The following is a 72,089-nucleotide window of genomic DNA, read 5'->3' as shown; positions in this document are numbered from 1 at the left end:
CTTGTTCTTTCCCCACTGCAGGTCTCTCCTGAAGAAACAAGATAGTCCCTTCTCATTTCAGGGACTTCTCTACAGCTAATAATTCCTGTTCAAATGTTCCTGTTTCCCACAAGCTCATCTTTCTTCCTGTCCTTAATTTTTGATCAAATATTAGGAAAGCCCTAGGGTTGTGGTTCTTTAGTTTTTAGATTTTGTAACAATGAGATACTGGTTGATGTATCCTAAGAAGCATGAAATGCAATGCTTCATGCACTGCTTCCTAAGAGATTGAATTACGAGGAAAAGAGGCAGCCGTGCAACCTCCTGGTGAAACTCTGTGGAGGTGCATTCAGTTTCCACTAAAACATGACTGTGGCAGCTGGACTAATTACCTCTTACAAGCAAAATTGTCTAATTTCAGTTTGAAAAAGCCTTTGTGGAGGCTGCCTGCCGAAACAAAACTGCAGCTTGACTCTGTGAGAGATGTGTGGCAAGACAAGACTGCCTGCTAATTTTGAAAGCTTAGTGGTGAAGAGAAGGGCTTTCTTCAGACAGAACAGGAAGTTGTAAATAGAAAAAAGGCATGCATTTAAAGAAGTATAATATTGCTGAATGCAGGAAAAGATCCATGACAATGAGATTCATTATGCTATGGAGTGGTCTCCTACGGAAAGATGTGAAAGCCCCAATCTTTTATCACAATTTGAAGCATAGTGAACAAAACAAGATATATTGCATGGAAAAGTCTTGCCATGACAGAAAGATAAAACAGATAGACTGGTAGATCTTCACAACGGCTTATCTATGATTCTCTGACTTGAAGGTCCCTGTTCCTTAATTAGTTCCATTAGTTTCAGATGAATTGTTATGATGCGGTAGTTATTGTACAGAGTAAAATCAAAGATGTGTGTCTGTACTGCACTGTAGGCTACTCTGCATGCAGTATGAGATGGAGGAGTAATTTACTTGTAAAAATGTCACATAAATTAAAAATTAAAAAAAAAAAAAAAAAAAAGAAAACTACTAAAATATTAAAAGTAGCAAAATACCTCCTGCACAGCAGGTTTATACAGGAGAGCATAAAACCCTGCAGCTATGCTATTCAGTATCACTAAGTTCTGGTACCACTCCTTGGAGACAAATTACAGTCACAATAGTGGATATCATAAATGGAACACCAATTGCTGATCACTAGTTTCCAGGGAGGAAAATAGGCAACTGTATACATAACTGTGATTTTAATACAGAGTGAACTACTATATAGTGTTTATAATATATATAAATTAATGTATAGTGGCTGAGCAAGTTTATTAGTATAGTAATTGTAGTACAGTTATCCAATATGCAATGGCTCTGTTCAGTCTCTGTTTTAATTTCCAGTGGAGAACTCAAGGGAAACTTAATTATCATATGTCATTGTACTGAAATCTTTCTGAAACCCTGATTTCAGGAATTGAATATCAGTTCCAGCTGTACTCTTTCATGAGCTGCAGCTCAGTCCAGTAAAGACAGCACTGTTTCCTACCTGGAAAATGAAGACAGGTGCAAGCTGTCTCTTTCAGAGCAATGGGAGCATGAGCCTTTTTTACTCTGAGACCACTCAATCACTAAGGTTTTGCATCAGGAAAGATGACAACTGGTGACAACAGTCCCTGTGTCTGCTCAGTACTTGGCTGCTCACTTGGGATAACTAGTAGAGTATGGGACAATTTTAATATTATCAATACCGCAACAAACTGATAATAGGTAATTTCAATAGAAGGTTAAAGCAACATAGGGTAGTAAATATTTTCAGGTTTACTGTCAAATAAGAGCGGACTTTATTTACTGGAAAAACATATTGATGTTTTCCTTGAGAAATAAAGGTGTTACTCCTATAGATTTGAAGGTTTCTTGCATGTTCTAGACTACCTGTTTCATTGCATATACCATAGTTCTGTTCTTTATGAGCACTGACAGAACAGTTGTATTTTGCTACGTGCACAAAAAGAAAAAGATAGACAAATCAGAGTGTATCTCCAGTTTGGTCTGAGGGCTAGCTTCTAGGCTTGTTTGCTGTATGTTTTTTATGGAACTCTTGGTCAACCCGTGCTTGGTCTGCTGGTAAAGTGAGATTAATGGCTGCTCGCGGGCTGGTAAGTTTCCAGGACTCGTTGGCTGAATATCACCTAGAACACTTGCATTAAGAAACTTCAGATAATTGTATTGTAGTGACCACCATCGGGCTTAGTCACATCACTTAGACTTAATAGTGTTGTCTGACTGAAGCTCCTCTGAATTGCAAGTCATGGATTCTTATTATGCTGTGGAATGTGTTTATTGATGCTTGTGTTTTAAAAAGTGACTTAGACAATGCAGTAGCTAACAAGAAAAATAAGAAAGTAAGCTTTCCACAGATTACCAGTTTTGCTGCTCTTTCTCTTATAAAACAGTTATTTTATTTGCCCATTTGTAACTCAGGATAGTGACTGTAATGCGCTTTCAATTTTTAAAAAGTCTTTATTTAAAAATCTGGATTTTCATCCTTGCATCCCCCTCGCATTTAACCTGTCATGAGAATTCAGAATATTAAAGAGTATAGATCTTTAATGAGCTTAAGTAATTTTTTCTTATAGCTTAATTGCCCAGATAATTTTGATGCTTCACAGCAATGTTTGAGCAGCTGTGAAAAAAATTTTCATGTCCACAGAGTGCAATATATACACAGTACAGGCATCTTCAGGGAAAGCCAGTGAGGCTGAATGTGCTTACAGCTCTGCTCAATTAAATAAGGTGTGTATCTGTTCTACAAAGATGTGCTGATCCACAAATAACTCAAACAGCTTTCCAAGATGGATAGGTATGTAAAAGAGATTACCTGATTGTATATCTTTGGGCTTCAGGCCAATGAGATTTGGATATTACAAACCATTTAATATATTTTACAATGGTTGGAAGGTTAGAATGGCATCCAATTTGAGCAGTTGTTTGGAGAAAGATGCCAAATTTTGTCTCAGTGACATAAAATACTTTAGTGTGAAGAAAGAACAAAGATGATTAAGGGAGTGGAGCACGTCCCTTATGAATAAAGGCTGAGGGAGCTGGGTCTCTTTAGTTTGGAGGAGACTGAGGGGTGACCTTATTAATGTTTATAAATACATAAAGGGTGAGTGCCACGGGGATGGAGCCAGGCTCTTCTCAGTGGCAAACAATGATAGGACAAGGGGTAATGGGATCAAGCTGGAACACAAGACGTTCCACTTAAATTTGAGAAAAAACTTCTTAGTGAGGATGCCAGAGCACTGGAACAGTCTGCCCAGGGGGGTTGTGGAGTCTCCTTCTCTGGAGACATTCAAAACCCGCCTGGACATGTTCCTGTGCGACCTCACTTAGGCGTTCCTGCTCCAGCAGGGGGATTGGACTAGATGATCTTTTGAGGTCCCTTCCAATCCCAAACATACTGTGATACTGTGATAAAACTGTAAGAGAAAGACATAAACTGTGACCTATAGCAGCAGAAAAAAAAAAAAACAAACCTTATCTACTGCAGATGCTGTGTTTGACAACTCTTAGCCTCTGGAAGGTGCTCTTTTTGAGGCAATCTTTTCCTAGCCTTAGTTCGGTAAGTAACATATACTGTTCTGGATACACGTATTTAATTTTATCAGTATGTCAAGCATACTGATACTCTTTAATAAGAGTCGATAGAGAAATATAAAATGTACTACAGCTTTAGACTCTTAAATTTGCCTCTGACAGGTTGCCCTGCAAAATGAAGGTGGCCTAGATTGAGTTGCTGGAGAGTTTTAAGAATCAGTGCAGGCTTTTTGCGCAATTCTATTCAGCTGAGGTCACAGACACGCATCCTCCCCCAGCCACAGGTGTGATTACTGACATAGTAGTTGTCATGCCTCTCTCAGTGAGGAGCTCTAGCACATTTCAATGAATATGACCTGCATTAGTTTAAACGGTTGAATGAGAAAGTGTTGCTAATGTTGGCTAATTTTCATTCAACAGCCTAGAAGGTTAAGAGGAAGAAAGGAAGGAAATCCCCTCTTTTTCTGGAATTGTATCTCCACAGTAGGTTGTATTGATCCTCAACAAGGCAATATTCTCTTGCTTTCTGCATGACAAGATTAAAGTACTACTTACATGCAGCAGTTATCACTAGGTTTTCCTGTACTCTTCCCTTCTATACTGGTTCTTATAGTAATGACTGCAAAGCTTTTGAGGATGGCAAAAACAATTTTGGAGCCAAATGGTAGGAGAAAATAAAGCCAGAGGTGAAATAACCTGTGTGGCATAAGAGATACAAATCTAAAAATTAAATGCCCAGAATCACAGCTCAATATCTTAAAAATTCTTTGTCACAGCATTTTTGGGTTTTCCTGAAAGTACATATTCCTTCACTAGTGAAATTCTCTGGAGTAAACAAATATCATTTCAATTTGTGCCAATTAAAACTAGTGACTAGCTCAAAGAAACACAAATGAATTGTCTAAAATCATATCCTGTGTCAGGGACAGAGTTACAGTAGGAAAGTAGGTGTTTCACCTCTTTGCAGATTTATTTTTGGTGACTCCAAATTTCCTTAGACTCTTGTAAATTATGGTTTCTCCTGAATACTTTCAAGAAACAAAGAACAATTTCTATTCTGAACTACTAACTTTATTTTATTCTTGTAGCTGAAACAGTTGGCTTACATCCACTTGCAATATTTCCATCTTTGCTCCATTTATACTACCTTCTGTTTTATAGACTTCTGACCATATTTTCCATAATTACCAAATGCCAGTACAATTTCTGAAATGAATATGGAAAATAATTTGGTTTTGTTTTGATTTAGTATTACAACTTCAGGCTCAGATAGTTCCTTAACATTACTTCATTTTTGAAAGTATGAGGAAATTACTACAGATGCATAATTTCTATTGTTCTTTCACTGAGTATTATACATTTTAATATTTAATAATGGGCACTGATTTTGATGACAGGAAACTTTTTCTAAGAAGTGCCCTTCATATTTATCCTTGCAACTTTTTAAGAAAGCAAACTGAAATGAAGATGAAAGGGACTGCATACCTGAGACCCATATTTTAGTGTCAATCTTTTTGTGGACTTTTTCTGTTCCGTGCTATGTAGGTTAATTAATTTTCTTTCAGAACATGATTTTAAACAACAACAAGACATTAAATATTTGACTCATCAAAAAGACAAAATGAAAATAATGATATTAGCTTTACAAATACTATTATCTTGACACATCACAGATCATATTCCAAAGTTATTTGTGTTCTGGTACATTCAGCATGTTCTAGACAAGAGTGTAAGTGTATGCATTTCAGTCTAATACTCCCAAATAACTTCAACAGTGAAAAAAAAAATTAAGACTTGTTGATTTTGCTACACATTGGACTAGTAAATACGCTGAGGAACAGAAGCCTTTTGGCTTTGAGTAAATGGAGTAAGAGTTTTGTTTGCAGTAAGAGGACTACAAAACCAGAAAACATGAATAGCATAGCAAATAATGCAAATGAGTGAAACTGTGTCAAAGTAAAATTTAGAATTATCATCTAAAGCTACATGAAAAAAAAATAGCATGCTACACCAATTATACAGGAAGTAGGAATAAAAACATTACTTCTGTGAAATATGACCGCTGGAAACTTTTTTAGAATGCTTAGTGAGCACTGAATACTTAGTGACTCTTTGAAACGTGCTGGCCTTAGTGTGAGCGAGTGATTTTAGTGTGCAAAGCAGATTAATCAAGCTTGGAACTGAACTCTGGCATCTTAAATTGTACACATTTTGTTATGAACAAAATTATCTTATATAAAGCTGTGTGCTACCATGTCCAAAATCCTTTAAAGGCTTACCCAATCTTGCACATCTTTGTTCTATGCTGCAGTTTAAAAGACAGATAATTCTTCTGACTCATCCAGACAAGGTATGTTAATTATCCAGGACTCTGCAAGTTCTAGTGCTTTTGCTGAGACATTTCAGTGGCACTGCTAGAAAGAAAAAAGGAAGTAAAATATGTGTACTCATTAACCAATCATGAGCTTACAAATGAAATCTATGACATTTAGAGTTATGTGCAAAACAATAAAATTCAGGAATGCACAGGAAATTAAGAACCCCATCTCATTTTGGCAAAGACATTACTACATGCTTACATGCATTTTTCCATTATTAATGAAAGAAATGTAAGAAAGGAACCACTGGAAAACTCTACTGTGCTTGCAGTTTCAGTTTGTTTTTTTCTGATTTTGGAAGTTTCATAAAGCTTGAGCCATAAATTATAAAGAGCTGCTAAAATGATTCAAAGCAGTTCAGGTAATTATCGCTCATGTATCATAGAATAGTCAGTAACACACAACGTTAGTTTGAGTTTTATCACATAACATAATTGGCTAATTCCTTGTACTCTTTCTTTTTCTTTTTTAAATAAGCTACTCGTGTACTTTGATCAGCTAATAATTAACACACTGTAGAAATACAGATCATATTTTTTTATTCAAATTTTGTTTCCCAGGAAACAAATGAAGAAAATAAAACTCTCCACAAAGTGAGACATTACAAGAGATATTTTTATTCCAGCAAACATGACACCTTTGGTTACAGGAAGTCAAACATACAGTTTCTGTGCCAAAAATTTCATTTTTATCACAATTTTTTTTTTCTGATATTATTTTGTGAAATTATGTAATTTCATTTTATCACAAAATTGTTTTACCTTCAAGAGCATGGAACCCTTGCACATTTGCACGAAGTATGAGAAAGGAAGCAAAAAGAAAAAAAAATGGTATCTAGTCAAAATATATTTCATTCAACAGAGATGCTTGAATGCCTTTTCACCACTTATGTTTAACCAGGACAGACTGGAAGTGTTAGTGTCAGTAATGATCAATATCCATTGGAGTTATATTACCACTGTTATGTTCAGAGCCTGTCAAGAAGCCCATATTGTAATCAAATTATACAAGTTACCTACTGGAATAAAAACTGTGAACAAGACCAAACCACTTTAGGGTGCCTAAAACTGGTCTCTTCATTGCATACTCTTCTGATGTACATGGTTTTGCAGAAGAGATGAGGTGAAGTTAATAGGGATTGGGTTCAATGTTTTTAATAACTGTGTAACAGGAAAGTAAGGTATTAACTGGCCAGTTTCTCTGTATATTTCTAAGATTTTGAAGACTACCACTTCAAAAACAAAGTCATGTCCAAGTTGATGGGCTAGTGGAGAGGTAGAAATTATGCATTAGCATCACTCTGTGTATAACCATACTTAAATAACATTAATGTTATTTGTTCCATTCTCTTTACAGTTCATCACCTCATACTCTAGATATCAGATTTCCATACAGAAGTCAAGCAGTTTCTTTTCCTGGAAATCTTTGAAGACCATGCCATGACTGAATCCATGTGAAGCCATTCCAGATAAGAGTAACATGGAGTTTGGTTCATGCATGTCAATTAAAAAGTGCTATTTAGCAAAGCAGTAGTTACTAAAAATGAACTTAAACAATCCAGTCATTTGAAAGCAATTTAGGAAGGACAACTGCTATGTGGAATTAACTTAAAAATTGATCCACCAGAATACTTTTAGATACATTATCTCGCATAGGGTTCTGATATCTTGACAGATGTGACAGGTCCTGATTGCTAAATAAGATCTCCTCCTCTGTCACAAGTTTATAGAAGAGCTACTTGCTATTTTGATACAATTAAGATAATGATTGCATAGAAGCGTATGAATAGTGTGCTCATAGATTTCCTTTGCTAACACAATTCTGTAAAACTGACATATGCCTAGATTCCCAGCACCACAACCAGTCTTGCTGTTTACTATTTCAGAAAAATAACCTATGTCAGCAGGCAGACTTGTTGAATAGCACGGGATTATGATATTCTAAGGATATAGGACAGCCTTCATGTGTACGTGCATATGCATCTGTTAAACTTGTACTGCAATCACTGATGTAACTCAGTTCAGATTTTCATGTAGGTGTAATACAGCAGGATAGATTTTGACAGCACAGTTGAAAATGGAGATATAAATTTGTTTGCTAACTTATACCTGATTATTTATTATTGAGTGCATTCTATTTAATAAGTGCATAGACTGAAAACCTATGGACTACACCCTTTTGTATTCTTTGCTTTGAGAAAATCTGAGAACCTGTGTAAAATGAAATGCTGCAAAAAGTCAATACCTCAGTCTTAGTTGCCATTTTATAAAATCATAAATGACTTTACAAGACACCAGACAATGGAGTATTTCAGATATTCAGATTAATTTACTTCCAGAGTAAACAGATCAAGCAGAAGAGCTGAATTCAATGCCAAGTGCTTTTATTCATATATTTAAATGTATATATTCTCTATTTTGAGCAGGCAGAGTGATTGTATCTGCTGATTGCCAGATTAATCCAATATATAATAGAAAACAAGTACTGCCTGAGACAGTGCTTATTTCTAAAGACATTTTTCTACAAACCTGTAACACCATGCTGCTATCTTTTCTTTAACAACAGTACTTCTGAAGTTCACTACACTTTGTGCTGTATGAATTACTTTGCGTTATTTATTTTTACTGAAGAGAACACAAGACAGATCAAAAACTACAAAAGCTTTCAAGATCCTTGGAAGATATGCTTCACTGGAGAAAAAGTTCATTCATTAATAATCCTAATACAAAAATGGAATTTGAGGATTATCAGTCCCTTCCCTGTTTTTCTTGAATTAGGCTTTATATAGAGATGGATCTCTTTTGTTTTCCATAGTAACGAAGAATAGAATAAGGGAAAAGATGACACATGAATAAACAATAAGTACTTATCCACCTTCTCATTTTTTCAGGTATTTAAAAGCTACGTCTTTTTTAGTATCTCAGATGATTTCAAATAATTTTCAGAAGCTTCAGTTATCTTTTTCTAACATATTCCTCCATCTTTCTGGAGAGAGAAGGCAAGCTGCAGAAGCAAGCTGTGTTGTATTTATTCACTGGCAGGTCTGCATTGTGATTTAAGCCTTGCTCCGAGAACATAAATTCTCAATATTCAGTAAAAATTCCCTGCAGCTAATAAGACAAATATCTGTTTGCTGGGCTTTCAAATCCATTTATAACATTATTTTTTGCTCTTCTGTTTGAATCAAATCACGTGAGTTTCATCCAGAGATTGTGACAGATTTCCATCAGACAGTCATTACAGTGGTATATTTACCAATATGTCCTCTAGTATTACTAGATACTCAAAATTATCATATATGTTCTGGTTTTCTACTCCAGCTAAATCAATTACTCAAAAAACGTAAAAGAAAAAGCCCTGTATAAGTTCTCACGGATATCAATTAAGATTCAATATTTAACAAAACACAAATTTGGTTTACTATATATTAGTAAATGTAATGATATATAATGCAGATCTCTTCAGGAATTGACTAGTCTTTGAGGAATAAAATAACACAGTAGACCAACACAGTACCAATCTAAAGGACCAAGCCAAAGAAAAATTATTTGGAGTTCCTGAATGTATATATTTCTACATACTGAAACTGCAAATATGGTACATTGATCCATAATACTCTAGAGGCTGACAAGGAATTTGGGAAACAAATCTCTGCTATTGAGTATCAGCTAGGTTCAACTGACAGACTAGAAATCATCTGAAATGGTGGTTCAGCAGTTGGAGTAGAGTCATTGGTACAAAGGTTTTTGTCTCAGAGCGAAATAGATGGGGAAAAAGAACTTCCATACTGAGATGCTTCTTTCTATTCATAGCAAGGGGCGCATAGGTCAGTGAAAATTATAAGTACAGGGTTTGTATCCCCTTAAAACTAATTAAATATTCAGTTTGGAAATGCTTCATTCCATTTTATGTGCTTCCAACTTGCTGGAAGCACTCTAAGTGCTTCTCCTCTTCCCTTTGCTTCCAAGCAAAAAGTTAGCCTGGAATGAATTAATCCTTTTGGGTAAGATCCTTCTACCCACCATGTTTTTCTTCTCTTCACTTTCTTGTCTCTGAGACTGCCACAGCCGTCCCTAACAGAGATACTGGGATAGCAAATATCAAACGTGCCTCGCTGTTCTCCTTGCTCCTTCAAGGTTTTAACCATTCCCTGTCTGTCACCTTCACCACTGTGAGGGATCATGTAATTCATAGTTATCCTCATGCATTGCCACTTCCTTCCTCCCATATCTTTCCTGGTTAACATTTGGGTTTATATATGCCATTGCAAATGAGTTCACTGTGTTTATTAGATTGCAATTAACCTGATGCATAGTAGGTGGTTTTAGTACTAGGGTTTGCTTTTTTTTTTTCCCCTCCAGACATCTCACTGTGTGCATATTGTACTCTCCTCAAACTAGAATTTTGAATTACAATATTTTCGTGCTTCAGAAGAATTTCCAGGGTTTTATTTTGAACCTTGCTATTTTGATAGTTCTTTATTCTGTCACTAATGACTGTAATAGAATGGTCCTCAAGGGAAAGGGTTGTACGTACCACTACAAAGTCAGTATATTTTCAAAGTTCCCTTATGCTGGGGTTATGACTGTCTCTAAAAAGACTTAACTAACCTCATATTCTGTCAGTCATTCAGAAGAAAAGATCTACATTTACTCTTCATTCAGTCCCTAGGAGAAACCAAACAAGACATCCTAGCTAAATGAATGTAGGAAATGGCACTCTATTTTGTCGCTTAAGCCTGAAAAGGATGGAAAACCTATATCTTTCAATTGTTTTTCTTCTTTCTGTGCAGAGTTGGGATTTCTGTATCTAATAAGATAGATGCTTCCAGTTTTCCTAAAATGCTGTAGGTGAAATTTGTCCTTGATGCAAGCCCACCAATGAATGGAGACACATCTGGAAATAATGTGACTCACTAGTCCTGAAAAAAGGTAGAAGGGTCCCATAATGAGATCATATTGTTTCTGCAACTAAGGAAACATGAGTAGATGGTAGATATTAAAGTGCAAATCACCAAATGGAAAGAAGAGTGGTTTTACCAAAAGTTAACATAAAGTAACTTCTGCTTGTCTTCTGCTCATTATACATTGACTATAGTAGGCACAGGTATTTTATTGTGTCTGCTCCTACACAGTAGATGACTACCGCAGCCAAACTAGATACAAGGCCAAGATGCTCCATAGCTAGCTGCTCCAGCCGATCCAGAAGATCTCAGTACTCTTCTCTATATGTTTTAGCCCTTGACAAATTAGTACCTCTTAGTGTTGTATGCACACACATGCAGAGCACACATTTCTTCCTCAAACACTGGTCATTCATTAAAGTAAGTCTACTATTAAATAATGCTTTACCAAAATACAATTTAAGCATATTTGTAACTGTTTTCTCATAATAAAAAAAAAAAAAAGGAAAAAAAGGTAGCATTTCTGAGGTGCCAACAGCAGTCCCAAATCCATCTGAGGAGCTGAGTGACTTCACATTAGCTGTATGGAAGAGCTCTAGCTTGCCATATGTCTGAACTGAGGAAAATTGAAATAAGTTGAGCAAAGATTTGTAGAAAAAGAATTACCTGAAGGTGAGGAAACTGAAGGGAATGGATACGGCTAGCTTGGTAAGCTTTTAAAAATCTGCCTTGAAGTGGAGTCACCATTATAGTAACCAGCAACAAGCACAGCAGAACATATTACTGTCATCATTTTCTGTACACTGAGAAGGTAATACTTTAAAGTGATCTCTGAATGGGCTCGCAGTTGCCAGAGGACACTGGGAAGTTATTACTTCACTCATGTTTGACTGCAGCTGTTTTTCCCTTTAGTCTTGCTAGAGAGTCTCGTGGGCTTATTCTATAAAACGTCTTTCCTGTATGGCCTTCCAAGAGAGGCAGGGGTGCCTTCCGCTTATTGTCTTTCTTTCTGTATCCCTTCTCCTAAAGGTTTCTCTCAGTAAAAACATATGAATAGCTATCATATTATTTCTATCTGATCCATTTCTGGCCTGTATTTATGAATCTGTGCTTTCTCACTTGAAAATAAATTGCAAAATCACTGAGCTAGCAAAAAAGCCAGGAGGTAAAAGAAGGTGGGAGGGAAACAAACCAAAAAAATCCAAAGCAAAGTTTGGTTGAGATAACAATGACCTGAATGCTAAAAAGAAGAAATAAAGTGTACACTTTCAAATAGTATATTAGGAACCAAAGGCTCTAGATTGTCATGTGGATCTTGTCTTGCTCAGCATATGGGCTCAACAGGTTTATGTGCAATCTTTTGTTTACCAAGCCAAACCCATCCAACCACCTGCTGGCAGTTCAGAGCTCCATCACCTTCGTACTAGTATGGATTATAGCCTCATAGTAAAGCCTTGTACAAACATGATGCAAACAAAGCTTTTGAAAGTGTTTTTCCTTCACCTGATGAAAAGCCAGCAGAAGGAGTTAGATGATTTACGGGTATGATCTGAAATAATGCTCAGTTATCCCATAGCTTTGCCATTTATAGCCCTGCATGGATGGCTGTACAAGCTGCCTGCTGTGACTATAACTAAGGAGGTTCTTCCCTCTCTCAGTTAGGTCTACCTGCTTGCTGGCCAACACTAGTGAATTAGAAGGCAAGCAGCTTTTGGAAGCTAATGAAAAACTCTGTCTTGAGATGAGAGAGGCTTTAGGCAAAAGGATGAAGATAGAAAAAGAACAGAGAGCAGTCACTAAAGAAGAGCCGAAATCTGGAAAGTTGTTGTTCCGGGGTAAGGGTCTATTTTGCTCCTACCTTTGCTCTCACATACTGTGTGGAAGGCACTGGCCTCACTCCTCTGCTGGCTGAATGCTCTGAACTGAGTTTTTTTAAGCAAAGAGAAGTGTCAAGGCTCCCAACCCTGCTAATTGGGAGCTTTCAGAATACAAATTAATCTGCAGTATAGCAGGGCAGGGCTGTATCATGTGCAGGGCACTACCAGACGATATGATCTGCCACAGCTGAGACACCCACTTTGGAATAACAAGTTGAAGCAAATCATCGCAGTTTACCTTCAGTCTGTAAACCGGGGAAAATTCCCTTCTCTTTAAAACAGCCACATTTTGATGACTACCATCTATTTCCATCTATAAACACAGGCTTGAAAAATTCAGAGGATGCAGAATATTTTCTGCAGATTGATGGATGTTTACATGATAATATTCTGGTTTTTTAGCTTACATATAGACAAGATTCAGAACAAAAAGCAAAGACATATTGTATGTTTGTCCACATTTAATAAACACTTGTTTTAGCCCCTAGTTGGTTTTGTGCATAATCCCCATTTCACACAATTTCATTTTTCTTAGCTACTCCCTCCTCCAGAACCTCAGGCCTGCTTTAACAGTGTTGCTAATCACTGCCTTCTATAAAGGCAACATGTCCCAGAAGAATTTGAATTACGGGAAGAAGCAAATACTGCTACTTGAAAAACTGTGCAAAGAAGTGGAGTGTTTTTTAAAATGACTACTGGTGATATCAAGTGTTGAGTAACTGCGCTGTTTATTGCTTTTATCTTGTATTCCAGGTCATTCACAAAGTCTAAATCTAATACTGCTTTGTCTTTTATGTCTCAAACATGTGTAACTTAAAGCATGTGTCACTTTAATTTTATTGGTCTAGTTTGTTCTGCCTAGTGAAAGAAGTGACTTTATCCTGGGAAGAGACCTTTTTAAAAAGCAAACCAATGTTTTGGTTCTTAGACATTTATACCCTCTTCAAACCGAAATGTCATGATGGTATATGTTTGCAATTAGATGTTTTTAAATTCTCTAAACCCTAGAATTCTCAAAGTTTCATGTTCTGAGACCTGATTTTCATCAAGGTAAATGTGAACTGAAAACAGTTTGTGTAGTACTTGTACCAAATATGCACAAATCTTCTCCTTGATAGAGATATGGTTCCCCACTTGCCTTTCTGTTCTAGTGAAGGTCACTCAATAAACTGTGTTTGGTGACATTTTGAAGTGAAACGTTTACATTTTTTCAAGCAAAAGCTTTCTCCAAGATTTTATATTTGAAGTGATCAGTTCCTCTGAGTTGATCATCTTTTCACTATTTATGGTTGTTGTTTACTTACCTTTTAGGAACAACCAGAAGAAAATTGTTCCACTTTTACTTGCAGTCAGTGCTTCAATCAGCAGCACTATCAATTTCTCACAGAAGACACCAATTGGGCATTCTTTTCTGTGTTAGCAGAAGCTTAAAATCTTTTTAAAATAGTGGCTTTAAGCAGCAGAGAGAGACAAAGGATCTGCAAAACAGCAAAAGAGCATCTTGCAATCCAAAATGATGGTCATATGTAGAATATATGGGAAATTTGGGTGTGCAGTTTTGCAACACTTTTTTATTGTACTTGCCACATCAGTAACTAAAAGGAGATACAAAAAGTAGATCACCAAACTCTACTTAAAAAAATCTTGGCTTGATAGCTTTTATAATTTCACACTAATGCAACTAGGTGGTAGAGAGGAAAATGGAGCAAACAAGATGGCAATGAAGCTGAGAACAAACTGCATGCGGGTTTAGAGAAGCTCCCTAAGCAATACTAGCCCGTAGATCTGAAATGTCCTATTGGTAATAAGGATTCATGATCACATTTGATCCCACAATGTCACATGTTGTGTTTTGCAGGCATTACGAAGTGTTGCACTTCACTGCAAATAAAACCTAGCAAAGAATGGGAGACTCTGGGCCTGGCTGAGGGACCTTACACTCTGCAGGGTATTTCAAGTCTGACGTGTTTTTTCCATTATGGTAAGGAAATCACTTGAGGAAAAGCAGGGGAAATAAAAAAAGTGAAAGAAGTATTTTAGGCAAGGAGTAGGTGTGACTGAAAAGACCTGTGGGTAAATGGAATTTTCATTATGCAAAGTTGACAGGGTAATTTAATCTGGTTTCCCTATGGAGTGGTGTGTGTAGATCCTTTTTGCCTTTCCGTTAAACATGCAGTGTGGCACAGCTGCACAGCCCAAGCCATGGTACCTAGTGCCTTTGAGACCATTACATCACCTTTGGCCATAAGATGTAAAGAAGGCAGATGACCTCAATTATACAACACTTTTGGCACCAATTCAGCAAGTTGTGCACCATGTTGCATACATTGAAAATGGTCAATTATTCACTTCTGAGGTGTTTGTGTTACCTTCATGCCCACACATAAAGTATAAACCTTGCTTGGATCGCGGTGTGTAAAGGTGGATTATCAATAATTCGGTCTAATTAGAGAGTGAAGTGACCACTGGGCTCAGTGATTAAAACTTCCTTTTATGTAAATTAAGAATTACGGCCACTGACATGTACTCCAGTCATGCACGTTATTTTCTGTCATTTATCCAAACATACTTTTAAAAGAACCCTCTTTTTTATAAACATATATGTGTACACAATTTTAACTTCAGTTGCTGTAATTGCATCTAACCTATTAAAATTCATTTTTATTAAAGTTCACACTGTGAGACTAATGAACCTAAAGCACTGGAATAATTCTCATTACACATGGTTAGATGTACTTACTGAATCTGTATTGTCTCATGCCCAGAAAAAACAAACAAACAAACAAAATAAACCCACCAAGATGCAAAACACATCTTCTCAAATCATTTCCCTTACAGGAAACAGTTTAAATTACCTATGTTTTCTCAGATAGTGGAATGTAGGCAATGTTTCCCTTGCTGAGTTTTAATATGAAAGAATGGTTCACTGATGAAGAGTGATCTAAGGGACAGTGAACCTAGGAGGAAGTCAGTTGCTGGTGATGGACAGCTGGATGACACAGTTACAGACAGCTGACATACTTACAAAATTGATGTATCCAGAAGCTTAAGAAAAGATACAGTCACTCTGGCTGACAGGCAACTGTCCTTTCTTATTTTTTTCCCAATGGCCTGTGGGCAGGGAATGATCTTCTTGAAATCATTCACAAGGCCACTCTTCCCCTGTTCATCCAGTTCCCCTTTCAAAACATGTTCTTCCATGGCACGTGCAAATAACTGGCCAACAAGCAACAAGGAAACTGAGTGGACAGTGTAGGTAGTGCAAATGTAGTAAGGAAAACAGGTATATTTCAGTCTCTACTGGTCTTTACAACATAATACACCTATCCCTTGAGGGGCTGACAGATCTATTACTAAGTAAAGCAAAATAGAATCACACTTTTTTCTAATACATGGGGTTCATCGTGGTCCCTTTGCTCAAAAGCCCAAGTAAAGAGATCTTGCTCTGTGATGGTGAAGAAAGTTCTTAAGATTCGGGAAGCTGGTTTGCTTTTTACTCTGAAGAAGACAAAGACAGACTAGACTGTAAAATTGAAAGTCACTGTCAAAACACTTAGGTTTTCAATACCATATTCCCCAAGAAGGAGTGCCTGCTCATCCCACTTCAGTACCAGTGCTCTCTTTGGAGAAGGGAGCACAAACAGCATGCAAAGTGCCAGAATTTCCAAATTAAGCTCTTCCAAATTAATTTCCGAATTAAAGCTCTTCCACAGGTAACAAAACATTTTGCCACATAACCAGTGAGAAGCGATTCCTTCCTGTGCTAATGACACTTCTGCACCTGGGAGAACAATATAATATCAAATTTTTCCATGGCTTTAAACTCGTTATAAGAGAGCCTCCAAAACAGCTTAACTCCTCACCTGCCAGAAGGGAGTGGCTTTTATGTCACATTTTGAGTTGAGCAAAATACAGTTTTCCATCAACATTTTCATTGACTTTTTCATAGTAGTTTTTCAGTTGTGTTTAGCTGCTGATAATTATGGATCATCCAACACAAAAGCATCGATAAAGTATTGCAGATATCTCCTCGGTAATGAAAATACATAAATCCCCTGCTCAATAGGCTGTGCAATCAGTTCAACCCCTGAAAAAAAGAAAAAAAAAAAAAAAAGATACTGCAATCTCTATGACAACTCATTTAAAATGTAATTTGTTCATGTGGGGTGACATCCTTGACTGCAGTAAATCAACACAGCCTCCCTGAATCAATGGAATGACACTGAATTGCAGCAGATGAGAGTCAGTCTGCAGCTTTTTGTAACTGACAGTTCATTTGATGAGCTTTTGTTTTTGTTTTTGTTGCTATTGTTACATTCATTATGAGTTTACTTAAATATGTTTTTTCTAAAGGAAGGTTTATTTTTATAAGATAACTTTATTTAAGATAGCAAAATATTGCCTCTGTTTTCTACTTGCAGTACATAAATTATCAAAGGTTTTACTTAAGTGGCTACTGTTATTAGTTTTTTCTCTTATATTTGGTTAGCAACGGATAAGAAAATCATGGCTCTGCTAAACTGATTGGGTGGTCCTCTGACCTCCCAGATGGGGGGACCCAGACAGCTTTGGTTGCTTCCAACTGGATTTTCTTTGCATGGAAACGATGGTGGAGGAGAAGTAGCAGGTCTTCTATAGTCAGGACACTGATTTCAGTTCTGGAGCTGAGAACAGTTACAGGTTTTACAGCTTATGTGTAGCCTTTATGTTGTATTGAACCTTTCTACCCCTCTGCCAGCTACAGTACTCAGTGTCACTTGACCTTGTTTCAGTGTTAATATTCTCACTTTTGGGAAATTTGTGGCAACTTCGCAGTAGACTGCACGTTTTCTGCATTGCTCACTTTTCAGAGCTGCAAGTACAGGTAAAGACATAATTTCACAAAACATTTAAACACGTGTTAAACCATGAATCTAAAATATGGTTTGGGAAGGGCAAGAAAAAAAAGCATCATATAGTGAAGACCCTTTAATTTGTTCTTATGAAGAGAGATTGGACAAGAAGAAAGAGCCTGTAGTGTAGTCTCTCAGCCTTCTGCCTTTAGCATTAGCATTTACTGTGCTAATGAAGTGCATGTAACAAGAACCTGTGCAGGTAAGTAGAAATAGTGGGGAAGGTTTGATTTTAACATGATTTACATATAGCCTAGTTTCCGATCTAATATACATACCCCAAAATATATCACAATATGTCCCACAGCGTACAAAATTAAAAACATCTTGCTTTCTTTCATAACTGTCTTTGTTCAGAGGGCTACAAAATTGCCTTGTATATGTATGCTTTCATTTAAAATTTCCAATTTCCAGGTCCACTGCTTTTTCTTCACAAGTACAAAAGACAGCCAAAAGCAGGGAGAAATTACTCCACGGAGCTGGACCTCTGTACTCATTATGAGCTGGTTATGAAGCACCTGCTATTCACCAGCTTAGAAAACAATTTGAAATTCAAGTAAGTCTCGGCAAGAACCTGACAAAGAACACCAAGAAGCTGGGCCGCTAGCCAGTTTCATATGCCTCATCTCTCAAAGATTGTTTTTTTTTGCTCTGGTGCTCTCCCCCACCATCACACACCATTTTTTTTTCATGCTTTCATTTCTATATTTGAAGTGGAAACATGTTACTGTTTTAAATGTCTCCAATATACTTTCTAGCATGGAGATTTTAATGCCTTGTAATGACAGAAATCAATTAGCAAGGCATAAAAGAATTTGCTCATATAGAAAGCCAAGACAGATTTTCTCTTCAAAAAAGCAAACATAAGTATTAGTGAAAAATGTGCTTGGGCCAAATTAGGTTGGAAGCCTGGCACATGGTGTAAGGACTTAGAGCATGTAATTTCCAGCTTTTCTCAGGTATTCATTGTAGCAACAATGTGAAATTGACTTCAATTGTGTAGCAATTTGAGAAATGCTTCTTGATGATGATGATTCATTCAGAATTTCTGACTTAGACATTTTTTTTGGCCAATTTATAATTTCTGTTTTCTAATAACTATGATAAAAAGAAAGATGTGGTAAATCTGATGTAAATTTGTATTTTTTGGCCATCACAATTATGGATATGGAGAGATGCTGTCTGTGAGTCCCTCATTGTGGATGGAAACCACACTCCATGCTGTTTAAGAAACAATGTTGAGGCAGACTTGCTAAATCTTTGCAGTTTTAGCTGACCCTTTCATCGTTCTTATGAGTAACATGAACAAACTTTTGAACGTTGGCACGTATCATCCTAACCTAAGTGATCTCATTTCCACTTAAAGGTGGGAAAACCGCATTTCTGCTGTCAATATTTGTTTTTCACACCTCTAAGTTTGGTTCCCTTTTTGCCTGTAAGCAAAGTGATGATTTGAAATTTTAAATTTTTCACTCAACCTGAAACTTCACGCACAATAGGGCTTTGTTAGCTCTAGGGTCCAAAAGAATGAGAATCCATTCAACTTTTCCTATGGGTGCTGTTTTACCTAAATGTTGCACCTTCTCACCACTTTTGCGCAAGGTCTACCATTTTGGCTTTCACCTTCTCCTATCACTGCAGAACTGGGGGTGCATGGTTTTGATCAAATGCAGAAACCGAATTAAGTGAGACCAGTAATTGCAACTATGCGAATATCCATTAAAACAAAGGTCTAAAGCAAGAAATATACTGAAAATATACAAGCAGAAAAACAAATCTGATATTCTCTTATATGTAGATCAAAAGAAAGAGTGGAAAGGTTTGTCTTCATGATGTGTACTGATGTGGGAAATTAAACTGGTCACGGTAGTTCCAGGGAGCAGACAATACTTTTCCTTGAGAGTATATTAAACGTTGTATTTTCACCCAAAAATGCTAATACTTTGCTTCTCTGTTAGAATTTTGTATTTAGTATTAACATGTAATTCATTCAGTTTGAGGAAGGATATTTTTTAACCTGCTGATGTACAGTTTGTAGTCTCAGGAAGCAGGGATAACCTTACCCTGATGCATTTGTGCTGTGTTCATGCATGCAAGTTTAAAACAACTGCTGAATTTGATGTTGGCAGGGAATTTCAACTTGTCAGTCTGGTAGCAAACATTGACCTTGCTATATAGTGGATGGCCTGGTCTGCTTCTTAGGGATATTCAAAATGGCTTTATTAATTTACTTTCCCAGTAACACAGAGTGCTTTACCCTTCCTCTTCTCATGAGGCACATGACAGTTGTGACTTGAGTCTTTTACTACAGGTCAAGTAAACATTTTGAAGAGTTCTGCGACTTGCAGCATATCAGTGTGTGAAGTTGCTTCTGCTTTAGGTATATATAGTGTAGTTGTCCATGACTGCAGAGGACAGGGTTCAGTGATCCAAGTAATTGTTTCCAGTCTTATGTTCTCCAGCATCCAGAAGTTCAAAATAGGTGGTAGATGAAGGACAGCATTTATCTGGCCAAAAGTAGTCATGCACATTGTAGATGAGTGCCTACATTTTAGCTTTAGCATTAGGCACTTCTGAGGTACACTTTAAGTCATTTGAAGGCCATGGCTAAAATACTCAGATGAGTCACACCCTAAAATCCAGACATTCACTTTAAAGGAATTTAAGGACACTCAGGTCAGGTGTGGACAGTTACAGCATGAAGTTAGATGAAATTATTTCAGCCAGTGATTGTTGGAATATAAATCAGACATGCCAAATAACTCCTCTGCTGTTCACTGGCAAGATACCAACTGGAAGACTTCATCCATTTTTTGACATTACACTTCAGGAAAGGTGTGGACTGATTGGAGAGAGTCTACAGTTGAGTAAGAAAGATTAAAGGCTTGAAAACCAAGAACTACACAAGAAAGTTAAACGAAAGCTAGATACAGATTAAAGGAAAAAATGCTAGGGAAGATGAAGTAGCAGAAAATAGACATTAATAACTCCTCAAGTGTATAAAAAAATCTTAAGGAGATGGTATTTTATATCTCTGGTGGATATAACAAGAAACATGGATGTGTTTTGCTTCAAGAAAGATGAAGACTTGATCACGGCTTTGTCAAGAGAGTGCAGCAATAGGAAGCAACCCCAGATGATCAGTCTTTCCCAGGACTCCTCCCTGGTGTTGGAGGTGAATTGCTCAATAGTGCCAAATCTCTCCTTGGTTCAGTAACTGCTGGTGGATGAGGAGGAGGAGCTAAGAGTGTGCCCATCCTCACCCTGTTCTCTTACCTCTCCAAGTCCCATTTCTCACCCTCTCCTCTCTCTATGTTGTTGAGCCATATCTTTGTTCCCTTCTGCTGCAGCAACAGGTGAAAGTTTAGGCTGCAAACACAAACAGAAATGTGCTTAGGATTCTGCTGAGAGCCTAGTTAAGGCTATATCCTACCAGGGAAGCAGAAGGACATACGACCCTGTGTGTTAACAGGCAACTAGAAGTGCCCTGCACTCTGACTAAATTGGAGGTTTTTTAATATTTTGCACACTTCTGGTAGCAATCTCAAGGAATGATGAAACAGCTGACTTATGCTACTGTTTCTCAGGCTTTTCAGGTGCCGTAGCAACTGCTTATGTTGAATATTTAACCACCTCACTATTACAGATCCCAATTTACTGATGTTCTGACAACTTTCCTTCATCTCTCACCCTTTCATCACTCAAGGTATAAGGCAGACAAGAGAAAGTGTGAGAAAAAAGTCAGTCAGCATGCATTAAGAGCCCACAGAAAGCAGAATGAAAGAGGAGGAAAAATATGCAAATAAGCATGTTTGACTCCTTGCTGCAAGCATGCAAGACAGAGTAAAAACAGCCAGAAGCAATTTGAACTGAATGAGAGAATATGTGGGAGGACTGCGACTGGTTAACTGAAAGGGAAACATTTAGTGAGGCCTATAGCTAGCTAAGCTTATTTTGTGAAAACACCTGCATATTTTTAAAGCATATTTTCGGTCCAGCATTCTGAGCATATAATTGCTGGGGTTTTGTACAGACTTAGGAAAGGATTGTTAGAACATCTCTCTGTGAGCCTGACACTGGCACGCTTTTGAACCCCACCCCAGGGGTTTTCTACCAATCCAAGAAGTGATGTGGAATCTCCCTTTTCATGTCACCTCCACTCCTAAAAAATGACATAGAATCTCCCACACCCTTCCTTGGCCCTTTCCTTCTGCACAGGGCCCAGGACCACCTCCCAGTCTCATGATGTCTTTAGACCTGTGATGCCTTCCTATGATGCCTTCCTAGTGACCCAGACAACAACCGCTCAGAAAATTCTACTGGTGCTACAGGAGTCAGCCTGACCTACAGTACTTCAGCTGGTGTTGCCTGATGTGTGGGACCACAGGTGACAGAAAAGTTATCCTGCTCAAATAGATCCCTCCAAGCCTTCTCAGGCAAAGCCTCCTAATCATTTTATCTGATGGCACATGTACTCTTGCCACACAGCCATTGCAAGATGGTTATGAAGATCATGAAAGAAGACACTTAAGAAGCCTGACACGTCATGTGGGACTGTACATCTAAATTCTACTAAAAACTGCATTAACAAATACATGTGCAATTGTCTGCAAACACAACTGTATTTACACAAATAAAAGTTGGCTAACAGTTTTGCAATGGGTTTCAGCAGACATTGGTTCTTTCCTTGCCATTTTCCTGTTCTTTTGTCCTGAAAAATCCTATCTTTGCAATCAGGTTAACAAGCCAGACACTGAATTAAAAATCTTTTGCCTCCTTAAAATTCAAAGCAGAAGAATATCTACACGCAATTGTCCCTTTTTCTTTTCTCATGTGTACAGGTGGGAAGTGGAAGCCCTAAGAAGAAGCTATAGCTTCTTACTTGGAGGATATCCTTAAGGTAAAGGACGTCCTGTCCATGCTTCATTGAAATCAGCAATTATAGAAGTCAGTCATGGTTTCTGTGGCTACAGCACTGATACAGCTTTCCAGCTTCCAAAACCATGTACTCCTTTGGCTCAGGAATGCCTACTATAGTTATTTCTCCTTGTTTTAAATAGGAGAATCTGACTTCTTAAATTCACATGGAACAATGAATGAGAAAAACATCTTGTCATTCATTTTAAAGAAGATCAAGATGGCTATAGCACATATTTTCTAAATCTAATGAAGTAATTACTTTTCAAATCGACCTCTATTTTTTTTTTTTTTTAAAAAGTTCCTATTGCTAGTAATGGAATAGGAATAATTAACAGTATCTACAAATTAAAACTACCCATACTATATTGCATACTTTGAGATGTTGTATAAATTAATGTTGTTCTTTGCATGGAAACTGATTCTGTGTTTAATAAAACTCAAACCACTCATTCCTTTCTTTTGATGTTATCATCTTACAACAGCAGATTATACTGTCTTCTCCCCTGTGTTTCAGTATTCTATCTGTTGCCATGCTGGAAAAGACTTCTGGGTCGCTATGGACAGCACAATGAAAACATCCATTGACATGCACAGTGATGAGCAAAACAAGCAAAAATTACTCTCAATGAGGCTAGAAAAGATTACTGAAAATATTTGAGGATCACTAATCTCTTCAGTGATGTATTGTCAAAACTGTCTCTAATTCTCTGTGTCAACACACAGACATCATGCTAAGGATTTTTTGTTGGAGAGATATCACACACCTCAGGATGTGGCCTGACTTTACCTGTAAGTTTGCATCTAAAATTTGCATTTGAGAGACTAGTAATGTCTCCACTTAAAACCACCTATAGAATTAGGACAGTGAAGAAGTTTGTGGATACATAAGTCTGTTGCAGTGATTGGGTAAAAAAAAGTTATAGAACTATGACTTAGGTAATTATACAAAATTTTTTCCCTTTAAAGTTTGCACATAAAGATAAATAACAGACTATAAGGATTAGTGAGCACATTTTAGACAACTTCTTTTATTTTGTTGCAAATCATTTTCAGAGGAGGAGAGCACAGGCACATTCTAAAAGACTGGAAAACAACCAGCCTTATTTAAAAAGTATAATTACAACTGACAAAAAGTTTTTAAAAGTTAAACCCTCAGAGCATTCCCCAGCTTTAGTTAAGACCAACACTGCAGATACTGAAATTGCAAATGAAATAGATTTTTATACAGCTAAAAGGCACCCGTGTTTACATTGGCATAGTGAAAAGGAGAGAAAATGACAAGGAAAATGTTCAGCATGTAAACTCTATTAGGGGCAGACTTCCTGTTGATGCTATTCCTTAAATCACATGTAGCCAAAATTTTCATGCATTCCTCAGGCATGTCTGATACTGCTGGGGGAGGACTGATGTGTGATAGAAAATCCTGTGAACTGTATTTCACTCTAATGTTTTGATTGAGAAAGTGTACCTGCAGTAGATTGACAGGATACCAGACTCTACCATGGGAACTGCATTTCCATCTGGGTGGTTTCTTCTGTTCGCATCTGTGTGTACCATAAATCATGAATCTTTTTGCCAATTTCTATTCTAGTACTTCATATCACAGGAAGGCAGTTGGCAAGCAGTGTTGGACAGCTATATATCTGGTTATGTTGCTGTGAAATAATATGTGTTCTACACTAAAGGACTTTTATTGGACTTACAGTCTGAAGCCCAGAAGCAGTGTTTTTTTCCTCTCTGACAGAATCATTTGCCAACGGCAAGTCGTGTGTGACACAGGATACAGCCATCAATGTATTTTTGGGATTCACCAGGTTTTGTTTCAGCATCTTTCCTGTCCTCGCAATTCTACAGCTCTGTGTTATGTCTCCAGCTTCTGTCTTCTGTCTGTGTGGAGACCTGAATTTTCCCACTACCTACCCTTGTCTCAGTGTTCAGTTACTTTGGCCTGGTGCCATTTCATTGATAGATGAATTACATGTTTGAGCCTTCTTGTCAAACCACAATATCAAACAGGCATAGACTGCCTAGAAACCATAGTCCTCTTGTCAAGGGAAGATGTCTTTGGAATCTTCCTAATACCTAGAATGACATGTTAATGTGACGATCTCAGCTTTTATTTGAAAATGGATTTTTCTTTTAATATTAATTTTCAAAATCTAAATTTAAAACCAAGGTTATCCCAATGGATTATATATTAAAAAATAACCCAATATAATTACTAGTTTAAAATGTCAAGAAGTTTCAAGATTAAGAACTTCATGTGTGAATGATTAAGTTTGATAGTACTGCAAAAAATTTGGACATTTTCTGCTCAGCTTGAATAGACAAAAAACCCCTTGAAGTCAAAGTCTCCTTTCCATATTTTTTTTCTGACAAAAAGAGTTAATGGGCCAGTCTCCTTCATTATCTTCGGAAGTTGGCATATCATATAACAACAAATCAATGAACTAAACACATTCTAATTAATCACTTCAGGGTTACTTGATTGACCACACAGTCAATTCCTTGAATAAATCAATGTAGCGTTAGAAAGTATTTCAAGTTAAGCTTTTTGGGGACTGTGGGCTGGAATTTAGAGGAAAGGAAAGCCAGTAGAAACCAACTGAAAACAGGAAATATTTCCTAAACCAACAGAGAACCAAGTTCTACTTCAGTCTTGATGATCATAGTAGCTCATCCTGAAATCCTGCCAGCCCAGACATCAGATTTGTGGGTTAGTGAGATTGTGGTCCCAGCTCTTCAGCTAAGGTCTAGCCAATGCACTGATTTGACCATGCTCTCTGTGCTCACTGTGCTAATCTGAACCAGCTCTGACATCAACCCTGGTGTGAGGCAGAAGCTCAGTAGCCTTATGAAACTAATTTAGAGGGAAGCTTGGGCCGGTATCAAAGGAAGGAACCACAGTGCTGAACTCTTGCTCAGCTTCTCTTATCTTCTGCTCCTGAATAGATGACTGTGAACCAGTGCAGAGACCAGCTCTACTTTGTGAGGAAAAAAGGTTATTTTTTATCATGGTGCCTTAAAGCTTTCAATCAAGGAGGAAAAGTAGCATATAATGGAGGGGTATTTGCCCTCCTTGCAGCTTCACAGCAGCTTCTGAGACAAGGTAAAGTGACTAAAGTGGCATCATTAAAGCATGTCACTTAAAAATGTTATTATGCAAGTAATCTTTCTGAAATCAGCTAGTACTTGAACAACACTAAAATCTGCCAATATGTCTTTGGTTGTTCCCTCGATGACCCCAAATGGCTGCTGACATGTACAAAGCTGTCTGGCACCACATTTCTAACACTGATGAGTTTATATTTCAGACATGTGGGGAGAGCTGCTGATGGCCCAACCTGGTCCTTTACCTTCCAGCAAAAGGTGGGCCACAATCAAGGGACTGAAACGTCTGTCATACAAGGAAAGGCTGAGAGAGCTGGGACTGTCCAGCCAGGGGAAGAGAAGGCTCAGGGGCATCTTACCTGTGCCTAATGTGGCCAGTAAAGAAGACAGAGCCAGGGTCTTCCCTGTGGTATGCAATGAGCAGACAACAGACAATGAGTATAAATTGAAATACAAGAAATTTAAAATAAGCATAAGAAAAAAAATTTTACACTGAGGGTGATCAAGCAGCAGAACAGGTTGTCCAGAGAGTTTGCAGAGTTTCCATCCTTAGTTTACCAAAATCTGACTAGAAATGGTCCTGGGCACTCTTGATGATCCTGCTAGAGCAGAGAGGTTGGACTAGACAATCTTCAGAGGTCCCTTCCTATCTCAGCTCTTCTGTGATTCTGTGAGACTGAGAAATAAAATAAATAAATACATGGCAATTTAGAAGCCTAAAAACCAAATCTTTTTAAGGATAGCACAAAAGATTTGATTTTTGTCTCCCCTCTTCTATCTACCATTTACCATCAACAAGGACAAAATATAAAAGTAAAAAAACAAAAAAAGGAAGCATGAAAAGTTTGACCCTCAAAAGGGCCAACCATGCCCTGGGGTGCATCAAGCACAGCATAGCCCACCAGTCGAGGAAGGTGATTGTCCCACTCTGCACTGCTGCAGCCCCATCTCAGGTACTGTGTGCAGTTTTTGGTACCTCAGTATAAGAAGGACATCAAACTATTAGAGTATCTCCAGAGGAGGGTGACCAAGACGGTAAAAAGTCTCAAGGGCAAGACTTGCAAGGAGCAACTGAAGTCACTTGGTCTGTTCAGCTTGGAGAAGTGAAGGCTGAGAGAGGACCTCATCACAGTCTAAACTTTCCTCAAGGGGGGTAACAGAGGGGGAAGAGCTGATCTCTCTCTGGTGACCAGAGATGGGACATGAGGAAATGGAATTAAGCTGCATCAGAGGAAGTTCAGACTGGTCATTAAGAAAAGGTTCTTCACTGAGAGGGTGGCCAGTCACTGGAACAGGCTCTCCGGGGAAGTTGTCAAGACACCAAGCCCCCTTAGTGATCAGCAAGAAACAGAATGTCCTGGATTATTTTTTCTTTCACACACTGGTGTAGACATTCCCTAACCACTTGGCCAGCAGTGTGTTTGCCACATGACAAAAAAAACTATGCATTCAGTCCATGACATAATCAGTACCCCTCTGGGAATTTCTTGGGCACTTCATCATGTGAACACGATATGGGTGGATTGGCCAAAAGTTTCTGTGCTCTGGTTCAGTATAAAGCACATTAGATTGTAACCCACAGTCATATATGTTTATTTCTTATTCAGATTGTGATTAAAACGATAAAGGGATAAGGTGCAGACGAACAAGGTCTGGGACACATGAGATCCTCTGCATGCCACCATCTACTACTCATTGTTCCTGTATTCCCATTCTACAGGATATCGGTAGGCTGGAAGGGTCAAATTAATCTGAATAGATGCAAACATATTACATTTACTTTGATGACTCCCAGTTGTAGTTCTGTATCTGCAAAAATGCCTGCAGTTTAAATATCTTAATCTGAGCTAGTTTTCTAAGGTCAGTGGAAAGAAATAGTTGTTTATGGAGTATGATTCACATCATCTTGAGGTAGATGTCTAGAACAGATCAGTTGACTATCACCTTCTTACCACTGACTATTTCTTTGCAAATGGAAACTAGCATAAAGTGTTCACAAGTGGACTGCTCTGCGGACAGGTATCTTGACACATTCGGGTGAATTCCAATGAAAAAATACTGTGAACTGCATTGAATATATATTCAAATATTTGCCTAGTACATAAAGCATTCTAAGGAGAAAGGGGAGACGTCACAGGTTATTCTAGAGAACTCCAGCATGTGAACACTAGGGATTCTGGGAACACTTGCCTCAATGGCTCCTGGAGATCTTCAGCTCACTTTCACTTGGTGTCATTACCCGCATTCATCTGACTGAACACATTTTGTTCATTCAAGAAAATAAAAATAGTGGAGTCTCATAGTTAAATTTACACTGCTTGCAGGCTTTCCAAGTCATGGAAACATCATGACATATATTGCTGTTATTACAGATTAATGTCGCTGTAAGGGAGTTACACTATTTTTCTTCTGTACAAACATATGCATGCAAAGTTGTGCAAGAAAACATAAGTAGTTTTACAATGATCAGTCTCTCAACCAAGAAGATAAGTATTTCAGTCATTTTCCCTTCCTAATTGCACTTCGCTTCCTTATTTACTTATTCAAGAATGACTCTGGGAGCTTGTTCTACCCCTTCAATAAACAAAGGGGGTTCTGTTTCCTTTTTTAGAAACTAATTATGCCTTTTGGAAAACTAGGAAAATGTATCTTAAAAGTAAACTTGCATAAAATAGCAAAGAGAGCTCCATGGAAGGTGTGTATCTAAGAATACTAATGTTTGTTTTGCCGATTTGTAAAAGCTATGAAAAATAAAGGCTAAGCAAATAATTTTGCATTTTTGCCTTCAACTGCACTAAATTCTGGGTTGCAGGCATCTCTTTGGGGTTTCTGACCTTCAAAGCACATGATGACACTCCTCCTTTCAACCTACTGTAGCCAGGGGAGAGTTTCTGTGCTATTCCGTCACCGTCCAGAGAAGGTGCAGCCAAGCACACATTCCCATGCGCCCCCCAGTAATGTTAAGGTCTCTTGGTATCTTGATCATATTTCCAAGATGGATTGCATCTGTTCTTTTCAAAAACAGTTGTATTTAACTTTGTAAGAATGTTTCAGGGGAAAAAAAAAAAAAAAAAAAGAGGAAGGGCACAGATTTATTAAGAAGAGGAAAGACAAATGGCTAAAAAATGCAGCAAATGGTACTCGTGGACACTCTCTAAAGTCCCTGTGAATACTAGCGACTCAGTGTTAACCTGAACTCCATTCACTTCCACTGCTTCTGGCCACTGATGCCAAGCTGGAAGACAACTATCTACACACAGGAGAATGCTCATGGAAAGTACACATCCAAGGTGTTGGAGATGTGGAGCCAAAGGAGAAGTAAAAAGTATGGTTTTCACACAAGAGTGTTCTAACAGCTGCTGAAGCCATGTGGGTTTTCTCAGGTCACATTTCACATTTCGAATAGACACAGTATGATTTAAAACATGACCAGAATTCAAATAAATGCCTATTCACCCTGAAATTTGTACATCTCAATAAACCTGAGATACTACAGTTAAGTCTGAACTATTAGTATGTGCATATACGTGTCACATCTGGCCCAGAGGTATGAGGGGAGAGGTGACTGAAGTTCATGGGTTGGAAAACTCTTTACACAATATTAAGATCCATAAACAAGAAAAAACCTTTTATTTTGCATCACAATTAGCATATGATTCATCAGCAGAAAGATTTATGTTACCTAAATCTAATTGGTGAAGAGTATAACAGCAAAAGGTTTTACATAAAGGAGTTAGCGGCAGTCTCAGCTTTTCCCTTTGTGCCATGCTGGGCCTATCAGAAGATGGAGCTATGTGCCCTTCCGCATGTCTCAGTTGGCTGGGCTTTGTCTGTGGCTCCTTATCTGGTAGTTGCTATGTAAGTCACCATTCCCTTATCCTGAGTGTCCCATCTCCTGCTACTATGCCACAATGTTTGAGGTATGATTCTTGGCAGTCTCTGACAACGTGTCTGCATATGCTTATTATGTGTTAGTGTGGGTATATCTACAGAGACTTACAAACAAGTGGAAGGCCACCAGCGGACAGCAGAACAAATGTGACACTGAATCTGAGGGAAAGCAGCAGCTGCAGTCATAGCAATCCCAGAGCAGCGTTTGCAGGGTGCAGCCACAGGTTGGGCTCTGTCATCCACATGATACAGCCATGTGGAAGCAGAGAGACAAGCTGAATGTCCATGGTCTTCAGCACCTCCACAAAGCTGAAGCCTCTCCATTGGCCTTAGGCTTTCTAGCGAACATGCAGTTTTCAGACTCAGTCAAGATACCCAAGAGCAGACCAGTTCATTGGCAGGTGCAAATTATATCTATTGACTTTACACTTGTCTCAGTGAATCACCAGTTGAAGACAGAAACTTCTGCTTCTCTGCCATACAAATTAAGTAGTTTTACAAAATACCTCATAGAAAAGATATGTGTGTGCACACGTGCATATTTTGGGTAATATCTGCAGTTCTTAAGGAACTGTCTGAATTACTCTAATTCAGCTATTTCAGGCATCTTGATAGCGCTATATAAAGATTTCTGCAGCTGCAAGACATTGGTTAAATAGATAACTCTGTGCCTCAGAAAAAGGGAAAATCATTGGCTAAAAATCATGGAATTTCTCAGTCCTTTCTCAAGTTACATACACATCAGAGAAATGGTATTTCTAAGAGAAGTTGAAAATAAGAGCTTTTCAATTACTGATTATTAAAGTGCAGATTGTTAGGCTGGATTTCTAATAACTGTAATTTGAAGCCATCTGTCTCACATAGTTCATCCTATCATTAAATTCTTTCTAAAAATTATGTTCTCCAAAAACCAGATAAAATGATAAGCTGATGGGATGGAAAGAAAGGAATGTATAATGAAATCTGTCCTTCAAATATACTCAGTCCTAGAGTTGACTGGATACATATGTAATACTCAAGCTAACCAAAACCTGCAGCCAAATCAGCGAGCCACGTGCAGAGCAATTCATGAATCATTGGCACCATGATCATCTGAAAAAGGAGGAAGACAATAGTCTTCAAAACAGCAAAGGACTGAACAGCAGGTAAAAGGCAAAATAACAGGAATGAGAGAACTATGTTAACTTGTTCCACAAGCAGAATATAATTACCAGTTCAGGTGGAATAAAGGATGCAGAATTTTTTGTATCACCAGTGATAGCAAATATTGCTACCTAATAAAATATTACTGCAGAGATACTACTAGTGGGTGTCGTAAGAAACCAAGAGAGTGACTTCTTTTCTTGCACATAGGAGTGGACCTTTGACAGCATTCATTAACGCTGAGACCCCACTGTGATAATATTTCAGAATTAAAATTAACAATAGGATGAGGACTTGTATGAGTAAAATTAGGAATTTATGCAAACATACATAAAGGCATATATGCACACACAGAGTTTTGTGCATTTTTTTTTTAATGCATCCTTCTTAATTTCAGCTCTTGTCAGTCTTGTGGGAATGTGGATTTTTTTTCCTTGGTTAATCAAAGAATTCACATGTTCACCCTGTCCCTAGAACATGCTGTAGCAAAAAAAATGCAAAATAACTATGATCTTCAAAAGTATTTTATCTGCAATTATGAAGTTCTCAATCATACAGATCAGACTACAGATATAATTCTGCACATGAAATCATACACTTTATATAACTGGCATCATAAAATTGAAGACAATTTGTTCATTAAAAATAATTTTCCTGTTATGTTTATTGATATATATCACAAATGAAGGCAGTCAGAAGTGATAAACTGAACACAGAACAAGAAAAGCTCATGATAAAAAAATCTAAAAGGAAGAGAAGACCGGTTCCAAGCATTCCTTAGTGAAATACTAAATGCTTGAGAAATCAGTTTATTATCTGATGGTAGGGGCAGATGTCTCGCAAAGCTGGTGCTATAAGTCTGCCAACCAGTACAGAAACAAAGAATAGAAATCTTACTTTATCAAATGTCTCATTTACTGAAAGTTTAAAACATCAGTCAGGGTACTGACCCTTTTAAAAACAGAATCTTTGCATGCACAAAAGCTTTTACCTTACAGAATGGAGAAGTTGGTGGCATAAAAAATATGTCCTACCTATAATGTTTAAAATAAGTAATACAGCTAATGAGTTTATAGAGCAACAGTGACTGTTTTGAAAACAGGGGAATTGCATATTTTGGGTTTATATTTAGACTATAAACATAGATTTCCTCTGAATGCAACCTCAGAAATACTGAGCACAATAATATCTCATTCACAAAAAAAGAAATGTATGCCTTTCAACCCCTCCATGTCAGGTCCTATGCCATTCCTGTCTTGGGACATGTTCAAGTCAGATGCCTTGAATACAAAAGTGTTGAAAGCCCATCAATAGTAGTCTTCTAAATTACTTGTCCAGTGAGAGTTATAAAATCCAGAAGGCAATTTGGACTGGATTTAGGGATGACTTGGAAATCAACCCAAAATTTAGCAATTCAGATGCAAGCTGAATGGCATTTCTGTCCTAACTGAAGTGAAGATCAAAATAACAGAACTTACTCTCATGACTGAACCTTGGCAATTGTCTAAATTGAAGAATTAAGGCATTTCTTTTTCTCTGTAGGTTACTTTTCCCCATCAGAAGCAACTCCCTAAATCTTTTAGACCGGAACTAAAACATGCATTTTAAGCAGCTCTCAGTGAGCTGAAAAGCATTGATTTCAGGTTTGGTTGTTGTTGTTGTTTTGCTTTTCTTTTCAAGAACTTTCATTACAGACTGTTACCTTCAAAGCAATGTGAGTAGGAGTCTATCCTAGGCTAGCTGCATTTGCAGCTGCATTTTGTATACAAAAGGCTTTAGTTGCACCTTATTTAGGCTATTGAGTCGAATACTACTAGTCAGTTGCATAATGACAGAGACTAATACTGATGTTTGTAATTATGAAAGATAGGCAGTTGTATTTTCTGATTTGTTTATATGTCTAAGAAGCCGCCCTTTTCACATTGTTAATGTGAAAGTCACCCCTATTAATATGGCTCCCCACACTAACAACAGTGCTTAAAGCCATGGTCATATTAATAATATATGTATGATCATTAGCTCCTTTCTGATTATGACCCCATGCAGAAGCAGGATTTTCACCCTGAATAGACAGCATAATTTGAACCACACTATGACATTTGAGGTTTCCAGTTTCTTTCCTGTTTCATCTGAGATGTTTTCCTATTGGAAAGAGTAAAAAGACAAGGGAATTATATGGCCAGTTCTCCTCCCAGCTGCACTCCAGATTTGCGGCAGTCAGCTCACATGATCAACAGAGACTCCACACTAAGGGAAAAGCAACAAAATAAAAACATACAGTCCTAAATTAAAAAAAAAAAAAAAAAAAAAAAAAGCAGCAGTCCAAACACAAACACTGGGTGAAAGAAAAACAGGTAAAATTATCCCTGGTGGGGGATTTGGTTTACAGACCTACATAGCAGTTTTGAGACCCAGCACAGCCGTGACACCCTGCTAGAGCAAGATCTCCACCATCTCCAGGACGAAGTGTGTGGAAATGTCACTGTTACGGAGGCTCACTAAGAATACTTTAAAAAGATTCTGGCATGTGTCATCACAGTGAGGTACTGCTGCCTCCATGGACTGCTGCACACTTCACTTACCATGTTTTTCATTCTTAATTGGTAAACTTCCTTGGGTTTCAAGTCTGGAAAATCTTTTCTCTCTATAAAGCTAGGTCAAAAATGCTTCATAATTCTTCCCTCCCATATAATTTAAAAGCAGAGCTGGAGATGCTACTGAGTTTTATTTCCTGTTGCACTACACATAGGGAATATGCCCATTTTTGTTTTGTGACTTGTTGCACAGGCATTGAAGCTTTCCTGATTGGTAAAATATATTTCAGACAGCTGACAATTTGGACCTCTGTGAACACAGTCTTCTCATCAGCTCGGATCACCATCAGCAGTTCTCCTATTCCTCTTTATTTTGTATTGCTTATTCAAAATGGAACCACATAACGGGTTCTAGTTTTCTTTGTGGACCACATGTAAGGGATGACACTGAAAGTTTAATGATCTCATGGAACAGTGTGTGAGGGCTTCTCATGGCAGAGGAATAAGAAGAATTTCTCTGCTTCACTTGTTTTTAGTAGACTTGCACATAATCAGTATTGGATCCACAAGGGCAAAAGGGAGATATTAGCAGAGGTAGGAATCAATAGCTGAAGCACTGAAAATAGAGTGGCAAAGAGTTATTTTTAGCTGTTTAAGGGTTTTTTTCTTTTTATCAGGGGAAACGAATACAAAATTAGATCTGGCACTGCTAGGTTGACTAAGCATTGCTATTTTCCTGTAATGATTGTACTTTGCTTGAGACCCACCCCATCCCAACACTCCCCCTCCCCGTCCCGCAAAACAGAGTAATTTGTACAACCTAAGGCCACATACTGCCTCTGCACTGAGGTTTTTCAATTTTTTGCATCAACTTGGGATTTTATTAGAGTGCTCCCTCCCAAATTACTGTTTTCTCCCATTCAGAAAGTGTCATAGGTGATACTTCAAAGATCTAGTTCTCATTTGTTATAGAGCTACTTTGGCACTTTCCCTCATGTTTTTCTCACTAGTAGCAAATTATGGGCAAGGTTGCAAGGATGACATTGACAGCATCCAATTTATGGAGTTCCCTTTACAGGGTCCTTGAGCCATTCCATTAATACTTATGTAAACATAAATAACTTCCAATGTCATTGTCATCTCATCATGTTCTTATTGCCTCATGATAAATATTTTAACCCCAAAAGGGTTTTGAGAAGGTTAGGCCTTTAGATGTGCTTAATGAGGCATACATAAGCTCAACATTTGCTTAGATGCATATTTAAATAGGTACATAAAATATTAGCAGGATTAGCACTGAAATCATATGCAAGCTTTATGTAAATATTTTGTATGTACATACATGTAAATGCATACAAACATAATTCATATATTAATCACATGTAAACACAAGAATTTTCATAATTTATTTTAAAAATAATAATGATATTACTATTTAGATAGTCTTCAATAATTAATGTATGTATGATCTATATGTTCCTTAGCTGGAGAACGGTGATTTAAATGGCCCAAATTTTATTTCTTCCATAAATATTTCTTCCAAGTGTTTTATGCAAAAAACTAACAAACAAACAAACAATCCACAAAAAATCTTATGGCAACAGAGCTTTAAAATAATTGCTAAGTTTTCAGGGCCATGGTAGCTGCGGAAATGCAAGAGAAACAGTGTTAGTAGAAAGAGGATTTATTTTCTAAAAATCACATTACTAACATAGTTGGAGAATGATTTTGGGGTCCATCATCATATTTTTGAAGCTATTTCTTCATGGCTGTTTTTGAGTCACTTAACAGAAGTATACGATCAAGTTAATTGCAAGTGCCAGCGAACACATTCATACTCAGAATGCCAAACAATAATTTAATTTAGGTCATTTTATTTAACTTTCTTCATACACTTGTGATACTTCAGAGTTTGAGGATGTTGTCTCTGCTTTTTCTTTTTCAAGATATCCTTTCTACATTGCCTAAGCAATGTGAAATGATTCATTTCCACATTCAGAACAAAAAGTAACAGCACTGGCTTGGCATATGCATAAAAGTTAAATTATTCAAGCTTTGGTGGAAACTGTCAGAAGACATCCACCTTAGTCATTTCTGAAATGTCTTCCAAATGCAGTCTCTTAGACTCCGTATCATTAGCAAACAAGACAAAAATGCAGAACATCCGAGTAGCTGACAAGTACAGGCTCACACATCTTCACAGTTATTTGTCAAACCAGGTTGCTGAAGTTATTGTAGCCACTTTAATTATGGTTGATGGTATGTGTGAGATTTTTTTTTTCTCCTAGCATTTTTGCTGCAATTGTCATAAACCTCTGGTTTTCAAAGTCTGAATGACCTTATTTTCCTATTAGAAATCTTGACAAGGATATATAGGAACGTTCCACTCTTCTCCAGCGTCCATATCAGTAATATCTCACTCAGAAACTGAAAGCCCACCTTAAATATGTGCATTTTTAGTATTAGTAAACTTGGCACTGCATAATTACAGGCAAGCTGTGGCAGGTTTTTAACATTTGAGCTGTGATTTGAATTCATGGTGTTTCAGGGTGATACATGCATCCAGGGAAAGGGTCAAACATCAAACATATGAAATATCACTTTAAGTCCTGCTCAGGATTTTTTGTAGCACATGAGACATGCTCATTGTAACAGGTCCTACACATGAAGTGATGCTTGAACTACAAGGAACATGAGTTTTATGTTCCACTACTCCCAAATACACTTACCTGGTTACTGCTGAAGCATGTGATGAAGCTTTGAATTGACTGGAGCACCTAATGCCATCTCTGGTTTTAGGTCACCCTTCAAAACAAGTTGGAGAATATTTCATTTACAACAGAAAATCTTTTGAAAGAAACTCTTCTAGCACTTTACAGAATGCATTAGACTACTTATCTCTAAAAGCATTCCATTTAGCATGAAATCCAAATAAATCTTAAACAAAATCAACAATAAGAATGTGATTGAAGCAAAAGTGGTGAAGTCTTACGAAGAAGTGTAAAGATACTTCAATGAGTCCTACTAAGAGAAAACTTGTTCATGCATTAGGAACTTGATGTATGAAAATTTTATTTCTAAAATGCAAAATGTGACACTTCAGGATGTTCCCCAAGGACATGTGTAATTCTATGATCAGGTTGTAAAACTCATTTTTTCCACCCACTCTGGCAAATAATTAAGCTTTTTTTTTTTTTTTTTTGTATTGCCCATAACAATAATAGCTCTATATCTAAGTTCTCCAAAATCCATCTCAGAGAAGATCATTGTATCCTATGAGCCATGAAAAGTTCATATGGGAAAAGAAATAGGAGAAGGTACTTTATTTTTTTTATATTCTTTTGGGATTTTCTAGTAAAGAGGTTCACTTATTTCCTAGTAAATCAAAGGTGAAAACATGCTCAAAGAAAGAAGAGACAGCTCTATAAGTAGAAACTTTTACTTTGGGTTTCAAAACTACTATTTTATTTTACTCTAAAATTTGCTTTACATTAGGCAAGGAGCCTGGGGAAAAAAAAAAGGTCCAATTTTTATCTTGACAAATCTTTTGCCACATACTACAGATTAGTAAGAATTATAGTAATGGCAAAATTGCACATTAGCAGCAAGAGATAACATTCACTGTGAATTTCCATGGTTTTACCTTGGAGGGTATTGGTATTGTGTGTAAAATAAACCATTTTAATGGTAAATTAGTTTACATTTCAAATGTCTTTTAAATATAGAATGATAAATAGTTAATATTTTTGTTTAATATTTTATATCTTCGTGGTAATCTGCTATGCTAATTACCACATGCCAGAAATATTCCATGTCTCTGAGGTTTTTTTAGATTACCATATTGTATGCATTCAGTTAGAACATCTAAACTTTCAGGGTAGCTGAGGATATTTTTGGTTTAAAAGCAAAATAATTCAACTTTTTGTGCTTACTGCATAACAACTTCAACTGCTAGAAGCAAGAAAGATTAGGAAAGGAAAAAGCAAAGTTAATAGGTCAGGACTGCTAGCACTGGGTATGTCATGCTCAAGAGACATTATAAGTGATAGCCCTGTCCCTGTCTCAAGGAGCTCTTTCGAGATGCATCTCTGAAAGACATGGGTCCCATTGCCACCACTGTCTGCTCTTGCTCTCAAATAAGTCTGTTTCCTAAAAGGAAAATCAAGTCATGTGAATCAAGCACCTAAATGTGCACACAAAATAGCTATTTTGACTCTGCATTAATTTCCCAGGTACCAGATTTAATCCTTCCAAGATGATCTCTGCTGTATCTGTGTGCTATGAGTGCCTCACCTCCTGGTGTTACTATCAAAAATTCAAGCAAGGAGGAAAACTTCAAGTTCTTACAGAGATTATAATGTTCAGAGCAATGGGTGATGAGTGCTATAAAACTCAGAGGTGAAGTTATAGAGGTACCAGTAGACGTATCAGAACAGGGTAAAGGTATTTCAGTCCTTACCATGTTGTCTTCCATCAGGTGCTGTGGTCATGCCATGCACTCTTACAGCCCCCACCAGGGTACAATGACTCTAAGGATCCATAATGGGGGGCAATGCAGCTGTCAGTATTGTTCAGTTCTTGTGCTCTTACAAACCATGTATGTACCGTTGCAATTGCTCAATACATGTACATTGGAAGTGGCTCTGGGGAAGGTGCTTGAAGCACAGATCCACATTTATAGTAACATGAAAATGACTTTACTGTTTGCTATATACAATTCAAAATATTTATTCTTGTTTGGGAGATAAAGGGAAGCTGTAGGACATCTCTTCAGTTGTCACACTGTTGCTGTTCAGTTAGGTTACCCTGAATCCCAGTAAGAACATCCTTGCCTGCATCCATGTTGCATGTTGGGATGTCAAAAATGCCGAATTTCATCCATTCTGCATATAAGGTGATGTGTGTTACTTCACGAAGTCTGGCAAAGCCTTCTGGCAAAGTCCCATTAACATTCACCTGAGCCATGTGAAATTTCCATGGGGCAGACCTAGTAAAGGAATTCATCTGCCTTGATAAATTGATAGGTCATGTAAAGCGACATGACTTGATAACCTCTAGGAACACCATGCAATGTGGGTCATCCAGATGTATTCTGGAGACACTCTAAAGAACACCCTAAAGACAGGGTGCTCCCAAAGTCCTAATCCTACGATAACAACTGGGACATCTTTTGAGGAATTCAAAGGTTTTCCAACAGCTGGATCATTCAGAAGGATGGGGTTTTGGTCCCAGGGGCACTGATAAGCAGCAATGCAACAGGCCACTGCAGAGACAGACAGTGTCAGTAAGAGCATTGAAACTGCTCTGCTGCCAGACCGGCCTCAGCGTAATTCTGTATTTTTATTTGCAAACTTCTAATATGCAATGGAGAGATGAAAGGAATACAATCGTGTTCAAATGTCAGCACAGCAATATGTTGGTGACCAAGCACAGTGCGTGACTAAATTTCATGCTTCCCTGAACTGCAAATAATTTACAGAGCTATCAGGCCGCTGGTTTAATTCTCCTATTAAACTGGCAGTTGTTTGACCCAGGAATTTGCCATTTAGCATGTGGAAAAAAAATCGCTTTATTACAGGATTTCATTATTTTTTGCATTTACCCCAAATAATCAAATGATGCAAAAAGTTGTAACTTTTTACTTGACAGCTTTGTTATACTCATTATATCTGAAACATTTTTTTAAAATGTACATTATGTACATATAGAAATAACATTCCAGTGATCTACTCTGGAGTGGGTTTAAAGAAGCTTGTTACCCTGTTTCTCTTAAAAAATAAATAAAATAAAATAAAATAAAATAAAATAAAATGAAATAAAATAAAATAAAATAAAAAAATAAATAATAAAAACCCACAACAACATAGAATAAGGTGCCAAAACCTTCACTAAACCTTTGCTAGTAGTAAAAACACCTTAGAATGACCATATTACAGGTCTGCCCAAGGGTACACCTAAATGAGCATCTTGTTTGTGACAGTGACCACCAGCCAGTGTAGCAAAGCTGTTCAAGGCTGTGGCATCCATGCAGTGATACCTCCCTTGGTCACTTGTTCTCTCACCGTGCAACAGTTTGCAGAGGTGGCTGTGTGTGGAAAATACTTGAATTCACCCATGGCATGAAGAGACACTTAATGGGTAGAATGGAAATGTAGATAAGTTGATTGATGTGTCTAAAGCCAAATATAGCATAACAGAGATTAAATCAAGAAAAAAAATTATTAAAATAATGTTTTGAACTTAGTCTCTTGCTGGACAATTACCTGAGGATGCATCATTTGTGATTTATGTCACTGGGCTTCAATATAGAATTGAACACATGCTCAGGGGTTTTCTTCTGAGCAGAAATAACAGTAACAAGGTTCACAGAAGAAAAACTAAAGACCTGTCATCATCTACTGGCTAGAATTGGAACAAGCATTGCAGCCCTTTCTGATTCCCCAAGTCCTCCCTCAGGTCCTCAAAGTGCAGTCAGGTTCTCAAGGACAGGGAATAGGCATGAATAGGAGTACAGGGACCAAGATAAGGCAGAATCCCAGCTCTTCTGTTTCAGCCGTGGGAGTGAGAAGATCCTGACCTAAGCTGCTAAACTAATTAGCAGACGGCAGGTGATTTCAAAGAGATGTGATGCAGGGCCCTACAAGGCTGGCTGGCCGAGCAATGGTTAGTTTGCTGCTGCACCATTGAAGGACATTGTGTGGTTTCCCTGCAAAGCCAGGTGTTCCCTTTGAGTGCCTTTGAGATGGTGCAATTGCATAGAAGTCCTGTAAGCAGGACAATGTCAAAGTAGCACAAGTCAGTCCTATGATGAATTTTTGAAGTTTCAAATCCCCCCCAAAAAATTCTGAAGTTATTTTCTTATTCTTTTATACTCAATACCAAACAGCAAGAACTGGGAAAGATAAACAGTCCACTTCAGATCAAGAGGAAAACAATCAGCAAACATTAAATACTATCACAGTTACTGTTGCCCCAAAGCCTTTTCTCTTTCAATATGGACAAAATTGCTCATGAGTCTGTTTGTTACAGCAAATTATTATTTTAATTAAGTATGCTCTCCCTTCTGCATGCTCCAAATGCTCACATATTTGCCAAGCATTAAGTAAGATCCTACCTGCCTTGAGCTCTCTTTAAATCAAAGATGACTAACACAATGAGTAGGTAAGAGGTTTTATTTTTATCTTATTTTTGCATCATACTAGGCCTAAATGCAAATTCACAGTCCCATGGGGTATCTCAGAAGTTAGATGAAGAAAACAAAATATCTACAGTACTTTACTGACAATATCCATTAAAAAACCACTCCTGAGTGGGATATGCCAGTAGTAAAACCTGTCATGAATATGTTAGATGAGTGGGCACTATGAGAATTGGCATAAATGTTGATATCTCTGTTCACGTTCACCCTAGATGCATATTATCACCAGTGACATTCTGATCGTGCCATGTAATACCTTGAGAGTAACTGTGAGCTGCAAATTCAATTAGAGAGATATTTTACAACAGATTACATTTTTGTAGGCTGGAGTATTGTAAATTTTTATTCCACCATAAAACATTTTAAAATTAAGTAAACAAGGCTCAACACTCTCAAAGAGAGTTGCCTTCTGCATGTATTTAATTACACATGTTATAACACATATTAAAATTTAGGAGACAGAAGGGAAGGATGCCTGCCTGCAACAATTGCATGTGGAATAAAAGTGGATTAATACTGCTCAATTTTCATGTCAATGACTTTGTATAAATTAATGGAAAAAATACTGCAGCAAGAAGTTATTACTGCTACTACAGTGCAACATTAATAAGTGGTCAAGGAAAAGAAGCTTTTGACACAGAAATAGTCTGCATAATACAGCCTTTTACTGATAGGATTTCATTCAGCTTCCTGTTCTTCACGGTACAAAATAGGATGATATCACAAAATACAGCAGAATTAGCTATTATTTGTTAGCAGGTGCATAAGTACGAAAAAAATAGCATTGAAATTAGTGGCAGACTAAGTAAAATAATGCATTCTCTTCTTAGTGCTTTAATGGTTTGTCATGGTGAACTGATGGTTGCTTGTTTTCTCCTCAGATTGCAGATTAATGTGTTTAAATGAGATAGAGGAATAGCAAATTAACTTCTAATTTGTGGGCTGCAATTTACCTGCTAAGTTTGAACACATGGATGAAAGACAACTGATCACATCACATTTCCCAGGCCAAGACTGCAGGGAAGCTACTCCAAAAGACTCAGTATGAGTTCATAGTAGGAAAAAGTTCATGGAAACTCTATAACCAGAAAACTGGCAAATCTATGAAAAAGCTGGTCCAGCCCTCAGTTCTGATAAAAGTTGTTGTTGTTCCTGGGAACATACTCAATGCAAACTGTTCTGCTGATGTGGTCAAACTGTGCAAGTGTAAATCTACAATGAATGTAAGGACCCTGGAAGAATGACAGTGGAGCTCCTCAGCTGCATGTCACAACAATTTGTTGGATTCAAGATAAAATAAATACATCCATTATTCAGTGATGGGTCGAAGTTTGTATGTCTGCATTTGAGTAGAGGACCACAGCAAAGCTCATCTTATTGCATGTGTTTAAGCAGGAGAGTGGAAAGGATCGAGAGTAAGGGTCGTCTCTGGCAATGTCTTTTTGAAAGGAGCTGTTGCATTTCCTGGAAGTCCAGGGTGAGACAGATTCTGGACGAAGAGCGGCATCTCTTGCTTAGGCTGAAGCAGATACGTCCACCCTGGCAATAAGCAGGTCCTTTGCATCCTTACACTATCGCTTATCATATCTACAATGCATTGCTTTTTTTGCATTGGGCTCCCTTGTCCACCTAGCAAGTTTTGTTGTCAGAGATCTGATTCCAGGGTTGCAATGTTTACAGCCAAAGTGAAGGTCATGATTCCACAGTAGACACAGTCCATCAATGCTACTATTTCCTGGAAATAATCAGACCACTTAACACAATATAATTGCACATTATAAAATCATAGCCGGACATCTAGTAGAGTAACAGGATATCCAGTAACAGGATAATTCTTCCAGCTATGTCTTGCGTTAATGGTTGTAGGTCACATTGGTATGGGTACTCAGCTATGGCTCTTTCACAGGCCAGCTTTGTTCAACAACAGCACCTGCTTGTTCAGAGCTTTTCAGAACAAAACTTGCAAAAGGAGTCTCTTTTATACCAGTTTTGCTTCTTCCATCCCTCTCACCTGCTTTTGTATTGTGATGCCCACAAGGGCTTTGAAGAGAACAAATAAGGTGCAATTGCTATCTCTTAAGGGTTTTTGACATTTCAGTTTTTCATTTGTTCATTTATCTGTTACATTAAACTCGTTTTTCAGGTGATGCTGGGGGGTCTGTTAAGAGCAGCTCCAACAGGCAGACCACACTTTATATGCATTTTTCTCCTTTTCTTGAAGGATGTGGGCACAAGGATGTGGATGCAAGCTTTGCAAAGGCCAACACTGGTCTGAAAATGAGACATGTATTTTGTGGTCCTTTAAGCTACCAAAAGAAAAAAAAAAAAAAAGCTGGTTAAAGAATATCTGATTTGCAGTTATCATGATGCCAAGGCTAATTTGTACTGGAGGGCTCCAAGTTTTAGTCACATATCTTCTCTAAATCACTATTAATTTATGAAGTAGAAACCCTTTGATTGTAATAAGAACAGGATTCAATTTTAACTCACTTTTGCAGCATTGTGCACTCCTAGGTCCTCATTGCATTCTTTGGGTTGGAAGACAGATTTACCAGAAAATGACAACATAATGTTCTCTTTTATATCTAGCGATTTTTTGGCAGTCTTGCTATTGTTCAATGCAGATAGTTTAGTCTGCAACGCCTACAGCAACAAAAGAACAAACTTCCTCAAAGAGCAAAGCTCCTCTGGTAAGCCCCTTCATGTGCTATATGGTCTTAAATTTTAATTTAGCCCCTCAGGGTGAGTTTTCCCTAAGATACATACATACGTATGTACATATTTGTATAAGAATTGCTTTTTAGAAAAATACAGCTTTCTAGTCAAGCATGCCTGAAAAATCAGTGAGAAAGAAGCATCTAATGTGCATGGATCGAATCTGTCTGCTTGGGGCAGTGTTGCTTCACATCAGGATGGCTAAATCAGGTGTGGTTCTTACAATGCAGCGTCATTTCTCTAGTCACCCTTTTTTACTCCTAAGTACTACTGTATCCATTAGAGTAGTATATCAGCTCCAGGAAGAATGCTTCGAGGCCTGGATTCACCCAAGCTTTTTCATTTGTACTTACATGACAGAATTGATAAAAAGCATAGTATTCAGTGTTTTCTTGATTTGAGACTTGAACAAGCAACACAATAATGCCTAAAGCAGCACCATCTTTCTTCGGGTGACTCCTTGAACTCCCTTTGTTTTGTCTTGTAGTATGAACAGCAGCTCTTATAACTTTAGGAGATTGCCAGGAAGCCATTTTGGCTTAACTTATAGATCAGTGATGATGTTCTCAATACCTGCTTTGGTCTCAAGAACTGATGAAGGTGAGCTGGTTTTGGTGTGACGTGGTCAAAAAATATAAATACAGGTAGTTACTACAAAAGATTTTTTCCAAACCCTCTCTGAATTTATGCCATTTTCCAGCAAAAAATGCAGTTCAGTTCCAGGAAAGAAACATATTGAATGACATAACAACATGTAAGAATGACAGCCTTTGTATCTGATATGGACTAGAACAAATTTGAGGTTAACAGATGAAAGAACTAATGGAAATGAAATATGACTACATTGGTTCTCCTATGTGTTTTGTTTCTATAGGGTTGAATTTGCATTCAAATGATATTAGATACCTCCCTGAAAAGGTTACACCATGGAGGACAAGTAGCTAATTCAATAGAAAATGATCACACTGTGAAGTATGTCTTTAAAGATCTTGCTCGGACAAATAAACCTTCTACAATCAGCTCTCTGCTTAATACACAGTTAGAAGTCCATATTGTAATAAAGTATTTGATTCAATTTTACTACCATCAGAAAACATCATAGGCTTTTCTGCAGACTCTTCTGAAATAAAAATCAGCAGTAGAGGAAAAGAAAGCTTGCCTTATTTTGCAATGAAGTGAAGAAATTGTACCTATTTCTTCACAGGAAGCATGGTATGTAAACATGTGAGTAATATTGCTTGTATTGGTAGCTATTGCCCTATATGCCTGCTTTTTACTAAATCCTATATGACCAGAGAGGTGCATGTAAAAAAAAGCTGGAACCCTGTTTTAGCAGAAAGGAAGTCCAAACCCATGACAAACCTGACTCAGATCTGATTTTGTGTTTCTTTACGTTGGCTTTCTGTATACATTTTAGAATAGACAGACATGATCTTTACATTAAGAAAATTAATGGAAAATGTAGACCTTATCAGCTTTCGCCGTGTCATGCATCTGTATAAATCCAACAATGAAATGCATACAAAAATGTTGTTCAGGACCGAAGATACGGGATGCTGCCTCAGGATTAATACAAGAGAACATTTGAGAAGGAATGTATGTATCACTATGACACTTCCAAAATAAGCAGGATCCTTTCAGTTACATGGTACACCTTGACTAGATGTATGCAGATAAAGACCCAAATTTACAAAATCCCATTTTCTTAGGACATATAAGACCTCTTATTGTGGTTCACAAAACAGTCCCCAAAATTACTGTGCTGGTCCAGCTGAGGGCATCACAGACTGTATCGAGGGACAACAGTAGGTTGGTTTGGCCAGGAGTGCCCTGGAATTCTTTGCCACCCAGCACTCTGTACCCTGAGGTTGCAGCTACAGGAGGCTGTGCTCGTTTATTGCAACTGCTTTATCTCACAGTATCTAGCTGTGCAGAAAGGTCAGGGGAAAAAAAAAATAGCATCAGTTCTTCTTACCTTTTGGTTTGCTTTCATTATTTTCCATTTATCACTATAACCTTGTCTTTAGCAATGAGAGGAGAGCAAATGCACTTCCTGCTATACCTTTTGAAGACTTCTGGGTTGGTCAATTTTTACCAGTATCCATCAACCTGAAATAGATAGTGTGGATCGGCGCCTCTCCATCACAGTGCTGCAAAGCGGGATGACTTAGAGAATATGTGGTAGATGACTTACACAAAGTGTGATAGAAAATTATTTTTATTTTTTCTTGAGCTTTGAAGTATTGGCATCTGTCACCTCTAAAGATACTAGCTACTTTTATCACTGCTCAGTATAGATGAAGAGGGTTTTTTCTCCAGTGAAGGCAATGCCCCTTAATATCAGAGCATGCATAAGCAGCACGAAAATCCTCCCTCCCTTGAACATATGACACTTGTGGTTGTCCAGAAATACAGATTTTGTAAGTGCCAAAAATGCAGAAATTTGATAGCAAAACAGGTATAATGTGGAGTATTCAGCATCCTGTTGCACATTATGCAGCTATTTCTTAAGTAAAATAAAATCCTACAAAGATTTCCAGAAGAAATTTGTTCATAAAGATTTTGGCTGGCAGGAAAAAGCAAGCTTTGAAACCCTAAAGAAATCTCACCCTGTAGGACAAGTGGATTATACTGAATGCAATGCATCTCTGAGCAAATTGGCCTTCATAATGCCAATGTACCATTCTGAAAGCGTAACTGGGACTTGAGAGATGCAAGGAGCCTTGCACTGCTGCTCTATGCAGGGACCAGTTTCAATTGTTGTACACAGTTTGATCACAGGAGCATGGAGAAGAACTATTTTGTGGCTTAATATGAATCTTCCAGTAAATCTGGTATGGCAAAATGCTCTTTTATTTTCAGTGGAATGCAGTTCAAATAAATAGCTCAGAAAATAGACAAAACAGCCTGCTTGAAAAAAGGCATTCATTGTCCTTGCTGCAGCAAGAGATCACAGACAGGAAAAAATGAAGTGACTTCCTGCACCCTCTCACTGATCTCTAAAATGCAGTAGAGACCCTCAGACTTATATATAAATTCCCCTTGAAAGGGGTTTTCTCTGTTTTTTCATCATAGAAGTCACATCTGAACTAAAGTCACTGGAATATCTCTCAGTGTACTACTTAAATTTAAATATACTCAGAGAAGGCTACAGGATCATGTAGAAATCTTCACTTCTGGGCTTTCATCACATTTTTTGTTTATTTGTTCATTTTCCACACTCCAGTATTCAGCATGTTGTCAAGTCTTCTTCCCTTTTCATATCTGGTGAATAGAAATTATATATAGAATCACGTAAATCATCTTAGGAAGATAGCTATTTGGGCATTCCTTCTCCATATATTTAATTCACTCATAAAATGAGGAAAATGGAAAAATACCCTTTCTGACTGCATTAGAATCTAGAAGGTAGTTTTCTGACTTCTTTAGCAAATACAGAAATTTGGGGTAGGGAAAAGGGGGAAAGCTACAGGAAAGAAAAAGACATCTCTTGTACATGAGAGCAGAAGTTACCAAAGCCCAGAACATCCCACTGAAATATACGATTGTTACAGGGGAAATCTTCTTATTTCAGGTGGTTTGAATCAAATGAAGATCAAATGGTTTATTGATTTATTGACAGCACATGAATCACTGGCAATCCCTGACCTATACATTCAGGATAAATATCAGCAATAGAGGAGATTAATCACAACACTAGACACTTGCAAAATGTTAACCTGCACTTGCAAACACCTCACACCTTCCTGTGCCACCTCCAATACACGGCACCCACAGATGCGCAACCCTCTGCACCCCAGATGTGAGGGCTGCAGGCAGCCCCCTCCCTCGCCGGGCACTGGCCCCAAACATACTTCATGTTTCTTTATCACTCTTTTTCCAACTGGCTCCTCCTTTTCCCGAAGTCTCTTTATAATGATCAGGTTACTGTTTAATCCAGTTGATGGTCATCTTCTTCTGTTACTTCACCAGTTTTGGCTGAACACCCTCCCAGGCAGCTTTTGGGTGTTTAAGTGAGGGAGTTTACACTCAATTTTCCAGCTTTTTGGCTGCTGGTATCCAGGCCATCCAATCAAGAGGAGGTGTTGTGCAAGTCCCTGAAATTCATTTCTTGGCCCTTAGCTGCTCTACACCAGTTTCAGCATCTTCGTAGTTAATTGTCACTCCTTTCTGAACATCGTTTATTCATTTTCTTACTGTAAGTCCCTCTGTCTAAGTCCATCACAATGCAATGGCTACCACAATCCATACCTGAAGTTATAATGATAGTTGCAATATCCCTCAAATCCAAACCCCATTCCATTCCCCAGCCAAAATGCAACTGAGTGATCTTCCATCCTGTTCAAACAGGGTTCTGTTCCTGATGGTCCATTTCAACGAAAGCGTCAATTATCTGGATGGTAACACCATCCTTGAGACCTCTCTGTATGACTGAGCATCCTGTCATATGCTGTTATCCAGGACATCTGACCAAGAGGAGGGACCGTGTGAGCACTCCTGTGCAAATAGTTCGATATGACAAATGATGATATGATGTGGTTTTGCCTTGAAACCTGTTACATTTTTGGAAAGCAAACTGCTTTCACCTGAAATGCTTTCAGATGTACATAAAACTTTGGCACAGTTGAAGAGAGCGTTGAGAGGAGAACAGTTTGTGCATGGTGTTAGGAAAGGGGGGCGGCTACAGTCACGACCAGGTGGCCTTTAAAAAGAGTTCAGTAGTAGTCCAACTCATATACATGACATATTCAGCCCTCTGCACATATAAAAGTAGAAACCACAGCATCCATTTACTTCATGCAGTGCCTGACATCAAGCTGATCTTGTAATGCCCATGAGGACTCCTTAATACTGCTTGGCTGTTTTAAGAACGAGGTGCCTGTATCTGCATATAGTTTGCACAGAACCCATTGCAAGGGGATGCATGTTGAGGGCCTCTCATGTGGAGGCACCATGCCAGAGCTCTAAACTAAGCCTAATGAGAATTACCCTTCCATTTCCTTAGCCCAGCAGGATTGTTTTGTCTTTGCATGCTGGGGACGAGGATTAGTGTCATCTGCAATTAAAGCTATATGACCTAGGAAAATAAAAGCAGGCAACTGGACTGTCTGGAGAGGCCATGCTGAACCTGAGAACCTCCCATGTAGCTGCAAGGTGGGCACTGCAGCTCTTTCCAAACCCACATGAGATTGTGGGTTTCAGAAAGAAGAAATGAGAAATATTAGGGAGAACCATGTCACATTTAGCACCTGGAAGATATTTTCAGCATTACAGTCTAGCTTAGCTCAGCAGAAGCACCTCAGTTTTTCATTTCTGTCTATCAAAGGTTCTCTGAAATAGGCAAACCTGTTACAATTAGACTCACATAACTATCTCAAAAGCCAGAGCATCCAGCTTTGTGTATTTTGTTCCAGAATGCATTTTCTATGCATCAGAATGACTAGTAATCTGGATAGTGACAATTTATGCTTTAAAGATACAACCTGATAGAAAGGCAGCTACAAACTTGTTTAGCATATACATTGTGGTAGCAGAAATAAAAGCTAAATTGGATCTAAATAAAATAAAAATAAAAGTGCATGACCCAAGTAATTACTTTTGCAATTAGATTTTGGATTTTCTATTATGTGCAATCACTTATAGTGCATTTTTAAAATTACTTTGGTGGGGAAGGAAATGTATGCATTTTATTTCTTACAAGTTTTTTAACATTAGTCATTTCATATTGTCAGAGTCAAAAGACCTCATCTAGCTGCATGTTTCTCTGAGTATTGTATTTTGGTTAAAACATTTGGACTGCATTGAAATTTATTGTAACAACCCTCACAATATTAATTGTTTATGTCTCAAAATAACAGTTGTCTTTCTAGTGGTTCACAAAGTCAAGTTCTCTGAGCCAAGATGTATGTTGTTTTTTTAAGATTCAGTTGATTTTATCATTTTTATAAATTTCAGGTTTCATTCTAAGAAAAATAAAGTACCTTACTGTAAATATTGGTATAACCAAACGGTGGCTCTCACCAAATTGACATTATAAATAGAAGTTGTTGGTTTTGGCTCTACTTTTCTCAAAGTTCCACGGTCAGTTTTAATTGGATATTTACCATAATTACTGAATAAAGCAGAAAAGCTGAGATTGGTCACTTTTTCTCACCTCATTTATGGCACACTATTAATGATCCAGCAAAACCAATGTAGTTTCTTTTCTACCAACCTGCAAGTAGTTATAACATTATGACACAAACATTTCAAAAGTTCCAGTAATATCACTTACTGGTACTTTATTCTGACTCTTTTCAAGGTGTCACACACTGATAAACTTCTTTTTATAAAACCAAGAAAATAAAGTATTTGCCAGTAGCTGCCTCTTTATCATTGATACCCAGATGCATTCCAGTTCAAACATTTGAAGGCCTGTTGTGATTAACAGTGGCAATGTCTAAAGCAATCTTTGCACAAATGCATTATTTCTAAAATATCTAATGTAATAATAGTGCTTCAGCATATATTGACATGAAAATTAGTTGAAAAGATAAAACAAAGCTTTCTCAGGAAAACCTTTAACTAGGCTTATAACAGGACATCCATGACTTGGGCCCTAGAGCACTCTTTATAGTTAGATCACTATAGTTACTGCAATATGTACCTGTGTCTCTATAGAAGTTGCTATGTTAACATCAAATCATTTTTGGGTAGGGGTGACTTGTGACTACATCTCAGCAAGCAAACATCCTCACGGCAATTACATTTTTGTTATGCACGGAAGCTAAAGAGCTTTATGTACTGAATCTTCCTAGTATAGACATTTTAGTCCAGATGCTGAACAGAGTTTTGCCTTCTCCGTAGTCACTGGGAGCACTGTCCTGAGTGGGACTGGCAGGAGCAAACCCACAGGCCTGCTTAAGTGTTCAGCCTTCAGGCACTGCCATACACCTTAGTCCCCTTAGTGACTGAAAGATGGGGGGATGCTTGCAGCCAACATGCAGAAAAGCTGGTGTTTGAGAAGTGGAAGAGTGTTCTGATTGAAGCTGCATTCTTTTTTTTTTTTTTTTTTAATTAATGATTTCTTTCTCTTTGTTCTTTTGGCAAATTTGATTCAGTCAGAAGATATCTAATAGGTAATTAGTGGAGAACCAGAGCACTCTTTCACTATATTTTTCTTTGTTCTCACTGATCTTTATTAAATTATTATTTTTTTTATAGCCAGAGAGACTGAGTCATCTTTGCAATTTGGAACTGTACCTTCAGTAAAAGGAAAAAGGGCTAGACATAGGACCTTGCTTCTGCTCATATTAACATTTATACATGCACTTAATTCTCCTCACCTGAGTGCAATTAAAAACTTGCATACACATTTTCAGAACTGGGGCCAAAATAATTGTAGTTTACACAAGACTGTGACAGGGAAGAATTTCATTACCACAACTAATCCTTTAGAGCATTACAAAATGGCCAATTTATCTGAATAAAGCAGAACATTTGTTGCTAATCAAAGGTAAAATTTATGTAATAAGAATAGATTATATTTAATAGCATAGGAATATATAATATTTAGCAGCTCCATAATCCATGGTTATTTTTATTTCATTAATTTCTATTGCAAATAGAAGAGAAAGAAAAAGAAAACTTTCTCTTCTACTATCAGAGACATTCAGGTTACATTTTTACATTAGGTGGCACTAATTCCCTATTAACTGATATTAATGTAATATGCAAGAACACTCCTATTTCATAGATCTAATGTATAACTTTAGTGCTGTTACACTTCACAAAGTATATAGTACAGTACTAAGTGTAGGGTTGTCTGTACCTTATACAAGTTATAATAAATTTCAGATGTTCTTTACCACCAGCCAAGTCAGATCATGTTTTGAGATGATGGACATTTTCAGAATCCCGAACCATTCTCAGATATCCAGTACATGTCCCTATCAACTGCCGTCATAAGGAACTGGTGTTAAATCAGCTAATAAAGTATTCTTCAGTAGGGTACAGAGTATTTGCATCCAATAACTTTTTATTACACACCAAAAGAGCTTCCTATCAACTAAAAGACATGAAACAATGTGATCTACTGTAGAAAGTGGTGTGGAACAGACAGACAAGAGTTCAGATATAAATTCTCTGTATGCTTTATTATTGAGCTCACTGGTTTAGAGTCTGGTTCCCTTCTTCAGTGCAGCACATACCCTGCCAAGCCCAAACACAGAGCTTGGTGAGCCACAGTAAACCAGATGACTTCAGAGAAGTCATTGGAGTGGGAGGAAGGGGCAAGGAAGGAAGAGTCAATCATTTCAAAACACACAAGAAGAGATGACTATACACGCACAGTAATGCAACTCAGGAGGCAAGCTCACAGAGAAAAGCACAGACTGGGCACAGTAGTGAGGACTCTAAAACCAGTGAGCGTGCTGATGTGAAATGCGTCACTGGGCTCCAAGCAGTGTGGGTTTGAGCACAAATGTCACTCTATCCATGTAAGGGTTTCTGTAAAATAACTGTATTTTGTTGTCTGAGTTTGATTTTTGATTTAAAAGACCCCTATTTCCACCTACCGAGCCACACATTTTAAAGAAACTCAGTTACATAGAATGGTGTTACAGCCTGCTTGCCCTTCTCTGTTTAAATATATATATAGACACCTATAGATATATAGGCATTACTGATTTTCCACAGCACCAAAAACACAGGAAGGCAGGAGATAAAGCTTTCTAAACCCATTGCTTAAGCGTGTTATCTGCCAAGGGTTCAAAGAAGTCAAATGGACTAACCATTTTACAATTACATTTTCCATTAGCTGTACTGTACAATCCATCGCCTTATGGCTCCCAACTCAGTGGTGTTTTGTTACTGTTCTCAGTGTTCGCTATTGATAGCTGCCAGGTTAATTGCTCAGGAGAGTCACAAGTTCTACTTGCCAGTACCAACACTGGAAAATAATTGACACAGCAGTGGGAGCAACTCTTCAAAGGAAAGCCTTTTAATGGATTCATGAATCAGGAGTGAGAAATCTCAAGAAGGAGCAGCAAATGAACAATTGATACAAATCAGAGGAAATGGTTTTTCTGGAAGGCGAAAGCACATTTCAGAGAATGTGCAAAATTAGTTAGCAGTTGAAAGAACAATTATTAAGGAAGGAATACATGGGATTGTCTTTTTAGCATAGTCTGTGTCAACATAGTCCTCAAGAAAAATACCCTAAAAATTCAAGATAAATGTCTATATTTCATTTTGACATTTAAAAATATTTGTGGTTAATTTACTGTCAGACTACCTGGAAAATCTTTGCATAAAACCTGTTCTGAAGTCTGTGAGGTCCCTTACAGGGAAAAAATAAAAACAAACAAACAAACAAAAAAACAAAACCAATCAAACAAAAAACCAAACATGTATATAGTAGCAGGGATGTTACTTAGAAGTTCAGTCTCTAAAATGTTTTTTATAAACATATAAGATGTTAAACACATCCAAACATTAAAGTGCAGTTAATGTGGCAGTACCAGAGCACCGAGACATTGAATGCTAGGGGATTCTGTGTACACTAGTGAAGCGGTGACAAGATTTGTGCTACCCAAGGATATCAGGTACTCTGCTGATCGACGTGGATGTGGAGATCCACACTAAGAGTGTGAGAAATGCAGCTAAACTATGAGGTGCCTGGGCCTGCTGAGCAAAACAAATATTTCAGCAGGTGAAGCATTGCCAACCTCCCAGCTGTGGGCGCACCACTTTGAAAAGCCCTGAGTGCAGCTTCTGTAGTTTACCATGGTGTTTAATCTGCCATAAAAAGGAAGCAAGATTCAGTTGAGCCTAGCAGTGACATTAATAAATGTTTAGAATAAAGCCTACAGTTTCAATAAAAGAAAATGTTCCAGAATCAAGGAAAAAACAACAATGTCCCTTTCTACTTACTTGGACTTAATTTTTGCTGAAAGGCAGAAAAGTGGGCTATTGTAATAATTAAGACACTAGCCCTCAACCCACAAAACACTCTGAGATACTTAATTCACTGCTCCTGTATATTTTTCTCATGGTTTCAATAGCACAAAAGGGCATAGAAGTGGATGATAATGTACTAGCAGAATGACATTAAGGAAAATTAGGTTTTGTATAGTGGCAAAAGCAAGTATGACAAGTGGCTATGAGAGCACTTATAGTGACCAACCATTTTGCACTCACAGCTGGGGTGATGGTTGTATTACGCTCTTTCAGAGTGGATCAAAACACTGTGCACAGCAACATACAGCATTTCTGTGTCCACACTTCATGATTAGCATCCACCTGAGTAAAGATCATAGCATGGCTTGCACACTCCGCATTTATGCCCTAAACCACAAATCCCAAGGCTGCTGTGTACTAACACTGGCACCGCCAACCCATCAGAGTGCCTGGAAGAGCTGTCCTAAACACATAGTTGTTGGTTATGATGAAATGACACTGAGAAATGTGAGACGTAGCAAGAGACAGAATATGACCACAGCTCCACAGTCAGTCACTGACAGCACTCATTAACAGTGCTATCGTGGATATAAATCGCGTTAAGAAAATTAATGTTTTACATATAATGTTTCCAAGAGTAAGTGACCACTAACAGTAAGCAGCTACAAGGCAGCAGGAAAATCAGACTCACTTCTGTTTCTGAATAGTTCCTCCAACCAGGGAGGAACAGCAGCAAGGCCAGAAGTATTGTCCTGCTTTCTAGCCCATCTCATGGTTTCTAGACATTATACCAACAGCCACTGAATGTCACAAGCAGGGCTAGATAAATGGTGATGTTGACACTCTTATTCAGACAAAGTCTTTTCCTACTTAAGTCCACCAGAACAGTGAAGGATGGGGCAGAGAAATATGTCAGCATTACATACACCAAACACAACATTACGACACTTGACTCACTTCATCTGGCCTAAATACTTAGATACACAAGGACTCACATTGGACACCAAATTTTTGTTGCATGTGTATCAAAAAGAAGTTTGGATTTGAATGCTGTTTCACATATGAAAACATATTTTATTGGACAAGATATAATATCTTACTAATTCTCATCATGAAAATGGTTAATTTTGTATATTTCTCTACAAGGCTGAAAAGCTGTTTGAGGTCCCAAGAAAAATGAAATATTTGTTCCTATTCTGATGTCTTTTCTCTTCCCTTCCCCTTCCATATGTCATTTCTCCCTTTTTCTTTCTCTGGCTTTCCTCCTCCTTACACTGACCAAGTGATGGAAGCTAAAAAGATAAGGGAAGGTCTCCAACTCCTTACTGCTGCAGACCTGCCCCAGTTGTTCTCCCATGCTGGCAGCTCTGCTGCTTTGTGTGGGAAGGTGTTGCACTAAAAAGGTCTCTCTGTACTGCTACATTAAAATTCAGTACCCATATTCCCTTTCCATTCCCAGCTGTGGTGTTCTCACAGCAGCATCTGAACTATCCTTACAAGCAAAACCTAAACACATCAGAGTCCCTTTTGCAATGCTTGGTTAAAAAGCTCAGAATTAACAAATTCCCATAGCATATGTGTTAGAATCTATGTGGGCAGAGCAAGTCATTCCTCAACTTCTCCTGCTGTGGACTTTTCCAGTAGGAAACAGAAGACTTGAATAATTATCCAGTGTTTGTGTTTGGAGTGGAACATCATTGAGAAGTACAACTTCACCTTATTACTGCTGCAGTAAATGGAAGAGCCCCTGCCTTTCCTCCGGTTTAGCAGTGCCAAATCAATATTCCTCGGGTACAGATCTCAGCAACAGCCTTAGTTACAACATTTTTAAAATTATTTCTTACTTTAAATCATACTGAGGGCCGGAAATCACATCAGTGAAACAACCTGAATCAGTATGCCCTGAGTCAAATCCTTCTGCTCAGTATTCTCGTTTCATGTGCAATTATTTGACTGTTTGGAATTTCTGTTTATGTTTTTGGATAGTTCTGGTGATCTAAGCTACAGGTTCAGTTTATTTTTGGAGTGATAACAAAGAACCAGCTAAGAGCTGTGACAGCTAAAAGATGTGTTGTGTCCCAGAACAAAGTATTCACAACCTGCACCCTCTCTCATCAGAGAGGTGATTTCCCACCCTCTATAAACTTGATTTAGGTGGTGACATGGAAAAGCTCTGACCTGAAGGATGTTCTCCAGGTCTCTGGGTCTTCTATGCTGAGGTCAATGCCCTCATAAAAATTGTGACTCTCATGCATTTCCAAGTGCATTAAAAATGCAGGCATATTTATTTTAAAGTATGATGAAGGATGATGTATCATGAATTGCTGTTATATCACCACAGAAACAGATATATTCATTGGTTCCTAGAGCGTCTGCAAGGGCTATACAAATGTCGTGCAGGACAGAATTACCATGGCTCACATACAGATGTATGTGGAGTGGACACATGTATGAGAGCAAAGAAATATTGCACACTATTTCAGGAAATCGTATGTATTAACAGCAAAAGAAAGAAAAATAAGCTCTAAAGTAATTGAAATTACAAAGGTAATGTAGGCAAGGTAAATCTAACTATCCAGTTTAGAACCTGAGTAGAGGGCTTAATAGCCCTCTTTGGTGAAATCTGCTGTGAGAAAATTTATCAGCATTAGGGGCCAGGATATGGTTTCTGTGTTACCCTTTGGCAGCCCAAAACCCTCAAGCCAAATAGTAGGGGTAAGGTGCAGCACAATTTTGGGCTGTGGAGGGAGGAAGGAATGGCGACACTGGTTACTTATCCATGAGTACAATGTCCTACAAATGTGATGGGTTTCTTTTATCAGCTCTCGGATCAAGCTACTAACAAGGTAAAGCTGAACATAACTGGGAAATCATATTGAGATCATAACTGAAGGAGATGTGGCAACAGGTATAATTTTCTGATATTTTTATAAGGGTTTGGCTCCTGGTTCAGTCTGTGCACATCATTGCCAATATAACTGATCACAAAAGTGATCAGAGGGCTGGAAAAGCTCTCCTATGAGGACAGGCTGAGAAAGTTGGGGTTGTTCAGCCTGGAGAAGAGAAGGCTCCAGGGAGACCTTATTGTGGCCTTTCAATACCTGAAAGAAGTCTATAAGATAGTTGGGAACAGAGTATTTAGAAGGGTCTGTTGTGATAGTGTAAAGGGTAATGCTTTTAAACTAAAAGAGGGGAGATTCAGGGTAGACTTGAGAATAATTTTTTTACAGTGAGGGTGGTAAAACACTGGCACAGGTTGCCCAAGGAGGTAGTAAATGCCCCATCCCTGGAGACATTCCAGGCCAGGCTGGACAGGGCTCTGAGCAACCTGATCTAGTTGAAGATGTCCCTGCTCATTGCAGGGGGCTGGACTGGATGACGTTTGAAGGTCCCTTCCTACCCAACTATTCTATGATCCTGTGAACTACATTCATTGTTGAAAGAATGAAGTAGTATATCTTTTTAAAGTTGGCTACATTTTTATTATTTTCTTGTGTCAGCTCCTGAGCTTTGGATATTTGTTGCTTCTTAATTAGAAGCATGAAAATCTTTAAAACACACCTCAGACAAACAATCATGGAATACTTCCCCAAAATGCAAATTTCCCTCATATTCCCTCCCTTTTCCTGATGTCTGATGAGAGAGCAGAAACCTACGTCCTACCCTAGTAGTAGTAATGCCATGCAGTGATTTTCTCAGTTTTGAAGTGAGGGGGAACAGCTGGATTTGTTCTCTCCAAATAAGCAGGTGAAAAATGGCACTTCAAATTAAGTGGAAACCAGTTGGCTCTTTCTAATTAGGACGGCTCTGTTGAGATGCTGTCTCTCTTCCCAGGCTCTGAGTATCCACTTGCAGGAAGAGCAGGGATAAAACCTCTTTTTACTTTAGGGCATGAGCACAAGCAACAAGGCTCAGTATAGCTGCTACAATTCCTATAGATGAGGATCTCAAAAAGAGGATGCTTTGAAAGTAAAAGCATTCTCCCCATGGCTGGACCTGAAATAGCAATACTATATCTTTCTGGTACTGCAGCACAATATTGTGCAGCAAAAACAGCTAAAAAAAACCCCAAGAAAACAAAACAAAACAAATCAAACCAAAAATCAACCAAAGAAACACATAAAACCACAAATCAAACCAAACCAAAAACAAACAAACAAATAAACAGAAAAACCATAAAGCCCCAAATACTCACATAAAACCCGAGTTCATTTTTCCTGAAGGACATGGGAACTTCCCTAGTGATATCAAGACATCAAATTGATTGGAAGGGACCTCAAAAGATCATCTAGTCCAATCCCCTTGCCGCAGCAGTAACACCTAGATGAGGCTACACAGGAATGTGTCCAGGTGGGTTTGGAATGTCTCCAGAGAAGGAGACTCCACAACCTCCCTGGGCAGCCTGTTCCAGTGCTCTGGCACCCTCACTAAGAAGAAGTTTCTTCTCAAATTTAAATGGAACCTCTTGTGTTCTAGTTTGAACCGATTACCCCTTGTCCTATCATTGGTTGTCACCGAGAAGTGCCTGGCTCCATCCTCGTGATACTCACCCTTTATATATTTATAAACATTAATGAAGTCACCCCTCAGTCTCCTCTAAACTAAAGACACCCAGCTCCCTCAGCCTTTCCTTGTACAGGAGCTGCTGCACTCCCTTAATTATCTTTGAATGTTAATGAACTATCTTGGACCCCTTTACCTTCAAGCAGCCTTGCCCATGGGATTTCCCCTAGCAATTGTTTGAAAAGGCCAAAGTTTGCCCTGCTAAAGTCCAGGATTGCAATTGTGCTTGCTATTCTGTTTCTGCCACACGAGATCCTGACCTCCACCATCTCATGGTGGCTGCAACCAAGGCAGCCCTCAACCTTTACTGCTTCAACCAGACCCTCCTAGTTAGTGAAGATGAGATCCAGCAGTGCTCCTTTTCTAGTTGGCTCATCCACCATTTGCATCAGAAAGTTATCATCAATGCACTGGAGGAACCTCCTGGACTGTGGTTCTTCCAACAAACATCAGGGTAGTTAAAGTCCCCCATGACAACCAGGGCCTGTGACCGTGAGGCCGCTCTCAGCTGCCTGTAGAAGGCCTCATCAACCTCTTTACCCTGATCTGGTGGCCAATAATAGACACCCACAACTGTATCACCCCTGCCAGCCTGCCCCTTAATTCTCACCCAACTCTCAACTCTCAACTGCTCCTCATCCACCCCTACACAGTACTCAATACATTGTAGTTGCTCTCTCACATTAAGAGCACCTCTACCACCATGCCTGGCTGGCCTGTCTTTCCTGAGAAGCACATAGCCATCCGTGACCACATTCCAGCAATGTGATCTGTCCCACCATGTCTTTGTAATTGCCACCAGATCATAATCTCATGAGTGAACACAGGTTTCTAACTCCTCCTGCTTATTCCCCATAGTGCGTGCATTGGTGTACAGGCATTTCAGGGAGCGAGCTGAGCACACTGATTTCACCCTAGCAGGATGGGAGGCCTCCCAGTCTTTGTCAATTCCAGAGTGCTGCCCCACTGATGCAAGCCCAGCTACAACCCCATCCCCCTTCAAATCTAGTTTAAAGCTCTCCAAATAAGGCCTGCTAATTCCTGTCCCAGCATCCTTTTGCCCCTGTGAGATAAACCTTTCCCACATATCGCTGTCCGGACAGGTGTCTTATAAAACAAGCCATTCTCAAAGAATCCAAAGCCCTGCCTGTAGCACCAGTCTTGTAGCCAATCATTTATGGACTGAATTCTTCTATTCCATCCCATGTCGTCACCCGAAAATGCAAGGAGGGAAGGGAAAATGCAGAAGAGGGAAGAGATGTATGCAGAAAAAACATATTGAAGCAGAGGGAGGTAGCTGCATGGGCTGGCAAGTGGAAGAAAAAAATTAATAAAAAAAACCTTTGCAAACATAGAAGTGAGTATCTCCTACCCTGACGGGGTGAGAGCTCACCTCAACCTTCAGTGAGAGGCAGCAGCTTTGGGGCTGCTCATGGGAAGAAGGGAGGCCAGGGAAACCTTCAGTCTCCAAAGCCAACCTTCCTCCTCAATGAGATGTGCTCTCCCAGGTGTTCCCAGGGAAATGTCATCTCTCTGACTTATGCACACAGGATAGTTTTGTGTGGTAAGCACAAATTTTTCTGACTTTTTCCACAGAATAAGTTGAACGTATGTTGTACCTGCAAATTTTCTGTCAGCCTATGAGGTCAGCATGCCAGATGCTTCCTGCCAGCATAAAATTGTCACTGTAACTGGGCTGCCCATGTTGCAAATATATATTGTGCACAAACCACTTTTTTTTTCACTTCTGTACAAGTTTATCTTTTTTACCCTATAAAATCAATCCTTGTGAATAAAAAACCTAAAGAATAAATAAACCCAGAAGTATTGCCCTTGCAAATATTTAATTAAAGCATAAATGATGTGTTTCAGCAGACTTGTAGTTTAAGTTAGTAGTCTTTTATTCAGTGTACCCACTAATATCAATATCGTGATAAATACTTTTTTTTTTTTTCCTCAATATGTTATAGTTCACATACATTTACAATCCAGTGGTAAGTTATAGCTGGAGGAAATGGAGTGAGAAATGCCCTCTCAGTCTCTTTGACTTCATAAAGCACATTCAGAAGGGCATCTAGCACACTAAACACATACACACATCCCAACTGAAAAACACCTGTGTTGTTTTTTTAAAAAATAATTGCTTGTTTGAAAAATCTATCAACAAGATAGTGTATGCTAGGGAAATATGTGATTAACTGGTTATTCTGGTGTGAAGGCTTGGTATAAAAAAAAAAAAAAAAGGTAATCTGAAATTTGTTATATGAGCATTTCACAAACAGGCAAATTATTTGTGCCATTCTTTTGTGAGCATAATCTAATAAACTAGCAACATATCTGGAAAAGAAAAATACGAACATTTCTTAATGTTTTTTCCTGTCGCTTTAAGCTACCTATACTTTTCCATAAAGTATATTAAAAAACAAAATCACAAGTTGGAATGCCTGAGGGCTGTAAAAATAGATTGCAAAAAGTCAGGTAGGTTATAACTTTTTGCATATATGCCCAGCATATGCTGGTGTTCAAAATCACAGTGTACTGGTAACTAAAGAGAATTCTGCAGTTAAGCAGAGCTAAGCACATGCAAGGTAGTCTAAATTAATAATAACAGAAAAAGCCTGATATGTGGCATCTTCAGTACCATTTTGCTCTACAAGTGCCTTCCTCTCAATCCATGTTACTAGATAGCATAGCCATTGTAGCCATTTCGGCAATATTCACCACATGCTGTGAGACTCATGTTGTGGGAAGCAAAAAGCCTGTTGAATTATGGCAAAAACATTCAAAATTGCAAGTCTTCCAGCTAACCAATGTCAATGTTACAACTGCTTCTAGACCATGTGACAAAAGCTATTTCTGAAGGACAGAAGTAAGTACGGTGGTCAGGGATATAAGTTGTATACGCATGTATGTGGAGGATTGCAGTGTAGGGACTCAGCATCAGTTACTAACTGGTACTGACTAGTTGTATTAGTTAAACTAGCTAGCTTTGATAACCATGCCAGCATGGATATACTGCCATGAATTTCAATGCAAACTGTTTCCACCTGTCAGAGCTCTTGGGTACGTAGTCTCGCCAGACTGACACCTATGCTACTGATCCATCACTTCCTACGGCTTATCAAGTTAGTCATGAGAGGGATAAGTAGAATGATACAGAGGTGGCTTTCTCTGTGTTTTAATCCTCGTAATAAGAACATGTCAGGTAGGAATACAAAGAATGCAAATTCATTTTCACTTGCAAAATCATCTTAATTTTATCTTTTAATTGGCAGCCTGTGGAACAGCCTTGGGACTAATACTAACCTTGCTTGCCAATGATTTTTTATACTTACAGAGGAAAGGACTGCTTAAACCAGCAGCTGTTGTGATACAGATTCACCAAATGCACGTGAACATTTGCTTTGCCCAGCATATAGGCAAGTGTGAAAGAATTCCCTGCTTTGTATACTCCAATAAGAAAACATTGGGCTTTACATCAGTGGGCTGTAAAATATTTGATGTGAAAAGAGTCCCCTTTTTCCTCTTCACGCATCCATTCAGGACACAGCTGCAAAGAACATTTTCCTAGTGCAGCTTGCTCTCTTTGGCACAGATTTCCTCTCTGCCTTGAATGAAAGCTTGGGAGAGGGTAGGATATACTGCCTTTCCACTCCTGTGTGTAATCCAATGGTACAGTCCAAAAAACCTTGCCATACAAAAGTCAGCTGCTGTTTGAAAAACAAAGCAAAATAAAATCTTGAAAACTAAACTAACAGAAAAGTATTTAACTGCATTATATACTCAGGACCAGACATGCTATCTGCCCCACATCTCCCATTCTGTGGGCCTTCACCTAGCTGCCCTCTGAACTGAACAGAATAGGAATTAAAGCTTTGGTCGTAGGAATGGGAGATGCCTACAATATCCCTCCAAGCAATAATATGCAGTTTTACGGTTTGGAAAAATTTTCCTGTTGCTACAGCATTTGACCCCCATCAGCGAGACACAAAGTGGCCTTCCTTTACACAGCCTGGCTACCACAGGCAGCCTCAGAATCTGAGGAGAAAGGTGTTTACAAAGGTCACTGCATGGAAGCCAAGCTGGAGCTAAAACCACAGCTGCTATGACAATGGTGGACATGCATGTTTCAAACTGGCAAGGAATTCCAGTTGTACTTTTAATATAATTTCGATGAACACTCTTGTTTCTTGAAGAAAATAATCTTTCCACCAGCTTGCTGTTTCTCCACTGACTTTGTATTTGACAGCAGAAAAAGATGTCATGCTGAACCGCTTCCCTGGGATGAGATCTCTTACGTAATTAGAGCTGACACCACTGTGAATTTAAAGAACAAATATAAATATGACAATCACAGAGGGACCTGAATTTTTAATGGACATTAAAAGTATTAAAAATAGTAGTGGCGGACGGGGTAAATTCCATGTTAATCAGTAGGCAGACACCAGCATCCTTTGAAGTCAGTGGGAGTTTTGCATGCCTTAACTCTCCCTGAGAAGTTATGATTTCTTTACCTCTGAAAGAAATTTCTTATTCATATCATTTAATAAAAACGTTTCATTCCAAAAGCAATTTTAGTTGGCATCATATTGAACTGTAATTAAAGATTTATGATCCTATTAAAAGGTAATGTTATAGTTAATAATAACACACTTCATAAAATTTTCGTGTTACACACAAAGCTGAGAGCAGGTGATGAGTTCTGCAAAATATTTACTGTATTTTCCAAGTCTCAGGACCAATTGCACTGCTACAGCTCTCCTTCAAACAATAACATATACAACTGTGTAAGTAACCTACCAAACTCTAGACATCACTTACTATTTATGACCTATACATCTATACTGATGTCTAAGGCACACATTTTTTCCATCTTGATTTTTATGGGATTAGCATACAGATAATCCCGCTTTATTTCATACAGCTCTATTTGGATCACAGTGGCAGAAACAGGGCTTGATTCAGCCTAGAGCATGGTGTCAGTATTACCTCTGTACATTACCCAATGGTGAATAATTTATTTGTGAAATGATTTATTATTAAAAATAAACACGATATAATTTCAATTTTAATATGATACATGAACTAGAAGAAAAGTATTATCCTGCAAATGTAATAGAGTGTAACCTTCATAAGTGTGAATGAGTGAGTTAGATCTATCAAAGTCCTTAACACTGAACAACAATATGGGCTTGATTGCATTTCTTTTATTATATTTCACATAGAGTTGAAATAGTGAGAAATTCTCTGATTCCAGACAAAGAATATATGTGATTGAATTTTTTTCAATTATCTTTTTACACAATTTTTTAAGGAAAAAGAAAAATAGCTGTATATATCATATAAGAATCCAAAGCACTACTTTTATTTTTCTTTCATGTAGAGCTTTTACTCAGCTTCTGTTGATATAATGTTGGTTCAAATAAGCTTGAAAATCTTGTCTTGAAATTCAGCCAAAATTCCTGCAAACAAAGTAGAAGCCAAAATCTTTCCATGTAGGCAGTTGATACAAATATTGTAGATGTTTTTCAACTGTGATTGGTTATGCAAAGCATTGCCATATTATGTTCCTAGTATACATAAAGGGCATTAGTTTTTTGCGTTTTGTTCAATTCCAGAAAAAGTGGTAACAAAAAGCAATGCTAAATTGCCATAGAGTTATTTGCAACATAATTGCTGAGCTTACTTGTATGTAACAACTTTGTTAACTTTCACTGTTTCAAGACACCTTATACCCACCAAATAATTCCCAAACCACTTCTGTCCTTTTGAATTTTTGCTGTAAAAGCAATAGTCAGTGTGACTTTCTTGTTGGCACTGCCCCCATTGATGGTTTTAGAGAGATGGGAAATGTCTGCTGTGTCACCACCTCTAGCCAGAGCAGCCATAAGAGCGTGCTAAGCCTTTGCACCATTCCCCCCACCACCACAATCCTCACAGAGCTGAAAAACTAAAAGCCATTCCTGCATCCCTCCCTTAAGGACTTTCTGCTCCCTGTTTTCATATTACACAAAGGAAGAAGCACAATAGCAGTTGCTCCACCATTGGCACTTCTCCATTGGCAATTCCATGCACAAGACTTTTCCAGAAATATTCATAGGAGATTTGGTTTCCATTGTGTTTTACCCATACATGCACAACAAAATGAGTTGCTTGGTTCGTTTCTCCCCCGAGGCTCAGTCTGCAACAACATCACCTGTTTTGCCCTAAGGCAAGAGAGAGGAAGGATTTCTTTCTTGCTGTGTTTCATCTCACACAGTAGGACATGGAGTCCCAGTGTCAGCTAAAAACAAATGGGCACTGCTGGCCAACCATAAATGCAATACAAATAAGGTATCTGCCTAGGCATTTGAATGTTGGTTGTTTTTTTTTTCCACCTTACACTCATTATTTGCTGTCCCTTCCGAGCAAAAGCAAAGCTAAAATGGTATCTTAACATCTGTTCAAAGGAAGCCACTTGAGCAGTGAGGAATGTTGCTGACAATCTCAGCATGATATTCCCTTTACCCTATGGGATATGATTTCTAAAGATGAAAAACTACTTTGAAGCAAGAAGAGCTGCAGTAAGTTGCTGTTTGTGTGAGAGAGACTCTGCTCTGCTACCTGCTGTGTCCGACCAATGCGTTCCTGTCGTGACGGAGCTCCCTCATTGCCCTCTGCAGGCAGAGACTCATGAAATGGATGGCACCTGCAGTAAAAGCAGGCTTTGCACACCAGTCAGTGTCTAACTCAGTGTCGCAATGCTATAAGGAAGAATTTGCAAATATTTTTGTCCCTCTGGTTTTCTCAGCAGCTGGATTTGTTTCCTTATCTGCAGTAATCTTTCAGCCATTCTATAATAGGGTTTTTTTCCTCCTTAGCTGTGGGAAGCATTATGTTTTGATGGCTATACAAGAATGTAAATTCCTTATATCCACCATTATATCAGCAATAATATTAGTAAAATTGTAATAAGTATAAAAATAATGCAAACTACATTAAATCTGTGACACATTTAGCTACAGGAACATCAATAGCACAGATAGTATTACCTTGTGGTCCTAGATCTCTCCTGATATTGAATGTGACTTAAATGTGTCTTTCAGGACTGTTAGTTGACTGGGATTATGCACAAGCATGTAAGAGAAAGACAATGTCTGCCCTAAGGAAACCACAGTGTACAGATAGGTAGAGGGACAAGCTGTAGCTACAGGTGAGAGAAGAAAAGGTGACAGGGCAGGATTCAACGGCGCAAGGGACAGTAGTCAACAGTCTGTCAGTTTGCCAATGAACACAGACTGATAAAGAGTTTTCTTCCTAGTTTTTTTTGGGAAAAGGACGGAAATCCTGGTTTAATTCCAGCTGTGCTAACAGCTGCCCTACTGGCACCAATATTTTAGCTTTGCCATTTTCTAAAAGAACCTGTATACCTGCATTATAAATCAAATAGCAACAATTTCCACAAAATACAGACTTAGGCCCTTAATTTCCCAACATATATTTATTTCAATTGTTCTGTGTACATTAATAGTTACAGACACCAGGGTTAGCTGAATAGAAATTCATATACATATATATACACATGTATGTATCTGCAATTGGGCATCTTGAGTTGGATTTGAATGAATTAACCTGAAAGAAAATTACCAGTCCTCTATTTCATCAGCAATTACAATCTTTCATTTCACCCAATTTCTTTCATGAATGCTCATAAATTCTGACCTCTTGTTGTCCTTTAGCACCTTCAGAAATATTGTAGATAAAATAAAAATAGAAAAATTTTACATAGACAAAATTAATTTAAATGAAACTCATTGAAGTCTTTTAAATCTTTCTGAAACAAGTGATAAATTTATTAATATACAGTACTGAGAACCTATGTCCGAAACTAAAAAACATGTCTGTTTGGGTCTGTATGCAATAGGAAAAACCCTTATCTTCTGCCATTTTTTTACAGACAACTCTGAGTGTCAGATGCCAAAGTCATGTTCAGTTTTGAACAAAAAGCATCTTCCCCACATGGTCATCATACAACATCACATTCTCAAGTTATGAGTACACAACTTCCTTTTGAATCCAGCATTTTTTTAATTACAGGGAAAAATATTGAAGTGTATTAGCTCACAAATATGGAAGGCATTGTTTATATTTTTTAATTTGTGAAGCAGAGAGAGGTCAAAGGCAAACCTGATTTAGTACACTGCATACGCTAACAAACTTCACAGACTTGGTCAGAGGTATCAACCTAATGCAAAGGATGAAGATTCTCAATCCCTCAGGCAGCTTAAAAAAAGCTTGTTATCAATCATTTTTAGGAAAAAGAAGACAAGAATAAATCTGCACCAATTTCTTTCTAAAACGAATAATCGCTTTACAGCTTGTCCTGAAACAAAAGATTTTAAAGTTAACTAAGAATGACATGTTATCATGTTTAATGTCTCTCCTCATTCTATTGATAAGGTGACAATATCCTCGACTGCACACATACATCACTACTTGAGTGAGTATTCTGAGTATCCATGATCTAAACTCAAAAACAGCACCAAGAAGGAAAGTCAGTATGAAACGTTTATTTTATCATTGAACTGGGCAGGACTTTCCATTTCATCTTGCATAACAAACAGGAGGAGGCCAGGAAATGCCCCAAACCCCACCTCAAAAATCTCAAGACTCAGCAGTGACCCTCCTGCTATTTAGGTTGTGAAGGTATCCTTAGTGGCTCATCTTCACTTAGTGCTTCTAGAAACACTGCTGGAGCACCTACAAGTCCTACAATAAAAGGGATTTTGAATGCTCAGCTCAAGATGCCTCAGAGATGCCCGATTTTCAGATGATGCCAGGCAGAGATTGTCTGCAACCTAAACACCTGATGCTCATACCCTGGCAGAGAGGCTTTGGAAAAACCCCAGAAATGGAGACCCATCTCCAAAGCCCAAATACACTTGTTTCTAAGCAGCAGATCTTTCCATCTCACACATGATGGTTCCCAGAAGAACAGGTCTCCTGGATGTATGAAACGCAGAGGATAGTCTTTTATCTGTTTTGACATTTCCACACAGCTCCACAAATTACCTTCTACCCTCACAGGATAAGAGTGGCAGGACAATCGGTGTGCTGCCAGCCCAGGCCAGATATTCATTGGGCCAGATGTGTTGCCATTCAAGTTCCTCTATCACTGCTCAGAAATACTATCACTCAGAAAGTCAAGAACCATTGCAGTGCTCTTCTGTTTCTAAACTACAAAATAAATTAAAAGATGGTTATTAATATTTAATTAAAAGTAACTGGGCATCCAAAAAAGATAAAATAGAATGAGAAAGGATGTAAGGTAGAATTAATAATGTATTGGAAATAAGAATTAAAATGAATTGCCTATAAGAAAATAGAAGATTGAAAATAAGGTCTATTATTTTTGTTCAATAATGTTAATGAAATTTATTATAGTTGATGAAAATGACCATCGTGTCAAGCAGCTACTCCTATATAATTATCTTTTTCTCCAGCAACGTTCCTACTCATAAGCTTTTCAGAACTGTGCAGCTCAATTTCTGTCTGGCTTGTAAAGTCCATGTAGGTGCCACCATGCTGCTGGGGTTACAACATTTCATTTGAAAGCCAAAAAGACTTGATTCACTCTTGCAGTTTTACTTCAAAATGGGTCAAGCTAGAGGTGAAGAAAATCTTCAGGGTTTTTTTTTAGCTGCAAACTAGACACAGTGCATAACACTGGCCAATGTTAAAAACTGTATTTTCAAGGCAAATAACCCATCTGGTCGTAACACAGAAAGGTGGAAGAAGTGTGTTGACTTGCATTGGCCAGCTTTGGAGAAGAAGAGAAAAACTCAGTGTTAACTCCTGCCATGCTTGGGAACAGCAGGTCCAGCACTGTCCTTTGGTGGCTGTGCAGCATGCATGGCTGTGAGCCTGCTTTCCCAGTATAAGAATAATATCTCAGAATAACAAACAAAGCATCCTAGCTCATATGCTAAGTGTGTGTCTTCCTCTAGTGCCTTTAAGTCCTAAATTAATTCCCCACAGACTACCTCAGTATTTTTATCTAACAGCAAGCTACATATAAAATAATAATGAATACAAAATGCCCTAAATATCTAAACATCCTCAAATTGTGGGTTTTTTAAAATAAATATAATATGAATTTAAACCTTTTGAATTTCTTTGTATATAATGCAATTCTCCATTCCATTTTCATCAGGTTTCATAATAGAATACAATTTTCAGAAAAGAAACAATCTGCCAACACTGAGGACAACAAACATCTAACAGTAATAAAAGGCGCTTTGTTTTCTTTCTTGAAAATACCTGTCTAAGACAAGATAATCAGATTTACCTTTCCTTCAAGTGTACCGTGCTAGGAGACAAACTGTGCCTTACTACAGAGCTGTTGTGTTGCACAGAATTGAACAGTGAGGAAATGCAATTGCCAGAGAGAGGCAACTCTTTTTGGCATCCCTCAGGCCTCCTTGGGGTCCCCGGTGTGCTCAAGGCTGAAACTCAGCAGCCCCTGTTTGGCATTTGGACCAGACTCAGTCCCTGTGATCCCCATTAGATACCAGAGAGCTATTAAGGGGAGCCCTTGGTGCCAGCCCTGAGATGGTGTGAAAGTCTTGGAAGTGGGAGAGTGGGAAATCTGCAGAGCCTCAGCCTGGCAGAATTGTCTCTCAAAGTTTTCTCCTCTTCTCCTTCTCCCATCACATATGAGGCACTGCATCTGCTTGCTTCTCCTTTTCCTAGGGCTTGCTACAGAGGTTTCTTCTTTCTTTTCCTTTTCCCCCTCTGTACCACTTCAGAAGTCTCAGATCTTTGATAGTTTTTTTTTTTTTTCTTTTGTACATATGATGCCTGTGCCTAATTACAAGTTTCAGATTTCAGAGGAATGGAGCACCAGCTTGTATTTTCAAAATGAACTACGGTAGCAGCCAGCCACTGTAATCAAATGAATATTTTTACTAGCAGCATAGGTTTGAAGAAGATACATTACAGTTCTACTCTAGAACACGTTTACTCTTTTTAAACTTAAGAACTGGTAAGAGTTGAATATACAAAAGTGTTAAAATGCCCATTTAAATAAAACAGTGGCAAGGGGCCCAAGTAAAAGCCCAGGGATGTCAATGAGAGACATTTTCTTGGCTTCAGTGCACTGCATGGCTGGCTTTAGGGAAACAGAGCTTTCTCCAGTTATATGAAAGCAATTCTGGGATAATAATTTGGTTTTCAATAAAATCAGTCTTGCATGTCTGGTAGCTTAGCTCACAGAAAACTCACAGGTGAGTGCATGACCACCCACAGGTTGCTAGAGAAAACAAAGGCCACATGGCAGGCTAATAATGAGGAAAGTAAAGTACATGTCACAATTCATTACTCAAAAAGTAAACAAAAAAAAGTAAAGCAAACGAATAGTAAAAAGATTATGTGTCAGATCGTATTTTCTGAGTACACTTTCAATACAGCAACTACAGAAGATGCTTATAAGGAAATATTGAAGAAATTATGTACTTTCAAACTTATTTGTTGAATTTGGGCAGCAACACATTAGGAGATTAATGTCAAAGCAGGTCTCTCTTCAGTGTTCCTCAGTTATTTCTGGTGAACTGTACTCTGCAAATAGATATGGGACATATTAGAAGGAAACTACTATGGGTCTTCTCAGGCTGTTACACACTACGTCATGCCAGGGTTGATAAATGTAGGTGAGTCACCCCATTAGTATAGTTACACTTCCAATCACTTTTCCTAGTGGCACTAAATTAGATCTCCTCAGATATCATATTAATAATCTAGTTTAAAAAACAAAACAAAAGAAAAACAAAAAACTAACAACACAGAACCAAACCAAACCAAATGAAAAAACAGCATTACCACCATAACACAAACAAACACCTGGTTTGTGGCAAACCTGGAAAATGAATCCTGAAGTCCTGAAGGCTTTTGACTCATTTATGCTGCAGAAAACAGTCCTTTTTTGAGTGCAGGTTGTTAAAATTGCCATGAGGAAATCAACTGGTATGGATCAGTTGTGCCAATTGATTAATACAACCCCTGCTCATGTACTTTACAACATTTTGTGGGTAATTTGACCTGAAGAATAGACTTGTGTGCTCAGGAAGATGAAATTGCTTAACTTTGATATGCGGGTTAAGTCATAGATTCCAGTCCATGCAGCCATCGCACTTGGCAGGCTTCGTAGTAAGGGCTGCACATACAAAGATCTGGCCCTAACGGTTATCATCTGCCTTTATTCATCTGAAAGGGATAAAGGAAAAATTTATTAAGTTGCTGATGCTGTTTGCAATACAGCTTATATTGCATATGCAGAAACAGAAGAAATGAAAATCCTTTACTAGTTGCATTACAAGCTGAGGAATTTTGCATTCTTCCATGTTGCCCCCTGGTGATAAGACTGTGATAAAGACTGTGATAAGAATGAAAAAAGAATAACCCCAGTGCTCTAGCCAAAAAGGCTGTGTTGCCTCAATATCAGTTTTTCTGACACATGCTCAATGTTTCAAACTTAACAGACACAAAGGTGAAAGCCTTTTCATTAGAGCACATCATGAGCTTTGCAGGGATGTTTATCCTGTTCCATCATGTCTGACAAGTACTTGTAGCTAGATTGTTTCTGTTACTAGGATAAACACATCCCAAATGGTTATTACGGTGAGGTCTAGAAACATTTGGACCACTTAATAATTAATTTATAATATCATTTCACTGATGTGGTATATTTCACTGTGAAGGCATATGTTTTGGGAACTTATTTTCAAAGCGTTTTTCTATGTGTTTCATCTCTGGGCTTTGGGCAGGTGTTTTGCAGCTGGTATCCTACTTACGGCTTGGAATATCATCTCTTTTCACACGTGTACAAGCACCCTTGTTGGGCTGAGCTATAGCATCCTACAGCTGCACCAAAATTAATTGAATGCTCTTTCCTGAGGGATTAGCAGAACCATGGTTTGAATGAAAACAAGACCAGCAGGTGGATGTAGAAAAATGGTTTGTGGAGGATTTTCACAGAGGAGGGGTGTTGTTTCATTTTTCAGTCATATTCCTTGTACTGATATCTGAGGCAAAAGGCACTGGGATGACACTTCCCAGTTAGCAGAGGTGTTCTGCCACCATGAGGCATGGGGCACCATCACCAACACCACCCGCTATGAGAGGTCCACACCCTGGTGACCTCCTGAGGGGTCATGTAGCCATGCTGGGAGAGTAGCGAGGGACATCAGTGAGACTCCCTGCTGCAGGCCCAGAGGCCCCTGTCTGCCCACTTGACCCACAGACAAGGAGGGTTTTCTCACAGAGGCCAGCTCTGCAACCCCACTGCCAGCACTTTGCCACCTACACCTCATACATCCACTGTCTGGGAATAACCCCAGGCACAAGTAGAGGCTGGAAAGCAGCTCTGCAGAAGAAGACTTGGGGTCCTGGTGTACATCAAGCTGACCATGATCCAGCAACCCACCCTTGGCAGCAAAGGACAACAGTCTCCTGGGCTGCACTAGAGAGAGCATTGCTGGCAGGTTTGAGAAGGTGATAATTCCCTTCCACTCATCTATGTGTGCTGGGTCCACTGCTGGACTACCCAGTGCAGGTGAGACATGGGCACACTGGAGTGAGTCCAGGCCCATCAAGATGATAAAAGGACAAGAGCATCTGTTGTATGAGGAGAGGTTGAGAGAGCTGGGACTGTACAGCCTAGAGAAGAGAAGGCTCCAGGGTAACTTACCAGTATGCATAAACACTTGATGGGAGGGAATGAAGAAGAAGGAGGCAAGCTCGGTGATGTGCAGTGAACAGACCAGAGGCAACTGGCACAAAACAAAATACAGAAAATTCAATTTAAACAAAACATTTTTTTACTGGGACAGGCTGCCCAGGAGTTTGTGGAAACCCTGTCCTTGGTCCTAGACACCCAGCTGCAAGTGCCCCAGCTTGAGCAAGGGAGTTGGACAAGGTGGTCTGCAGAGGTCCCTTCCATCCTTAATCATTCTGTGATTCTATAATATTGCATGTCACTGGAAGTCTTATTTTAGATCAAATGTTTTTTTCCCCAAGAATCCACAGTCTTTAAATGCTTTTCAGATTATCATGCTTTTTCTTACTATATGAACACAAATCGTGCATGCAAGGAAAAAGCAAGAGGGAAGCTCTTTAGACCAGCAGAGGAGCTCTCACACCAAAACTGGCTGCATGTTAAGAGGCCAGGAAAGAGATTCAGTAAAGCTAAAAATCACTCATTGTCATAAAAACACTTGTGTATGAACTGTCTGTGAATAAAGTTACTTTGGAAGTAAGTGATCATTATCACAAAAAGAAGGATGGTCACTTTTCCAGCTGGTTAAGTGAAGCAAAACTCCCTAGGGGTCTTGGAAATGGTGCCCACTGAACTAATGAAGGAAATCAGAAAAATCATTTGGTATTGTACCAAAGGGCCAGGTTTCACAAGCCTAGGAGGTGATTTTGAGCCCTCTGT

Source organism: Nesoenas mayeri, assembly GCF_963082525.1.
Source record: "Nesoenas mayeri genome assembly, chromosome: 1".
Taxonomy (NCBI): Eukaryota; Metazoa; Chordata; class Aves; order Columbiformes; family Columbidae; genus Nesoenas; species Nesoenas mayeri.
This window is presented reverse-complemented; position numbering follows the sequence as displayed.